The following is a 72,089-nucleotide window of genomic DNA, read 5'->3' as shown; positions in this document are numbered from 1 at the left end:
GAGGTAGGGGTGACTACTCTTCCAATGAAGAGCCGAGGATGTTGATGTAGGTTTGCGGTAGATCGTAGTAGCCAGTTCATCAGAACCGTTCTTTGAGATCAAAATGTCCAGAAAGGAGAGACTATTCCTGTCCATCTGGTATGTAACACGCAATCCAATATCATTACAGTCCAGCTCATCCACAAAGGCCGAAAAGGCCAGTGCAGTCCCTGAGCAGCTAATGTCATCAATGTACCTGGCCCACAATGCAGGACGCCAGCACATCACTGGACACTGTAGTAGCGGCCCACCAGCCCAGGAGCAAGTTCTCATAGGACGGCGCCCCCGAGCTGGTGGTATATCCTGCCATCAAAGAGGAAAAAATTATGGGTGAGGAGATGCCTGAGGAGTTTTAGGACAAACTGGTTATGTTCGTTAAATTGTTGCCCCCTCATATATAGTATTTGACAGCTTGGGGCCCCGCCTCATGGGGTAGATGAGTAGAGCGCTTCTTGGAGCCACGCCTCATGGGGTAGATGAGTAGAGAGCTTCTTGGAGCCCCGCCTCATGGGGTAGATGAGTAGAGAGCTTCTTGGAGCCACGCCTCATGGGTTAGATAAGTAGAGAGCTTCTTGGAGCAACGCCTCATGGGGTAGATGAGTAGAGAGCTTCTTGGAGCCCCGCCTCATGGGGTAGATGAGTAGAGAGCTTCTTGGAGCTCCGCCTCATGGGGTAGATGAGTAGAGAGCTTCTTGGAGCCCCGCCTCATGGGGTAGATGAGTAGAGAGCTTCTTGGAGCAACGCCTCATGGGGTAGATGAGTAGAGAGCTTCTTGGAGCAACGCCTCATGGGGTAGATGAGTAGAGAGCTTCTTGGAGCTCCGCCTCATGGGGTAGATAAGTAGAGAGCTTCTTGGAGCTCCGCCTCATGGGGTAGATGAGTAGAGAGCTTCTTGGAGCTCCGCCTCATGGGGTAGATGAGTAGAGAGCTTCTTGGAGCCCCGCCTCATGGGGTAGATGAGTAGAGAGCATCTTGGAGCTCCGCCTCATGGGGTAGATGAGTAGAGAGCATCTTGGAGCTCCGCCTCATGGGGTAGATGAGTAGAGAGCTTCCTTGGAGCCCCGCCTCATGGGGTAGATGAGTAGAGAGCTTCTTGGAGCAACGCCTCATGGGGTAGATGAGTAGAGAGCTTCTTGGAGCCCCGCCTCATGGGGTAGATGAGTAGAGAGCTTCTTGGAGCCCCGCTTCATGGGGTAGATGAGTAGAGAGCTTCTTGGAGCCCCGCCTCATGGGGTAGATGAGTAGAGAGCTTCTTGGAGCCCCGCCTCATGGGGTAGATGAGCAGAGAGCTTCTTGGAGCCCCGCTTCATGGGGTAGATGAGTAGAGAGCTTCTTGGAGCCCCGCCTCATGGGGTAGATGAGTAGAGAGCTTCTTGGAGCCCCGCTTCATGGGGTAGATGAGTAGAGAGCTTCTTGGAGCAACGCCTCATGGGGTAGATGAGCAGAGAGCTTCTTGGAGCCCCGCCTCATGGGGTAGATGAGTAGAGAGCTTCTTGGAGCTCCGCCTCATGGGGTAGATGAGTAGAGAGCTTCTTGTCGATCTGTTATATTCTTAGGGACTTTTTATTAATTTAACTGATTAAAAGTTATGTTTTACTAGGGATCAGCGTTGACTATTTTCTTGATTCTGTTTCCCGCGGTGTTAGTGTTATTAATTATCATACAGTATTTATTCATCTCCCACAAATAGTTATGCTCCCTTACTGGCCCCCTGCCCCCCCCCCCCCCAGTAGTTATGCCCCCTTAGTGCCCCCACACAGTAGTTATGTCTCCTTAGTGCCCACACACAGTAGTTATGTCCCCATTAGTTCCACCACACAGTATTTATTCACCCTTAGTGCCCCCACATAGTAGTTATGTCCCCTTACTGCCCCACACAGTATTTATTCCCCATTAGTTCCCCCACACAGTATTTATGCTCCCTTAGTGCCCCCACACAGTAGTTATGCCTCCTTACTGCACCCACACAGTAGTTATGCCCCCTTAGTGCCCCCAAATAGTAGCAATGCTCCCTTAGTGCCCCCACACACACAGAAGTTATGTCCCTTTAGTGCCCACACACAGTAGTTATGTCCCCTTAGTGCCACCACATTGTAGTCATGTCCCATTACTGCCCCCACACAGTAGTTATTCCCCCATTAGTTCCCCCACACAGTAGTTATGGTCCTTAGTGCTCCCACAAATAGTTATGCCCCCTTACTGCCCACACACAGTAGTTATGCTCCCTTACTGCCCACACACAGTAGTTATGCCCCCTTAGTGCACTCACACAGTAGTTATGCCCCCTTAGTGCCCTCACACAGTAGTTATGCCCCCTTAGTGCCCCCACACAGTAGTTATGCCTCCTTACTGCCCCCACACAGTAGTTATGACCCCTTAGTGCCCCCCCACACACAGTAGTTATGTCCCTTTAGTGCCCCCACATACAGTAGTTATGTCCCTTTAGTGCCCCCACACAGTAGTTAAATCCCCCCTTAGTGCCCCCACACACAGTAGTTATGTCCCTTTAGTGCCCCTACCCACAGTAGTTATGTCCCTTTAGTGCCCCCACACAGTAGTTAAATCCCCCCTTAGTGCCCCCACACACACTAGTTATGCCCCCCTAGTGCCCTCACAGTAGTTATGCCCCCTTAGTGCCCTCACACAGTAGTTATGCCTCCTTACTGCCCCCACACAGTAGTTATGACCCCTTAGTGCCCCCCCACACACAGTAGTTATGTCCCTTTAGTGCCCCCACATACAGTAGTTATGTCCCTTTAGTGCCCCCACACAGTAGTTAAATCCCCCCTTAGTGCCCCCACACACAGTAGTTATATCCCTTTAGTGCCCCTACCCACAGTAGTTATGTCCCTTTAGTCCCCCCACACAGTAGTTAAATCCCCCCTTAGTGCCCCCACACACAGTAGTTATGCCCCCTTAGTGCCCTCACACAGTAGTTATGCCCCCTTAGTGCCCCCCCACACACAGTAGTTATGTCCCTTTAGTGCCCCTACCCACAGTAGTTATGCCCCCTTAGTGCCCTCACACAGTACTTATGTCCCTTTAGTGCCCCTACCCACAGTAGTTATGTCCCTTTAGTGCCCCCACACAGTAGTTAAATCCCCCCTTAGTGCCCCCACACACAGTAGTTATGCCCCCTTAGTGCCCTCACACAGTAGTTATGCCCCCTTAGTGCCCCCCCACACACAGTAGTTATGTCCCTTTAGTGCCCCTACCCACAGTAGTTATGCCCCCTTAGTGCCCTCACACAGTAGTTATGTCCCTTTAGTGCCCCTACCCACAGTAGTTATGTCCCTTTAGTGCCCCCACACAGTAGTTAAATCCCCCCTTAGTGCCCCCACACACAGTAGTTATGCCCCCTTAGTGCCCTCACACAGTAGTTATGCCCCCTTAGTGCCCCCCCCACACAGTAGTTATGTCCCTTTAGTGCCCCTACCCACAGTAGTTATGCCCCCTTAGTGCCCTCACACAGTAGTTATGTCCCTTTAGTGCCCCTACCCACAGTAGTTATGTCCCTTTAGTGCCCCCACACAGTAGTTATGCCCCCTTAGTGCCCTCACACAGTAGTTATGCCCCCTTAGTGCCCCCCCACACACAGTAGTTATGTCCCTTTAGTGCCCCTACCCACAGTAGTTATGTCCCTTTAGTGCCCCCACACAGTAGTTATGCCCCCTTAGTGCCCCCACACCATAGTAATGCATCCTTAGTGCCCTCACACAGTGGTTATGTCCCCTTAGTGCCCCCACACAGTAGGTATGTCCCCTTAGTTCCCCCACACAGTGGTTATGCTCCCTTAGTGCCCACAGACAGTAATTATGCCCCCTTAGTGTCCCCACTCAGTAGATATACCTCTTAGTGCCCCCCACACAGTAGTTATGCCCCCTTCCCCGGCAAGCTCGTCCCTGGCCCCAGCTCTGCAGGTGCTGTGATCATCCACGAGGAGAGTGCCGGCGGGGAAATGGTGCACAGATACAGTGCAAAGTGGGATTGACCCAACCTATTCCGGGACTGCGAGACTGCCACCGAAATACAGGATGGTTGGGGGGGTGTATGTGGCTAGGACCTAATGGGCGTCCTCTTCTATACAGTGAGTCTGGCTCCCACTTTACATGGGGTCCAGTGTCAGAATTTGGGTCCCAGGGTATCAGCTGTTGGGGCCCTGGGGGTCAGGATCTGATGTGACTGGAGGTTCGTAGCACTTGTGAGATTTTAATTAGTGTCAGTACATACAGTAGTCAGGCCTGCTCCCCTTCACTCACTGAAGCCATGGCACCAGGAGTGGGATAGTTTGTGGACTCTCACTGCAGTCCTTGGTGATGTCGTGGAGTGGGCCTGCTGTGTAACCTACACTCCCTGAAGTGTATGGTAGCCGTCATGGCACCTAACAGGTAAAATTATCGTAGGTATGTGGAACCTCACTCCCTGAAGTGTATGGTAGCCGTCATGGCACCTAACAGGTAGAATTTAGCGTAGGAACCCGTCTAACAGAGATCGCCTTGACGCTCGGCAGGCGGGCTCAAATAATTTTGTAAACAATTTGCCAAGTATCTCGCACTTATAGTGTAGCACTTGTTATTATTATGCAATGTTGTACTCTATATTGCAGTTTATTGTCGCATTGCATGTTTCTGTCTTCGCACTTGTGAGAGAGCAGTGGCGCCCGGTCACGTCCACAGCTGGCGCCGCTCTCATGATCCGAGTCTTTGTTCCTGTTTCGGAATTTGTGGAACCTTTTATTTATTTTAGGAAAAGCAGAAATGAAGATGAGCGAAGGAGGCGCCAATAACCCCTTACTGACCAGATGTAGAGATCAGCCCCATCACCCCCCCCCACCATTAACCCCTCACTGACCAGATGTAGAGATCAGCCCCATCACCCCCCCCCACCATTAACCCCTCACTGACCAGATGCTGAGATCAGCCCCATCACCCCCCCCCCCACCCTTAACCCCTCACTGACCAGATGCTGAGATCAGCCCCATCACCCCCCCACCCTTAACCCCTCACTGACCAGATGTAGAGATCAGCCCCATCACCCCCCCACCCTTAACCCCTCACTGACCAGATGCTGAGATCAGCCCTATCTTCCCCCTATCATTAACCTCTCACTGACCAGATGCTGAGATTAGCCCCATCGCCCCCTATCATTAACCCCTCACTGACCAGATGCTGAGATCAGCCCCATCACCCCCCTGTCATTAACCTCTCACTGACCAGATGCTGAGATTAGCCCCATCGCCCCCCTGTCATTAACCCCTCACTGACCAGATGCTGAGATTAGCCCCATCGCCCCCCACCACCATCATTAACCCCTCACTGACCAGATGCTGAGATTAGCCCCATCGCCCCCCTATCATTAACCTCTCACTGACCAGATGCTGAGATCAGCCCCATCGCCCCCCACCACCATCATTAATCCCTCACTGACCAGATGCTGAGATTAGCCCCATCGCCCCCCTGTCATTAACCCCTCACTGACCAGATGTAGAGATCAGCCCCATCACCCCCCCACCCTTAACCCCTCACTGACCAGATGCTGAGATTAGCCCCATCGCCCCCACCACCATCATTAACCCCTCACTGACCAGATGCTGATATCAGCCCCATCACCCCCCTGTCATTAACCTCTCACTGACCAGATGTAGAGGAGATCAGCCTCATCACCTCCCCTGGAATTAACCGATCACTGACCAGATGCTAAGATCAGCCCCATCTTCCCCCTATCATTAACCCCTCACTGACCAGATGCTGATAATTTTCTCTTTTCTTGAAATTAATTCCCCCATCCTTGCAAAATCCGCCACCTGGAACTAACTTTCTCCCCGAAAACCCTGCGGCCTCCAACCGTCCCCTGCAAACTCTGCGGCCTCCAACTGTATGGATCCCTAATCTATTCTACGCAGGTAAGGTCGCGTTCGCATCAGAATAAGAAATTCCGTTACCATTTTGGATGTCCTCAGACGGAGAGATTGTGGCGATTTTCTAATGAACCCCATGACGCCTGCACTGACCCCTGGGAAGAGCTGACACGAGGGGATAATTCTACAGCAGACACGCGGGCGCAGTAGAGTGACCCCGCGGTGATCTCAGGCCACCATCGTCATCATCGACCTCTGCTACTTCCGTCAGAGCTCGGCTCTCGCTTACTCTACGACTTCCACTTTTCTTTTCTTTTTGTGGTTTTTCACTTTTTTTTTGAATTTTGCAGTTCTCTCCTCATAAAAAATTCCTCTCATCTGTCACTACATGGCCGAATGTACACAGAAGTCCTGCAGATGGCGCCACATGTCCAGAAAGACGTCACATCTGCCGAGCAACGACCTACAGTTGTGTTCAAAATGATTCAACCCCCACTGAAATTGAGTGTTTTTCCCAGTTTGACATGGATTTTGACCATTTCAGTCGTCTTGTTTACAATTAAGAGGCCCTTGTAAGTCAGACAAATATAACATAACATTTATAATGAGATCACCACAAATGTATTTTCTGTGCTCACATCATTATCAGTTTTATTCAACCCCCAAGTGACATTCAATCTTAGTACTTAGTACAACATCCTTTTCCAGTTATAACAGCTTTTACACGTGAAGCATAGCTTGACACAAGTGTCTTGCAGCGATCTACGGGTATCTTCGCCCATTCTTCATGGGCAGAAGCCTCCAGTTCAGTCACATTCTTAGGCTTGCGCGCTGCAACTGCTTTCTTTAAGTCCCACCAGAGGTTCTCAGTCGGATTTCAGTCTGGTGACTGCGATGGCCACTTCACAATGTCCCATCCTTTAATCTGCAGCCATGCTCTAGTGGACTTGGAGGTATGCTTGGGATTATTGTCCTGTTGAAAGGTCCAACGTCTCCCAAGCCTCAGGTTTGTGACGGACTGTATCACATTTTCATCCAATATCTCCTGGTACTGAAGAGAATTCATGGTACCTTGCACACGCTGAAGCTTCCCTGTACCTGTAGAAACAGCCCCAAAGCATGATTGACCCCCCACCATGCTTCACAGTAGGCAAGGTGTTCTTTTCTTCATAGGCCTTGTTCTTCCTCCTCCAAACATAGCGTTGATCCATGGGCCCAAACAGTTCTAATTTTGTTTCATCAGTCCACAGAACACTTTTGTGGTTTGTCCACGTGACTTTTGGCATACTGCAGTCGACTCTTCTCATTCTTTGGAGACAGCAAGGGGGTGCGCCTGGGAGATCTGGCATGGAGGCCTTCATTACGCAGTGTGCGCCTTACTGTCTGAGCTGAACCTTCAGTGCCCACATCTGACAGATCTTTCTTCAGTTCCTCAGCAGTCACACGGGGACTTTTCTCCACTTTGCGCTTCAGGTAGCGCACAGCAGTCGGAGTCGGCATCTTCTTTCTGCCACGACCAGGTAGCGTTTCAACAGTGCCCTTTGCCTTGAATTTGCGAATGATGCTTCCTATGGTGTCTCTTGGTATGTGTAACATCTTTGCAATCTTCTTATAGCCATTGCCCTTCCTGTGAAGAGAAATCACCTCTTCTCTTGTCTTCCTGGACCATTCTCTTGACTTCACCATGTTTGTAAACACACCAGTAAATGTCTAGAAGGAGCTGAGTATCACAGTCCTTTTACATCGGCCTAATTGGGGCTTATTGTGCTTGATTGCTGCTCCTCGACATCCACAGGTGTTTTCAATACCTGATCGAAAACACTTGAATGAACCTCTGTTCTTAAGAGTGGTAGTCTTTAAGGGGTTGAATAATTGTGTCAATGAAGAAATCACAAAAAAAAACATTTAATACTGTATTACAAAAACAATTGATGTCATTTTAGTTGCATTTGGTTCTTTAAAAAGTCCTTGTAAGATTTCATTCTGAACACAATTACAAATGTACACTAAATTCCCTAAAACCCTTTACAGCATTGGGGGTTGGATAATTTGGAACACAACTGTATGTAAGATTGTAAATGTAGAGACTTGATACAGAGAAAAGCAAACCCCTCGAGACCGCTGAGACCTCCGCAGTGTGACCCCTCGAGACCGCTGAGACCTCCGCAGTGTGACCCCTCGAGACCGCTGAGACCTCCGCAGTGTGAGCGCTCTTACAGTACAGACCTCCGCAGTGTGACCGCTCTTACAGTACAGACCTCCGCAGTGTGACCGCTCTTACAGTACAGACCTCCGCAGTGTGAGCGCTCTTACAGTACAGACCTCCGCAGTGTGACCGCTCTTACAGTACAGACCTCCGCAGTGTGAGCGCTCTTATAGTACAGACCCCCGCAGTGTGACCGCTCTTACAGTACAGACCTCCGCAGTGTGACCGCTCTTACAGTACAGACCTCCGCAGTGTGACCGCTCTTACAGTACAGACCTCCGCAGTGTGACCGCTCTTACAGTACAGACCTCCGCAGTGTGACCGCTCTTACAGTACAGACCTCCGCAGTGTGACCGCTCTTACAGTACAGACCTCTGCAGTGTGAGCGCTCTTACAGTAGAGACCTCCGCAGTGTGAGCGCTCTTACAGTACAGACCTCCGCAGTGTGACCGCTCTTACAGTACAGACCTCCGCAGTGTGAGCGCTCTTACAGTACAGACCTCCGCAGTGTGACCGCTCTTACAGTACAGACCTCCGCAGTGTGACCGCTCTTACAGTACAGACCTCCGCAGTGTGACCGCTCTTACAGTTCAGACCTCCGCAGTGTGACCGCTCTTACAGTACAGACCTCCGCAGTGTGAGCGCTCTTACAGTACAGACCTCCGCAGTGTGAGCGCTCTTACAGTACAGACCTCCGTAGTGTGACCGCTCTTACAGTGCAGACCTCCGCAGTGTGACCGCTCTTACAGTACAGACCTCCGCAGTGTGAGCTCTCTTACAGTAGAGACCTCCGCAGTGTGACCGCTCTTACAGTAGAGACCTCCGCAGTGTGACCGCTCTTACAGTACAGACCTCCGCAGTGTGACCGCTCTTACAGTACAGACCTCCGCAGTGTGACCGCTCTTACAGCACAGACCTCCGCAGTGTGACCGCTCTTACAGTACAGACCTCCGCAGTGTGACCGCTCTTACAGTACAGACCTCCGCAGTGTGACCGCTCTTACAGTACAGACCTCCGCAGTGTGAGCGCTCTTACAGTTCAGACCCCCGCAGTGTGACCGCTCTTACAGTACAGACCTCCGCAGTGTGACCGCTCTTACAGTACAGACCTCTGCAGTGTGACCGCTCTTACGGTACAGACCTCCGCAGTGTGACCGCTCTTACAGTACAGACCTCCGCAGTGTGACCGCTCTTACAGTACAGACCTCCGCAGTGTGACCGCTCTTACAGTACAGACCTCCGCAGTGTGACCGCTCTTACAGCACAGACCTCCGCAGTGTGACCGCTCTTACAGTACAGACCTCCGCAGTGTGACCGCTCTTACAGTACAGACCTCCGCAGTGTGACCGCTCTTACAGTACAGACCTCCCCAGTGTGACCGCTCTTACGGTACAGACCTCCGCAGTGTGACCGCTCTTACAGCACAGACCTCCGCAGTGTGACCGCTCTTACAGTACAGACCTCCGCAGTGTGACCGCTCTTACAGTACAGACCTCCGCAGTGTGACCGCTCTTACAGTACAGACCTCCGCAGTGTGAGCGCTCTTACAGTTCAGACCCCCGCAGTGTGACCGCTCTTACAGTACAGACCTCCGCAGTGTGACCGCTCTTACAGTAGAGACCTCCGCAGTGTGACCGCTCTTACAGTACAGACCTCCGCAGTGTGACCGCTCTTACAGTACAGACCTCTGCAGTGTGACCGCTCTTACGGTACAGACCTCCGCAGTGTGACCGCTCTTACAGCACAGACCTCCGCAGTGTGACCGCTCTTACAGTACAGACCTCCGCAGTGTGACCGCTCTTACAGTACAGACCTCCGCAGTGTGACCGCTCTTACAGTACAGACCTCCGCAGTGTGACCGCTCTTACAGTACAGCCTCCGCAGTGTGACCGCTCTTACAGTACAGACCTCCGCAGTGTGACCGCTCTTACAGTACAGACCTCCGCAGTGTGACCGCTCTTACAGTACAGACCTCCGCAGTGTGACCGCTCTTACAGTACAGACCTCCGCAGTGTGAGCGCTCTTACAGTACAGACCTCCGCAGTGTGAGCGCTCTTACAGCACAGACCTCCGCAGTGTGACCGCTCTTACAGTACAGACCTCCGCAGTGTGAGCGCTCTTACAGTACAGACCTCCGCAGTGTGACCGCTCTTACAGTACAGACCTCCGCAGTGTGACCGCTCTTACAGTACAGACCTCCGCAGTGTGACCGCTCTTACAGTACAGACCTCCGCAGTGTGACCGCTCTTACAGTACAGACCTCCGCAGTGTGGCCGCTCTTACAGTACAGACCTCCGCAGTGTGACCGCTCTTACAGTACAGACCTCCGCAGTGTGACCGCTCTTACAGTACAGACCTCCGCAGTGTGACCGCTCTTACAGTACAGACCTCCGCAGTGTGACCGCTCTTACAGTACAGACCTCCGCAGTGTGACCGCTCTTACAGTACAGACCTCCGCAGTGTGACCGCTCTTACGGTACAGACCTCCGCAGTGTGACCGCTCTTACGGTACAGACCTCCGCAGTGTGACCGCTCTTACGGTACAGACCTCCCCAGTGTGACCGCTCTTACGGTACAGACCTCCGCAGTGTGAGCGCTCTTACGGTACAGACCTCCGCAGTGTGAGCGCTCTTACGGTACAGACCTCCGCAGTGTGACCGCTCTTACGGTACAGACCTCCGCAGTGTGACCGCTCTTACGGTACAGACCTCCGCAGTGTGACCGCTCTTACGGTACAGACCTCCGCAGTGTGACCGCTCTTACGGTACAGACCTCCGCAGTGTGACCGCTCTTACAGTAGAGACCTCCGCAGTGTGACCGCTCTTACGGTACAGACCTCCGCAGTGTGACCGCTCTTGCAGTACAGACCTCCGCAGTGTGACCGCTCTTACAGTACAGACCTCCGCAGTGTGACCGCTCTTACAGTAGAGACCTCCGCAGTGTGACCGCTCTTACAGTACAGACCTCCGCAGTGTGAGCGCTCTTACAGTACAGACCTCCGCAGTGTGACCGCTCTTACAGTACAGACCTCCGCAGTGTGACCGCTCTTACAGTACAGACCTCCGCAGTGTGACCGCTCTTACAGTACAGACCTCCGCAGTGTGACCGCTCTTACAGTACAGACCTCCGCAGTGTGACCGCTCTTACAGCACAGACCTCCGCAGTGTGACCGCTCTTACAGTACAGACCTCCGCAGTGTGAGCGCTCTTACAGTACAGACCTCCGCAGTGTGAGCGCTCTTACATTACAGACCTCCGCAGTGTGACCGCTCTTACAGTACAGACTTCCGCAGTGTGACCGCTTGTGGCGAAACCAACCTCGCCACTGGGTTTTGGAGAGGACTGGCTGCTGGCCTCTTGCCCCTGGATTATGGGCCATATACTAACTTTTGAACCCCTGGTCTGATTCATGCCATTTTTTAATATGTTGTTCCCCTGAATGGATTGATTGCGAATATGTAATTTTTATGTGAATGTGATGTATGGTTTTAGAGTTATGAAAGTTGGGTAGAAAGTATGTTTAACTGTATGTATAATTGAGTCTCCTCTCAGGATAAGGGGAGGGAATATGCTGGGTGTGTTTCTATTGTGCCATTGTCCCATTGTGTGTTTAAATGGTGATGTCTGTTCTGTTGTCCTCACATGTGTATTGGCGATCTCCCTTTGTCCTCAGAGATAATTGGATTGCTCTTCAGGTTGTCTGGACAGAGAGGAGGAAACCATGATGCATTGTGGGGATATGTTGTCCTATGTCCCAGTCTTCATTCTGTTCCTCTGGGGGCATGAACGATTGGTTGCTGTAGTTACATTGTATGTCTTGTAATATACTGATTGGTTGTATTTCAAACCCCTGTGGGCAGTACTATGTTTGTGGTTTATGAATAAAAGAGGCTGTACTTGAAGTACAGTCAGACCACTGTTTGACCCTCAACACGGAGCCTTGTCTCGTTATTGGGGGGATTCACTGTATGCTGTTAGAGGACCGATTGCCAGAGGTGTAAGCTGATCCCTGTTCGTCTGCTAGCAGCTATTCGTGAGGTTCCAGTTTGGAGTGCTACTTTGTATCCAGTTCGGAAATTTGGTGTTCTGCAGTAGCTGTGCCTGTCTCTCGGAGAGGGGCTTATCGCCTAAACGGATTTTAACCCCTTGTCTGCTGAAACGGTCCGTTACATTGGTGGCAAGCAGCGGGATCGTTCCTACAGCCAGAAGGACAGCTACAAAGAAACATCATTCCCTGGAATTACAATTTGAGGGCAACGCATGTCCCAGTACAGCGACCCTGACAGCACCAGAATGGAAACAGCAGTGGAGTACGATGAAGGTGTCATGGATGACCGAGATGCAGTCCGCAAAGGCATCTGGTACCAGGTACTGGGTATTGTGGAGTATATGCAGGACAAGAGACTCCCCACGGAAGACCAGCGGTTGCAGAAGCGAGTAGCCCTGCGGATGCCCTTCCTGGGAGAGCAGCCCCAGGAAGAATGGGTAAAGGAATTGGAACTCCTAGCATGGCGGGAGCTGTGGCTGGAAGATGCCTACCAGGCGCTCTGGTGGTATGGGGCACAGTACCTACCCAGGACAGCTGAGCATGACAAGCCGGAGGGAGAGGAGTTTGATGGTCCTGGCTTGTTATGGGAGACTTTTTCAGAGCTGGAGTTTGGGAGCCCTACACAAGCCCGGTTCCATGATCTCTTGGAATGGAGGGAGAGCAGGTATGACTGGGACGACACTCATGAGATTGAGCAGGACCTGGTCCACCTGGTGACCCGGGAGATGGAGCTGGAACAGGGCTACCAGCAGCTGTTCCACGCCAGTGAGAAGGCTCAGCAGGACAGTAAGGTGACAGACCCAGTCTCCATTCCCCAGCGGCAGTGTGAAGTGCAGGGAGAGGAGAGCAGCGTCCTCCCTCCTCAGCGGCAGGCGGAGTTACAGGGGGCAGAGGTAGTTGTTCCTGCCCCCCAGCAGCAGCATGATTTTTTGGGAATTGGGAGCCCAGTCTCCATTCCTCAGCGACAGGCGGAGTTACAGGGGGCAGAGACAGTCGGTCCTGTCCCCCAGCGGCAGAGTGTCCAGCAGGGAATAGAGAGCCCAGTCTCCTTTCCCCAGCAGCAGGACACTGTATTGGGAGCGGAGACGGTCGGTCGCCCTCCCCAGCGGCTGGAAGTATGTATGGGAGAGGAGCTCGTTACCCCCTCTCCCCAGCGGCAGCTTAACGCACCAGGGGGAGACAGTAAGCCCCACAACAGTACAGATGGGACCGTTGTCTCTGCACTTACAGCACAGGGGGTAGAGACAGTCGGTCTCCCCCTCCAACAACCAGGCTCCAACCAGGCTTCTTCCGTGGTAGCGCTGGCACCAGGGCAGAGTACCGCTGATCCCTGCCCACAAAGCAACCTCCACTCCAAGCCAGGGAGCAACACAGAGACCAGGAGTACCAGCTTCCAACCTAACCTGGGTGGACTCACTGGACAGAGACAGGCTACTAAATTCAACAGGTCCAGTATTGGGTTGTGGGTGGGCTGCCAGACTAACTCAGGTACCGACCGGCGTGAGGTCAGGTATCTGGTTAGTCTTCCCTGGGGGGGGGAGATGTGTGGCGAAACCAACCTCGCCACGGTGTTTTGGAGAGGACTGGCTGCTGGCCTCTTGCCCCCGGATTATGGGCCATATACTAACTTTTGAACCCCTGGTCTGATTCATGCCATTTTTTAATATGTTGTTCCCCTGAATGGATTGATTGCGAATATGTAATTTTTATGTGAATGTGATGTATGGTTTTAGAGTTATGAAAGTTGGGTAGAAAGTATGTTTAACTGTATGTATAATTGAGTCTCCTCTCAGGATAAGGGGAGGGAATATGCTGGGTGTGTTTCTATTGTGCCATTGTCCCATTGTGTGTTTAAATGGTGATGTCTGTTCTGTTGTCCTCACATGTGTATTGGCGATCTCCCTTTGTCCTCAGAGATAATTGGATTGCTCTTCAGGTTGTCTGGACAGAGAGGAGGAAACCATGATGCATTGTGGGGATATGTTGTCCTATGTCCCAGTCTTCATTCTGTTCCTCTGGGGGCATGAACGATTGGTTGCTGTAGTTACATTGTATGTCTTGTAATATACTGATTGGTTGTATTTCAAACCCCTGTGGGCAGTACTATGTTTGTGGTTTATGAATAAAAGAGGCTGTACTTGAAGTACAGTCAGACCACTGTTTGACCCTCAACACGGAGCCTTGTCTCGTTATTGGGGGGATTCACTGTATGCTGTTAGAGGACCGATTGCCAGAGGTGTAAGCTGATTCCTGTTCGTCTGCTAGCAGCTATTCGTGAGGTTCCAGTTTGGAGTGCTACTTTGTATCCAGTTCGGGAATTTGGTGTTCTGCAGTAGCTGGGCCTGTCTCTCAGAAAGGGGTTTATCGCCTAAACGGATTTTAACCCCTTGTCTGCTGAAACGGTCCGTTACACCGCTCTTACAGTTCAGACCCCCGCAGTGTGACCGCTCTTACAGTACAGACCTCCGCAGTGTGACCGCTCTTACAGTACAGACCTCCGCAGTGTGACCGCTCTTACAGTACAGACCTCCGCAGTGTGACCGCTCTTACAGTACAGACCTCCGCAGTGTGACCGCTCTTACAGTACAGACCTCCGCCGTGTGACCGCTCTTACAGTACAGACCTCCGCAGTGTGACCGCTCTTACGGTACAGACCTCCGCAGTGTGACCGCTCTTACGGTACAGACCTCCGCAGTGTGACCGCTCTTACAGTACAGACCTCCGCAGTGTGAGCGCTCTTACAGTACAGACCTCCGCAGTGTGAGCGCTCTTACAGTACAGACCTCCGCAGTGTGACCGCTCTTACGGTACAGACCTCCGCAGTGTGACCGCTCTTACAGTACAGACCTCCGCAGTGTGACCGCTCTTACAGTACAGACCTCCGCAGTGTGACCGCTATTACAGTAGAGACCTCCGCAGTGTGACCGCTCTTACAGTAGAGACCTCCGCAGTGTGACCGCTCTTACAATACAGACCTCCGCAGTGTGACCGCTCTTACAGTACAGACCTCCGCAGTGTGACCGCTCTTACAGCACAGACCTCCGCAGTGTGACCGCTCTTACAGTACAGACCTCCGCAGTGTGAGCGCTCTTACAGTACAGACCTCCGCAGTGTGACCGCTCTTACAGTACAGACCTCTGCAGTGTGACCGCTCTTACGGTACAGACCTCCGCAGTGTGACCGCTCTTACAGTACAGACCTCCGCAGTGTGACCGCTCTTACAGTACAGACCTCCGCAGTGTGACCGCTATTACAGTAGAGACCTCCGCAGTGTGACCGCTCTTACAGTAGAGACCTCCGCAGTGTGACCGCTCTTACAGTACAGACCTCCGCAGTGTGACCGCTCTTACAGTACAGACCTCCGCAGTGTGACCGCTCTTACAGCACAGACCTCCGCAGTGTGACCGCTCTTACAGTACAGACCTCCGCAGTGTGACCGCTCTTACAGTACAGACCTCCGCAGTGTGACCGCTCTTACAGTACAGACCTCTGCAGTGTGACCGCTCTTACAGTACAGACCTCCGCAGTGTGAATGCTCTTACAGTACAGACCTCCTCAGTGTGACCGCTCTTACAGTACAGACCTCCGCAGTGTGACCGCTCTTACAGTACAGACCTCCGCAGTGTGACCGCTCTTACAGTACAGACCTCCGCAGTGTGACCGCTCTTACAGTACAGACCTCCGCAGTGTGACCGCTCTTACAGTACAGACCTCCGCAGTGTGACCGCTCTTACAGTACAGACCTCCGCAGTGTGACCGCTCTTACAGTACAGACCTCCGCAGTGTGACCGCTCTTACAGTACAGACCTCCGCAGTGTGACCGCTCTTACGGTACAGACCTCCGCAGTGTGACCGCTCTTACGGTACAGACCTCCGCAGTGTGACCGCTCTTACGGTACAGACCTCCGCAGTGTGACCGCTCTTACAGTAGAGACCTCCGCAGTGTGACCGCTCTTGCAGTACAGACCTCCGCAGTGTGACCGCTCTTACAGTACAGACCTCCGCAGTGTGACCGCTCTTACAGTAGAGACCTCCGCAGTGTGACCGCTCTTACAGTACAGACCTCCGCAGTGTGAGCGCTCTTACAGTACAGACCTCCGCAGTGTGAGCGCTCTTACATTACAGACCTCCGCAGTGTGACCGCTCTTACAGCACAGTCCTCCGCAGTGTGACCGCTCTTACAGTACAGACCTCCGCAGTGTGACCGCTCTTACAGTACAGACCTCCGCAGTGTGACCGCTCTTACAGCACAGACCTCCGCAGTGTGACCGCTCTTACAGTACAGACCTCCGCAGTGTGAGCGCTCTTACAGTACAGACCTCCGCAGTGTGAGCGCTCTTACATTACAGACCTCTGCAGTGTGACCGCTCTTACAGTACAGACTTCCGCAGTGTGACCGCTTGTGGCGAAACCAACCTCGCCACTGGGTTTTGGAGAGGACTGGCTGCTGGCCTCTTGCCCCTGGATTATGGGCCATATACTAACTTTTGAACCCCTGGTCTGATTCATGCCATTTTTTAATATGTTGTTCCCCTGAATGGATTGATTGCGAATATGTAATTTTTATGTGAATGTGATGTATGGTTTTAGAGTTATGAAAGTTGGGTAGAAAGTATGTTTAACTGTATGTATAATTGAGTCTCCTCTCAGGATAAGGGGAGGGAATATGCTGGGTGTGTTTCTATTGTGCCATTGTCCCATTGTGTGTTTAAATGGTGATGTCTGTTCTGTTGTCCTCACATGTGTATTGGCGATCTCCCTTTGTCCTCAGAGATAATTGGATTGCTCTTCAGGTTGTCTGGACAGAGAGGAGGAAACCATGATGCATTGTGGGGATATGTTGTCCTATGTCCCAGTCTTCATTCTGTTCCTCTGGGGGCATGAACGATTGGTTGCTGTAGTTACATTGTATGTCTTGTAATATACTGATTGGTTGTATTTCAAACCCCTGTGGGCAGTACTATGTTTGTGGTTTATGAATAAAAGAGGCTGTACTTGAAGTACAGTCAGACCACTGCTTGACCCTCAACACGGAGCCTTGTCTCGTTATTGGGGGGATTCACTGTATGCTGTTAGAAGACCGATTGCCAGGATTGTATGCTTTTCCTGTTCGTCTGCTAGCAGCTATTCGTGAGGTTCCAGTTTGGAGTGCTACTTTGTATCCAGTTCGGAAATTTGGTGTTCTGCAGTAGCTGTGCCTGTCTCTCGGAGAGGGGCTTATCGCCTAAACGGATTTTAACCCCTTGTCTGCTGAAACGGTCCGTTACATTGGTGGCAAGCAGCGGGATCGTTCCTACAGCCAGAAGGACAGCTACAAAGAAACATCATTCCCTGGAATTACAATTTGAGGGCAACGCATGTCCCAGTACAGCGACCCTGACAGCACCAGAATGGAAACAGCAGTGGAGTACGATGAAGGTGTCATGGATGACCGAGATGCAGTCCGCAAAGGCATCTGGTACCAGGTACTGGGTATTGTGGAGTATATGCAGGACAAGAGACTCCCCACGGAAGACCAGCGGTTGCAGAAGCGAGTAGCCCTGCGGATGCCCTTCCTGGGAGAGCAGCCCCAGGAAGAATGGGTAAAGGAATTGGAACTCCTAGCATGGCGGGAGCTGTGGCTGGAAGATGCCTACCAGGCGCTCTGGTGGTATGGGGCACAGTACCTACCCAGGACAGCTGAGCATGACAAGCCGGAGGGAGAGGAGTTTGATGGTCCTGGCTTGTTATGGGAGACTTTTTCAGAGCTGGAGTTTGGGAGCCCTACACAAGCCCGGTTCCATGATCTCTTGGAATGGAGGGAGAGCAGGTATGACTGGGACGACACTCATGAGATTGAGCAGGACCTGGTCCACCTGGTGACCCGGGAGATGGAGCTGGAACAGGGCTACCAGCAGCTGTTCCACGCCAGTGAGAAGGCTCAGCAGGACAGTAAGGTGACAGACCCAGTCTCCATTCCCCAGCGGCAGTGTGAAGTGCAGGGAGAGGAGAGCAGCGTCCTCCCTCCTCAGCGGCAGGCGGAGTTACAGGGGGCAGAGGTAGTTGTTCCTGCCCCCCAGCAGCAGCATGATTTTTTGGGAATTGGGAGCCCAGTCTCCATTCCCCAGCGGCAGGCGGAGTTACAGGGGGCAGAGACAGTCGGTCCTGTCCCCCAGCGGCAGAGTGTCCAGCAGGGAATAGAGAGCCCAGTCTCCTTTCCCCAGCAGCAGGACACTGTATTGGGAGCGGAGACGGTCGGTCGCCCTCCCCAGCGGCTGGAAGTATGTATGGGAGAGGAGCTCGTTACCCCCCTCTCCCCAGCGGCAGCTTAACGCACCAGGGGGAGACAGTAAGCCCCACAACAGTACAGATGGGACCGTTGTCTCTGCACTTACAGCACAGGGGGTAGAGACAGTCGGTCTCCCCCTCCAACAACCAGGCTCCAACCAGGCTTCTTCCGTGGTAGCGCTGGCACCAGGGCAGAGTACCGCTGATCCCTGCCCACAAAGCAACCTCCACTCCAAGCCAGGGAGCAACACAGAGACCAGGAGTACCAGCTTCCAACCTAACCTGGGTGGACTCACTGGACAGAGACAGGCTACTAAATTCAACAGGTCCAGTATTGGGTTGTGGGTGGGCTGCCAGACTAACTCAGGTACCGACCGGCGTGAGGTCAGGTATCTGGTTAGTCTTCCCTGGGGGGGGGAGATGTGTGGCGAAACCAACCTCGCCACGGTGTTTTGGAGAGGACTGGCTGCTGGCCTCTTGCCCCCGGATTATGGGCCATATACTAACTTTTGAACCCCTGGTCTGATTCATGCCATTTTTTAATATGTTGTTCCCCTGAATGGATTGATTGCGAATATGTAATTTTTATGTGAATGTGATGTATGGTTTTAGAGTTATGAAAGTTGGGTAGAAAGTATGTTTAACTGTATGTATAATTGAGTCTCCTCTCAGGATAAGGGGAGGGAATATGCTGGGTGTGTTTCTATTGTCCCATTGTGTGTTTAAATGGTGATGTCTGTTCTGTTGTCCTCACATGTGTATTGGTGACTTCTCTTTGTCTTGAGAGATAATTGGATTGCTCTTCAGGTTGTCTGGACAGAGAGGAGGAAACCATGATGCATTGTGGGGATATGTTGTCCTATGTCCCAGTCTTCATTCTGGTCCTCTGGGGGCGTGAACGATTGGTTGCTGTAGTTACATTGTATGTGTTGTTAATTACTGATTGGTTGTATTTCAAACCCCTGTGGGCAGTACTATGTTTGTTTTTTTGTGAATAAAAGAGGCTGTACTTCAAGTACAGTCAGACCACTGTTTGACCCTCAACACGGAGCCTTGTCTCGTTATTGGGGGGATTCACTGTATGCTGTTAGAGGACCGATTGCCAGAGGTGTAAGCTGATTCCTGTTCGTCTGCTAGCAGCTATTCGTGAGGTTCCAGTTTGGAGTGCTACTTTGTATCCAGTTCGGGAATTTGGTGTATCCTGCAGTAGCTGGGCCTGTCTCTCAGAAAGGGGTTTATCGCCTAAACGGATTTTAACCCCTTGTCTGCTGAAACGGTCCGTTACACCGCTCTTACAGTTCAGACCCCCGCAGTGTGACCGCTCTTACAGTACAGACCTCCGCAGTGTGACCGCTCTTACAGTACAGACCTCCGCAGTGTGACCGCTCTTACAGTACAGACCTCCGCAGTGTGACCGCTCTTACAGTACAGACCTCCGCAGTGTGACCGCTCTTACAGTACAGACCTCCGCAGTGTGACCGCTCTTACGGTACAGACCTCCGCAGTGTGACCGCTCTTACGGTACAGACCTCCGCAGTGTGACCGCTCTTACAGTACAGACCTCCGCAGTGTGAGCGCTCTTACAGTACAGACCTCCGCAGTGTGACCGCTCTTACGGTACAGACCTCCGCAGTGTGACCGCTCTTACGGTACAGACCTCCGCAGTGTGACCGCTCTTACAGTACAGACCTCCGCAGTGTGACCGCTCTTACAGTACAGACCTCCGCAGTGTGACCGCTATTACAGTAGAGACCTCCGCAGTGTGACCGCTCTTACAGTAGAGACCTCCGCAGTGTGACCGCTCTTACAGTAGAGACCTCCGCAGTGTGACCGCTCTTACAGTACAGACCTCCGCAGTGTGACCGCTCTTACAGCACAGACCTCCGCAGTGTGACCGCTCTTACAGTACAGACCTCCGCAGTGTGACCGCTCTTACAGTACAGACCTCCGCAGTGTGAGCGCTCTTACAGTACAGACCTCCGCAGTGTGAGCGCTCTTACAGTACAGACCTCTGCAGTGTGACCGCTCTTACAGTACAGACCTCCGCAGTGTGAATGCTCTTACAGTACAGACCTCCGCAGTGTGACCGCTCTTACAGTACAGACCTCCGCAGTGTGAGCGCTCTTACAGTACAGACCTCCGCAGTGTGAGCGCTCTTACAGTACAGACCTCCGCAGTGTGACCGCTCTTACAGTACAGACCTCCGCAGTGTGACCGCTCTTACAGTACAGACCTCCGCAGTGTGAGCGCTCTTACAGTACAGACCTCCGCAGTGTGACCGCTCTTACAGTGCAGACCTCCGCAGTGTGACCGCTCTTACAGTACAGACCTCCGCAGTGTGACCGCTCTTACAGTACAGACCTCCGCAGTGTGAGCGCTCTTACAGTACAGACCTCCGCAGTGTGAGCGCTCTTACAGTACAGACCTCCGCAGTGTGACCGCTCTTACAGTACAGACCTCCGCAGTGTGACCGCTCTTACAGTACAGACCTCCGCAGTGTGACCGCTCTTACAGTACAGACCTCCGCAGTGTGACCGCTCTTACAGTACAGACCTCCGCAGTGTGACCGCTCTTACAGTAGTAACCTCCGCAGTGTGACCGCTCTTACAGTACAGACCTCCGCAGTGTGACCGCTCTTACAGTACAGACCTCCGCAGTGTGAGCGCTCTTACAGTACAGACCTCCGCAGTGTGACCGCTCTTACAGTAGTAACCTCCGCAGTGTGACCGCTCTTACAGTACAGACCTCCGCAGTGTGAGCGCTCTTACAGTACAGACCTCCGCAGTGTGACCGCTCTTACGGTACAGACCTCCGCAGTGTGACCGCTCTTACAGTAGAGACCTCCTCAGTGTGACCGCTCTTACAGTACAGACCTCCGCAGTGTGACCGCTCTTACAGTACAGACCCCCGCAGTGTGACCGCTCTTACAGTACAGACCTCCGCAGTGTGACCGCTTTTACAGTACAGACCTCCGCAGTGTGACCGCTCTTACAGTAGAGACCTCCGCAGTGTGAGCGCTCTTACAGTACAGACCTCCGCAGTGTGACCGCTCTTACAGTACAGACCCCCGCAGTGTGACCGCTCTTACAGTAGAGACCTCCGCAGTGTGACCGCTCTTACAGTACAGACCTCCGCAGTGTGACCGCTCTTACAGTACAGACCTCCGCAGTGTGACCGCTCTTACAGTACAGACCTCCGCAGTGTGACCGCTCTTACAGTACAGACCTCCGCAGTGTGACCGATCTTACAGTACAGACCTCCGCAGTGTGACCGCTCTTACAGTACAGACCTCCGCAGTGTGACCGCTCTTACAGTACAGACCTCCGCAGTGTGACCGCTCTTACAGTACAGACCTCCGCAGTGTGACCGCTCTTACAGTACAGACCTCCGCAGTGTGACCGCTCTTACAGTACAGACCTCCGCAGTGTGACCGCTCTTACGGTACAGACCTCCCCAGTGTGACCGCTCTTACGGTACAGACCTCCGCAGTGTGACCGCTCTTACAGTACAGACCTCCGCAGTGTGACCGCTCTTACAGTACAGACCTCCGCAGTGTGAGCGCTCTTACAGTACAGACCTCCGCAGTGTGACCGCTCTTACAGTACAGACCTCCGCAGTGTGACCGCTCTTACAGTACAGACCTCCGCAGTGTGACCGCTCTTACAGTACAGACCTCCGCAGTGTGACCGCTCTTACAGTACAGACCTCCGCAGTGTGAGCGCTCTTACAGTACAGACCTCCGCAGTGTGACCGCTCTTACAGTGCAGACCTCCGCAGTGTGACCGCTCTTACAGTGCAGACCTCCGCAGTGTGACCGCTCTTACAGTACAGACCTCTGCAGTGTGACCGCTCTTACAGTAGAGACCTCCGCAGTGTGAGCGCTCTTACGGTACAGACCTCCGCAGTGTGAGCGCTCTTACGGTACAGACCTCCGCAGTGTGAGCGCTCTTACAGTACAGACCTCCGCAGTGTGACCGCTCTTACAGTACAGACCCCCGCAGTGTGACCGCTGTTACAGTACAGACCTCCGCAGTGTGAGCGCTCTTACAGTACAGACCCCCGCAGTGTGACCGCTGTTACAGTACAGACCTCCGCAGTGTGACCGGAGTATGTCCAGGACATCATGGATCTAGTCCTACTGCCATCATATATAGTGCGGAGACACAAAGGACCAGCAGCAGGTGTCATGGTGGGGGGCGCCATTATCTACCAGAGTCATAATTCCACGTGCATCCGCTGTGATGTCACCTATGAGCAGGTAAACAGAGAAGAGAATGCAGCGCTGGCAGGAGCGTTACATTATATTCAAACAGCGCCAATCCTAAGGACGGATCATCAAAAACCAGAATAAAGAGGCACCACCTTGTGTGATCAGTGAGCAAGCTCCACTAACCGTTTATACTGTGTCAGTATCTGCTCAGTCGGTTCAGCAGTTCTTATACATGTGACAACTACAAGGAAAGACTCCATTCTTTACACTACAGGCACATACAGAAGTCATAAGCCCCACAAGCTGACCACATGTGCTGCGTATTTATTGCATATCAAATGCAGAAAATGTTATAGATTAACCATGATATATGTGTATAAAGGGACATCTGGCAGCCACCATCAGGGGGCACTCACTGCATGTGTATACTTTTACTGAATAGCAACTGTATATGGGATCCACAGTAACTCTGGTAGCATAACAATTGTAAAATCCTGGGTACAACTCCACCAGTGACCGTCACCCCTAGTGGTGTCTGTATATACATCTGTATGTGAGGAGCTCCCCCTAGTGGTGTCTGTATATACATCTGTATGTGAAGAGCTCCCTCTAGTGGTGACTGTATATACATCTGTATGTGAGGAGCTCCCCCTAGTGGTGGCTGTATATACATCTGTATGTGAGGAGCTCCCTCTAGTGGTGGCTGTATATACATCTGTATGTGTGGAGCTCCCCCTAGTGGTGACTGTATATACATCTGTATGTGAGGAGCTCCCCCTAGTGGTGACTGTATATTCATCTGTATGTGAGGAGCACCCTCTAGTGGTGGCTGTATATACATCTGTATGTGAAGAGCTCCCTCTAGTGGTGACTGTATATACATCTGTATGTGAGGAGCTCCCTCTAGTGGTGGCTGTATATACATCTGTATGTGAGGAGCTCCCCCTAGTGGTGGCTGTATATACATCTGTATGTGAGGAGCTCCCTCTAGTGGTGGCTGTATATACATCTGTATGTGAAGAGCTCCATCTAGTGGTGACTGTATATACATCTGTATGTGAGGAGCTCCCCCTAGTGGTGGCTGTATATACATCTGTATGTGAGGAGCTCCCCCTAGTGGTGACTGTATATACCTCTGTATGTGAGGAGCTCCCCCTAGTGGTGGCTGTATATACCTCTGTATGTGAGGAGCTCCCCCTAGTGGTGTCTGTATATACATCTGTATGTGAGGAGCTCCCCCTAGTGGTGGCTGTATATACATCTGTATGTGAGGAGCTCCCTCTAGTGGTGACTGTATATACATCTGTATGTGAGGAGCTCCCTCTAGTGGTGACTGTATAATCTGTATGTGAGGAGCTCCCCCTAGTGGTGACTGTATATACATCTGTATGTGAGGAGCACCCTCTAGTGGTGACTGTATATACAGCTGTATGTGAGGAGCACCCTCTAGTGGTGGCTGTATATACATCTGTATGTTAGGAGCTCCCTCTAGTGGTGACTGTATATACATCTGTATGTGAGGAGCTCCCTCTAGTGGTGACTGTATAATCTGTATGCATTGAGTTCCCCCTAGTGGTGGTTGCAGGTGAGTGCCGGGCTCCCACGCACCTTGCACCCTATAGTGTGTCCCTGATGGATCAGAAGCAGTGATTTTTACAGCTGTGAAGCGTGTTGGAGGTGGCTGGCGGTCTCTCAGGCGCACTCCACCCCGGCATCTTCGCTGTGGCTACAGTTATGAGTTTCCCACTGTGACTTTTTGCAGTCCAGGATACTCTGTTCAAGTCCCAAACATTGCACATCGTCCAGTAAGATCTTCCCAGTTCCTGCAGGAAGAAATGATGGGAGTCAGGCAAGGTTAATTGGGTTACAGAAGACGCCCTGTAGAGGTGAGTGATCACATGATCATCAGGAACTCTGCCCCCTCGCTGTCTGGATGCAGGACAGAGCACATAGAAGAAAACCAGCAGCACCTCTTTTCTGCCAATTCATCCCTTCACTGGCTTGGACTTCTGGGCATCTCTTCATTAAATTACACCAGTCAAAGTTCTAGACCATGGAGGGGGCGGGGACATCATACAACTAACCTGTCACCATGTAATCTGCAGGCAGCGTGTTATAGAGCAGGAGGAGCTGAGCAGATTATATATAAAGAGGACCTGTCACCATGTAATCTGCAGGCAGCGTGTTATAGAGCAGGAGGAGCTGAGCAGATTATATATAAAGAGGACCTGTCACCATGTAATCTGCAGGCAGTGTGTTATAGAGCAGGAGGAGCTGAGCAGATTATATATAAAGAGGACCTGTCACCATGTAATCTGCAGGCAGCGTGTTATAGAGCAGGAGGAGCTGAGCAGATTATATATAAAGAGGACCTGTCACCATGTAATCTGCAGGCAGCGTGTTATAGAGCAGGAGGAGCTGAGCAGATTATATATAAAGAGGACCTGTCACCATGTAATCTGCAGGCAGCGTGTTATAGAGCAGGAGGAGCTGAGCAGATTATATATAAAGAGGACCTGTCACCATGTAATCTGCAGGCAGCGTGTTATAGAGCAGGAGGAGCTGAGCAGATTATATATAAAGAGAACCTGTCACCATGTAATCTGCAGGCAGCGTGTTATAGAGCAGGAGGAGCTGAGCAGATTATATATAAAGAGAACCTGTCACCATGTAATCTGCAGGCAGTGTGTTATAGAGCAGGAGGAGATGAGCAGATTATATATAAAGAGAACCCGTCACCATGTAATCTGCAGGCAGTGTGTTATAGAGCAGGAGGAGCTGAGCAGATCATATATACAGAGAACCTGTCACCGTGTAATCTGCTGGCAGCGTGTTATAGAGCAGGAGGAGCTGAGCAGATTATATATACAGAGAACCTGTCACCATGTAATCTGCAGGCAGTGTGTTATAGGGCAGGAGGAGCTGAGCAGATTATATATAAAGAGGACCTGTCACCATGTAATCTGCAGGCAGCGTGTTATAGAGCAGGAGGAGCTGAGCAGATTATATATAAAGAGGACCTGTCACCATGTAATCTGCAGGCAGCGTGTTATAGAGCAGGAGGAGCTGAGCAGATTATATATAAAGAGAACCTGTCACCATGTAATCTGCAGGCAGCGTGTTATAGAGCAGGAGGAGCTGAGCAGATTATATATAAAGAGAACCTGTCACCATGTAATCTGCAGGCAGTGTGTTATAGAGCAGGAGGAGATGAGCAGATTATATATAAAGAGAACCCATCACCATGTAATCTGCAGGCAGTGTGTTATAGAGCAGGAGGAGCTGAGCAGATCATATATACAGAGAACCTGTCACCGTGTAATCTGCTGGCAGCGTGTTATAGAGCAGGAGGAGCTGAGCAGATTATATATACAGAGAACCTGTCACCATGTAATCTGCAGGCAGTGTGTTATAGGGCAGGAGGAGCTGAGCAGATTATATATAAAGAGGACCTGTCACCATGTAATCTGCAGGCAGCGTGTTATAGAGCAGGAGGAGCTGAGCAGATTATATATAAAGAGGACCTGTCACCATGTAATCTGCAGGCAGCGTGTTATAGAGCAGGAGGAGCTGAGCAGATTATATATAAAGAGAACCTGTCACCATGTAATCTGCAGGCAGCGTGTTATAGAGCAGGAGGAGCTGAGCAGATTATATATAAAGAGAACCTGTCACCATGTAATCTGCAGGCAGTGTGTTATAGAGCAGGAGGAGATGAGCAGATTATATATAAAGAGAACCCGTCACCATGTAATCTGCAGGCAGTGTGTTATAGAGCAGGAGGAGCTGAGCAGATCATATATACAGAGAACCTGTCACCGTGTAATCTGCTGGCAGCGTGTTATAGAGCAGGAGGAGCTGAGCAGATTATATATACAGAGAACCTGTCACCATGTAATCTGCAGGCAGTGTGTTATAGGGCAGGAGGAGCTGAGCAGATTATATATAAAGAGGACCTGTCACCATGTAATCTGCAGGCAGCGTGTTATAGAGCAGGAGGAGCTGAGCAGATTATATATAAAGAGGACCTGTCACCATGTAATCTGCAGGCAGCGTGTTATAGAGCAGGAGGAGCTGAGCAGATTATATATAAAGAGGACCTGTCACCATGTAATCTGCAGGCAGCGTGTTATAGAGCAGGAGGAGCTGAGCAGATTATATATAAAGAGAACCTGTCACCATGTAATCTGCAGGCAGCGTGTTATAGAGCAGGAGGAGCTGAGCAGATTATATATAAAGAGAACCTGTCACCATGTAATCTGCAGGCAGTGTGTTATAGAGCAGGAGGAGATGAGCAGATTATATATAAAGAGAACCCGTCACCATGTAATCTGCAGGCAGTGTGTTATAGAGCAGGAGGAGCTGAGCAGATCATATATACAGAGAACCTGTCACCGTGTAATCTGCTGGCAGCGTGTTATAGAGCAGGAGGAGCTGAGCAGATTATATATAAAGAGAACCTGTCACCATGTAATCTGCAGGCAGCGTGTTATAGAGCAGGAGGAGCTGAGCAGATTATATATAAAGAGAACCTGTCACCATGTAATCTGCAGGCAGTGTGTTATAGAGCAGGAGGAGATGAGCAGATTATATATAAAGAGAACCCGTCACCATGTAATCTGCAGGCAGTGTGTTATAGAGCAGGAGGAGCTGAGCAGATCATATATACAGAGAACCTGTCACCGTGTAATCTGCTGGCAGCGTGTTATAGAGCAGGAGGAGCTGAGCAGATTATATATACAGAGAACCTGTCACCATGTAATCTGCAGGCAGCGTGTTATAGAGCAGGAGGAGCTGAGCAGATTATATATAAAGAGAACCTGTCACCATGTAATCTGCAGGCAGCGTGTTATAGAGCAGGAGGAGCTGAGCAGATTATATATAAAGAGAACCTGTCACCATGTAATCTGCAGGCAGCGTGTTATAGAGCAGGAGGAGCTGAGCAGATTATATATAAAGAGAACCTGTCACCATGTAATCTGCAGGCAGCGTGTTATAGAGCAGGAGGAGCTGAGCAGATTATATATAAAGAGGACCTGTCACCATGTAATCTGCAGGCAGCGTGTTATAGAGCAGGAGGAGCTGAGCAGATTATATATAAAGAGAACCTGTCACCATGTAATCTGCAGGCAGCGTGTTATAGAGCAGGAGGAGCTGAGCAGATTATATATAAAGAGAACCTGTCACCATGTAATCTGCAGGCAGTGTGTTATAGAGCAGGAGGAGATGAGCAGATTATATATAAAGAGAACCCGTCACCATGTAATCTGCAGGCAGTGTGTTATAGAGCAGGAGGAGCTGAGCAGATCATATATACAGAGAACCTGTCACCGTGTAATCTGCAGGCAGCGTGTTATAGAGCAGGAGGAGCTGAGCAGATTATATATAAAGAGAACCTGTCACCATGTAATCTGCAGGCAGTGTGTTATAGGGCAGGAGGAGCTGAGCAGATTATATATAAAGAGATCCTGTCACCATGTAATCTGCAGGCAGCGTGTTATAGAGCAGGAGGAGCTGAGCAGATTATATATAAAGAGAACCTGTCACCATGTAATCTGCAGGCAGCGTGTTATAGAGCAGGAGGAGCTGAGCAGATTATATATAAAGAGAACCTGTCACCATGTAATCTGCAGGCATCGATTTATAGAGCAGGAGGAGCTGAGCAGATTATATATAAAGAGAACCTGTCACCATGTAATCTGCAGGCAGCGTGTTATAGAGCAGGAGGAGCTGAGCAGATTATATATAAAGAGAACCTGTCACCATGTAATCTGCAGGCAGCGTGTTATAGAGCAGGAGGAGCTGAGCAGATTATATATAAAGAGAACCTGTCACCATGTAATCTGCAGGCAGTGTGTTATAGAGCAGGAGGAGATGAGCAGATTATATATAAAGAGAACCCGTCACCATGTAATCTGCAGGCAGTGTGTTATAGAGCAGGAGGAGCTGAGCAGATCATATATACAGAGAACCTGTCACCGTGTAATCTGCTGGCAGCGTGTTATAGAGCAGGAGGAGCTGAGCAGATTATATATACAGAGAACCTGTCACCATGTAATCTGCAGGCAGTGTGTTACAGGGCAGGAGGAGCTGAGCAGATTATATATAAAGAGGACCTGTCACCATGTAATCTGCAGGCAGCGTGTTATAGAGCAGGAGGAGCTGAGCAGATTATATATAAAGAGGACCTGTCACCATGTAATCTGCAGGCAGCGTGTTATAGAGCAGGAGGAGCTGAGCAGATTATATATAAAGAGAACCTGTCACCATGTAATCTGCAGGCAGCGTGTTATAGAGCAGGAGGAGCTGAGCAGATTATATATAAAGAGGACCTGTCACCATGTAATCTGCAGGCAGCGTGTTATAGAGCAGGAGGAGCTGAGCAGATTATATATAAAGAGAACCTGTCACCATGTAATCTGCAGGCAGCGTGTTATAGAGCAGGAGGAGCTGAGCAGATTATATATAAAGAGAACCTGTCACCATGTAATCTGCAGGCAGTGTGTTATAGAGCAGGAGGAGATGAGCAGATTATATATAAAGAGAACCCGTCACCATGTAATCTGCAGGCAGTGTGTTATAGAGCAGGAGGAGCTGAGCAGATCATATATACAGAGAACCTGTCACTGTGTAATCTGCTGGCAGCGTGTTATAGAGCAGGAGGAGCTGAGCAGATTATATATACAGAGAACCTGTCACCATGTAATCTGCAGGCAGCGTGTTATAGAGCAGGAGGAGCTGAGCAGATTATATATAAAGAGAACCTGTCACCATGTAATCTGCAGGCAGCGTGTTATAGAGCAGGAGGAGCTGAGCAGATTATATATAAAGAGAACCTGTCACCATGTAATCTGCAGGCAGCGTGTTATAGAGCAGGAGGAGCTGAGCAGATTATATATAAAGAGAACCTGTCACCATGTAATCTGCAGGCAGCGTGTTATAGAGCAGGAGGAGCTGAGCAGATTATATATAAAGAGGACCTGTCACCATGTAATCTGCAGGCAGCGTGTTATAGAGCAGGAGGAGCTGAGCAGATTATATATAAAGAGAACCTGTCACCATGTAATCTGCAGGCAGCGTGTTATAGAGCAGGAGGAGCTGAGCAGATTATATATAAAGAGAACCTGTCACCATGTAATCTGCAGGCAGTGTGTTATAGAGCAGGAGGAGATGAGCAGATTATATATAAAGAGAACCCGTCACCATGTAATCTGCAGGCAGTGTGTTATAGAGCAGGAGGAGCTGAGCAGATCATATATACAGAGAACCTGTCACCGTGTAATCTGCTGGCAGCGTGTTATAGAGCAGGAGGAGCTGAGCAGATTATATATACAGAGAACCTGTCACCATGTAATCTGCAGGCAGTGTGTTATAGGGCAGGAGGAGCTGAGCAGATTATATATAAAGAGATCCTGTCACCATGTAATCTGCAGGCAGCGTGTTATAGAGCAGGAGGAGCTGAGCAGATTATATATAAAGAGAACCTGTCACCATGTAATCTGCAGGCAGCGTGTTATAGAGCAGGAGGAGCTGAGCAGATTATATATAAAGAGAACCTGTCACCATGTAATCTGCAGGCAGCGTTTTATAGAGCAGGAGGAGCTGAGCAGATTATATATAAAGAGAACCTGTCACCATGTAATCTGCAGGCAGCGTGTTATAGAGCAGGAGGAGCTGAGCAGATTATATATAAAGAGAACCTGTCACCATGTAATCTGCAGGCAGTGTGTTATAGAGCAGGAGGAGCTGAGCAGATTATATATAAAGAGAACCTGTCACCATGTAATCTGCAGGCAGTGTGTTATAGAGCAGGAGGAGATGAGCAGATTATATATAAAGAGAACCCGTCACCATGTAATCTGCAGGCAGTGTGTTATAGAGCAGGAGGAGCTGAGCAGATCATATATACAGAGAACCTGTCACCGTGTAATCTGCTGGCAGCGTGTTATAGAGCAGGAGGAGCTGAGCAGATTATATATACAGAGAACCTGTCACCATGTAATCTGCAGGCAGTGTGTTATAGGGCAGGAGGAGCTGAGCAGATTATATATAAAGAGGACCTGTCACCATGTAATCTGCAGGCAGCGTGTTATAGAGCAGGAGGAGCTGAGCAGATTATATATAAAGAGGACCTGTCACCATGTAATCTGCAGGCAGCGTGTTATAGAGCAGGAGGAGCTGAGCAGATTATATATAAAGAGAACCTGTCACCATGTAATCTGCAGGCAGCGTGTTATAGAGCAGGAGGAGCTGAGCAGATTATATATACAGAGGACCTGTCACCATGTAATCTGCAGGCAGCGTGTTATAGAGCAGGAGGAGCTGAGCAGATTATATATAAAGAGAACCTGTCACCATGTAATCTGCAGGCAGCGTGTTATAGAGCAGGAGGAGCTGAGCAGATTATATATAAAGAGAACCTGTCACCATGTAATCTGCAGGCAGTGTGTTATAGAGCAGGAGGAGCTGAGCAGATTATATATAAAGAGAACCTGTCACCATGTAATCTGCAGGCAGTGTGTTATAGAGCAGGAGGAGCTGAGCAGATCATATATACAGAGAACCTGTCACCGTGTAATCTGCTGGCAGCGTGTTATAGAGCAGGAGGAGCTGAGCAGATTATATATACAGAGAACCTGTCACCATGTAATCTGCAGGCAGCGTGTTATAGAGCAGGAGGAGCTGAGCAGATTATATATAAAGAGAACCTGTCACCATGTAATCTGCAGGCAGCGTGTTATAGAGCAGGAGGAGCTGAGCAGATTATATATAAAGAGAACCTGTCACCATGTAATCTGCAGGCAGCGTGTTATAGAGCAGGAGGAGCTGAGCAGATTATATATAAAGAGAACCTGTCACCATGTAATCTGCAGGCAGCGTGTTATAGAGCAGGAGGAGCTGAGCAGATTATATATAAAGAGGACCTGTCACCATGTAATCTGCAGGCAGCGTGTTATAGAGCAGGAGGAGCTGAGCAGATTATATATAAAGAGAACCTGTCACCATGTAATCTGCAGGCAGCGTGTTATAGAGCAGGAGGAGCTGAGCAGATTATATATAAAGAGAACCTGTCACCATGTAATCTGCAGGCAGTGTGTTATAGAGCAGGAGGAGATGAGCAGATTATATATAAAGAGAACCCGTCACCATGTAATCTGCAGGCAGTGTGTTATAGAGCAGGAGGAGCTGAGCAGATCATATATACAGAGAACCTGTCACTGTGTAATCTGCTGGCAGCGTGTTATAGAGCAGGAGGAGCTGAGCAGATTATATATACAGAGAACCTGTCACCATGTAATCTGCAGGCAGCGTGTTATAGAGCAGGAGGAGCTGAGCAGATTATATATAAAGAGAACCTGTCACCATGTAATCTGCAGGCAGCGTGTTATAGAGCAGGAGGAGCTGAGCAGATTATATATAAAGAGAACCTGTCACCATGTAATCTGCAGGCAGCGTGTTATAGAGCAGGAGGAGCTGAGCAGATTATATATAAAGAGAACCTGTCACCATGTAATCTGCAGGCAGCGTGTTATAGAGCAGGAGGAGCTGAGCAGATTATATATAAAGAGGACCTGTCACCATGTAATCTGCAGGCAGCGTGTTATAGAGCAGGAGGAGCTGAGCAGATTATATATAAAGAGAACCTGTCACCATGTAATCTGCAGGCAGCGTGTTATAGAGCAGGAGGAGCTGAGCAGATTATATATAAAGAGAACCTGTCACCATGTAATCTGCAGGCAGCGTGTTATAGAGCAGGAGGAGATGAGCAGATTATATATAAAGAGAACCCGTCACCATGTAATCTGCAGGCAGTGTGTTATAGAGCAGGAGGAGCTGAGCAGATCATATATACAGAGAACCTGTCACCGTGTAATCTGCTGGCAGCGTGTTATAGAGCAGGAGGAGCTGAGCAGATTATATATACAGAGAACCTGTCACCATGTAATCTGCAGGCAGTGTGTTATAGGGCAGGAGGAGCTGAGCAGATTATATATAAAGAGAACCTGTCACCATGTAATCTGCAGGCAGCGTGTTATAGAGCAGGAGGAGCTGAGCAGATTATATATAAAGAGAACCTGTCACCATGTAATCTGCAGGCAGCGTGTTATAGAGCAGGAGGAGCTGAGCAGATTATATATAAAGAGAACCTGTCACCATGTAATCTGCAGGCAGCGTTTTATAGAGCAGGAGGAGCTGAGCAGATTATATATAAAGAGAACCTGTCACCATGTAATCTGCAGGCAGCGTGTTATAGAGCAGGAGGAGCTGAGCAGATTATATATAAAGAGAACCTGTCACCATGTAATCTGCAGGCAGCGTGTTATAGAGCAGGAGGAGCTGAGCAGATTATATATAAAGAGAACCTGTCACCATGTAATCTGCAGGCAGTGTGTTATAGAGCAGGAGGAGATGAGCAGATTATATATAAAGAGAACCCGTCACCATGTAATCTGCAGGCAGTGTGTTATAGAGCAGGAGGAGCTGAGCAGATCATATATACAGAGAACCTGTCACCGTGTAATCTGCTGGCAGCGTGTTATAGAGCAGGAGGAGCTGAGCAGATTATATATACAGAGAACCTGTCACCATGTAATCTGCAGGCAGTGTGTTATAGGGCAGGAGGAGCTGAGCAGATTATATATAAAGAGGACCTGTCACCATGTAATCTGCAGGCAGCGTGTTATAGAGCAGGAGGAGCTGAGCAGATTATATATAAAGAGGACCTGTCACCATGTAATCTGCAGGCAGCGTGTTATAGAGCAGGAGGAGCTGAGCAGATTATATATAAAGAGAACCTGTCACCATGTAATCTGCAGGCAGCGTGTTATAGAGCAGGAGGAGCTGAGCAGATTATATATAAAGAGGACCTGTCACCATGTAATCTGCAGGCAGCGTGTTATAGAGCAGGAGGAGCTGAGCAGATTATATATAAAGAGAACCTGTCACCATGTAATCTGCAGGCAGCGTGTTATAGAGCAGGAGGAGCTGAGCAGATTATATATAAAGAGAACCTGTCACCATGTAATCTGCAGGCAGTGTGTTATAGAGCAGGAGGAGATGAGCAGATTATATATAAAGAGAACCCGTCACCATGTAATCTGCAGGCAGTGTGTTATAGAGCAGGAGGAGCTGAGCAGATCATATATACAGAGAACCTGTCACCGTGTAATCTGCTGGCAGCGTGTTATAGAGCAGGAGGAGCTGAGCAGATTATATATACAGAGAACCTGTCACCATGTAATCTGCAGGCAGCGTGTTATAGAGCAGGAGGAGCTGAGCAGATTATATATAAAGAGAACCTGTCACCATGTAATCTGCAGGCAGCGTGTTATAGAGCAGGAGGAGCTGAGCAGATTATATATAAAGAGAACCTGTCACCATGTAATCTGCAGGCAGCGTGTTATAGAGCAGGAGGAGCTGAGCAGATTATATATAAAGAGAACCTGTCACCATGTAATCTGCAGGCAGCGTGTTATAGAGCAGGAGGAGCTGAGCAGATTATATATAAAGAGAACCTGTCACCATGTAATCTGCAGGCAGCGTGTTATAGAGCAGGAGGAGCTGAGCAGATTATATATAAAGAGAACCTGTCACCATGTAATCTGCAGGCAGCGTTTTATAGAGCAGGAGGAGCTGAGCAGATTATATATAAAGAGAACCTGTCACCATGTAATCTGCAGGCAGCGTGTTATAGAGCAGGAGGAGCTGAGCAGATTATATATAAAGAGAACCTGTCACCATGTAATCTGCAGGCAGCGTGTTATAGAGCAGGAGGAGCTGAGCAGATTATATATAAAGAGAACCTGTCACCATGTAATCTGCAGGCAGTGTGTTATAGAGCAGGAGGAGATGAGCAGATTATATATAAAGAGAACCCGTCACCATGTAATCTGCAGGCAGTGTGTTATAGAGCAGGAGGAGCTGAGCAGATCATATATACAGAGAACCTGTCACCGTGTAATCTGCTGGCAGCGTGTTATAGAGCAGGAGGAGCTGAGCAGATTATATATACAGAGAACCTGTCACCATGTAATCTGCAGGCAGTGTGTTATAGGGCAGGAGGAGCTGAGCAGATTATATATAAAGAGGACCTGTCACCATGTAATCTGCAGGCAGCGTGTTATAGAGCAGGAGGAGCTGAGCAGATTATATATAAAGAGGACCTGTCACCATGTAATCTGCAGGCAGCGTGTTATAGAGCAGGAGGAGCTGAGCAGATTATATATAAAGAGGACCTGTCACCATGTAATCTGCAGGCAGCGTGTTATAGAGCAGGAGGAGCTGAGCAGATTATATATAAAGAGGACCTGTCACCATGTAATCTGCAGGCAGCGTGTTATAGAGCAGGAGGAGCTGAGCAGATTATATATAAAGAGAACCTGTCACCATGTAATCTGCAGGCAGCGTGTTATAGAGCAGGAGGAGCTGAGCAGATTATATATAAAGAGAACCTGTCACCATGTAATCTGCAGGCAGTGTGTTATAGAGCAGGAGGAGATGAGCAGATTATATATAAAGAGAACCCGTCACCATGTAATCTGCAGGCAGTGTGTTATAGAGCAGGAGGAGCTGAGCAGATCATATATACAGAGAACCTGTCACCGTGTAATCTGCTGGCAGCGTGTTATAGAGCAGGAGGAGCTGAGCAGATTATATATACAGAGAACCTGTCACCATGTAATCTGCAGGCAGCGTGTTATAGAGCAGGAGGAGCTGAGCAGATTATATATAAAGAGAACCTGTCACCATGTAATCTGCAGGCAGCGTGTTATAGAGCAGGAGGAGCTGAGCAGATTATATATAAAGAGAACCTGTCACCATGTAATCTGCAGGCAGCGTGTTATAGAGCAGGAGGAGCTGAGCAGATTATATATAAAGAGAACCTGTCACCATGTAATCTGCAGGCAGTGTGTTATAGAGCAGGAGGAGCTGAGCAGATTATATATAAAGAGGACCTGTCACCATGTAATCTGCAGGCAGCGTGTTATAGAGCAGGAGGAGCTGAGCAGATTATATATAAAGAGAACCTGTCACCATGTAATCTGCAGGCAGCGTGTTATAGAGCAGGAGGAGCTGAGCAGATTATATATAAAGAGAACCTGTCACCATGTAATCTGCAGGCAGTGTGTTATAGAGCAGGAGGAGCTGAGCAGATTATATATAAAGAGAACCTGTCACCATGTAATCTGCAGGCAGTGTGTTATAGAGCAGGAGGAGCTGAGCAGATCATATATACAGAGAACCTGTCACCGTGTAATCTGCTGGCAGCGTGTTATAGAGCAGGAGGAGCTGAGCAGATTATATATACAGAGAACCTGTCACCATGTAATCTGCAGGCAGTGTGTTATAGGGCAGGAGGAGCTGAGCAGATTATATATAAAGAGATCCTGTCACCATGTAATCTGCAGGCAGCGTGTTATAGAGCAGGAGGAGCTGAGCAGATTATATATAAAGAGAACCTGTCACCATGTAATCTGCAGGCAGCGTGTTATAGAGCAGGAGGAGCTGAGCAGATTATATATAAAGAGAACCTGTCACCATGTAATCTGCAGGCATCGATTTATAGAGCAGGAGGAGCTGAGCAGATTATATATAAAGAGAACCTGTCACCATGTAATCTGCAGGCAGCGTGTTATAGAGCAGGAGGAGCTGAGCAGATTATATATAAAGAGAACCTGTCACCATGTAATCTGCAGGCAGCGTGTTATAGAGCAGGAGGAGCTGAGCAGATTATATATAAAGAGAACCTGTCACCATGTAATCTGCAGGCAGTGTGTTATAGAGCAGGAGGAGATGAGCAGATTATATATAAAGAGAACCCGTCACCATGTAATCTGCAGGCAGTGTGTTATAGAGCAGGAGGAGCTGAGCAGATCATATATACAGAGAACCTGTCACCGTGTAATCTGCTGGCAGCGTGTTATAGAGCAGGAGGAGCTGAGCAGATTATATATACAGAGAACCTGTCACCATGTAATCTGCAGGCAGTGTGTTATAGGGCAGGAGGAGCTGAGCAGATTATATATAAAGAGGACCTGTCACCATGTAATCTGCAGGCAGCGTGTTATAGAGCAGGAGGAGCTGAGCAGATTATATATAAAGAGGACCTGTCACCATGTAATCTGCAGGCAGCGTGTTATAGAGCAGGAGGAGCTGAGCAGATTATATATAAAGAGAACCTGTCACCATGTAATCTGCAGGCAGCGTGTTATAGAGCAGGAGGAGCTGAGCAGATTATATATAAAGAGGACCTGTCACCATGTAATCTGCAGGCAGCGTGTTAAAGAGCAGGAGGAGCTGAGCAGATTATATATAAAGAGAACCTGTCACCATGTAATCTGCAGGCAGCGTGTTATAGAGCAGGAGGAGCTGAGCAGATTATATATAAAGAGAACCTGTCACCATGTAATCTGCAGGCAGTGTGTTATAGAGCAGGAGGAGATGAGCAGATTATATATAAAGAGAACCCGTCACCATGTAATCTGCAGGCATTGTGTTATAGAGCAGGAGGAGCTGAGCAGATCATATATACAGAGAACCTGTCACCGTGTAATCTGCTGGCAGCGTGTTATAGAGCAGGAGGAGCTGAGCAGATTATATATACAGAGAACCTGTCACCATGTAATCTGCAGGCAGCGTGTTATAGAGCAGGAGGAGCTGAGCAGATTATATATAAAGAGAACCTGTCACCATGTAATCTGCAGGCAGCGTGTTATAGAGCAGGAGGAGCTGAGCAGATTATATATAAAGAGAACCTGTCACCATGTAATCTGCAGGCAGCGTGTTATAGAGCAGGAGGAGCTGAGCAGATTATATATAAAGAGAACCTGTCACCATGTAATCTGCAGGCAGCGTGTTATAGAGCAGGAGGAGCTGAGCAGATTATATATAAAGAGGACCTGTCACCATGTAATCTGCAGGCAGCGTGTTATAGAGCAGGAGGAGCTGAGCAGATTATATATAAAGAGAACCTGTCACCATGTAATCTGCAGGCAGCGTGTTATAGAGCAGGAGGAGCTGAGCAGATTATATATAAAGAGAACCTGTCACCATGTAATCTGCAGGCAGCGTGTTATAGAGCAGGAGGAGCTGAGCAGATTATATATAAAGAGAACCTGTCACCATGTAATCTGCAGGCAGCGTGTTATAGAGCAGGAGGAGCTGAGCAGATTATATATAAAGAGAACCTGTCACCATGTAATCTGCAGGCAGCGTGTTATAGAGCAGGAGGAGCTGAGCAGATTATATATAAAGAGAACCTGTCACCATGTAATCTGCAGGCAGCGTGTTATAGAGCAGGAGGAGCTGAGCAGATTATATATAAAGAGAACCTGTCACCATGTAATCTGCAGGCAGCGTGTTATAGAGCAGGAGGAGCTGAGCAGATTATATATAAAAAGAACCTGTCACCATGTAATCTGCAGGCAGCGTGTTATAGAGCAGGAGGAGCTGAGCAGATTATATATAAAGAGAACCTGTCACCATGTAATCTGCAGGCAGCGTGTTATAGAGCAGGAGGAGCTGAGCAGATTATATATAAAGAACCTGTCACCATGTAATCTGCAGGCAGCGTGTTATAGAGCAGGAGGAGCTGAGCAGATTATATATAAAGAGAACCTGTCACCATGTAATCTGCAGGCAGCGTGTTATAGAGCAGGAGGAGCTGAGTAGATTATATATAAAGAGAACCTGTCACCATGTAATCTGCAGGCAGCGTGTTATAGAGCAGGAGGAGCTGAGCAGATTATATATAAAGAGAACCTGTCACCATGTAATCTGCAGGCAGCGTGTTATAGAGCAGGAGGAGCTGAGCAGATTATATATAAAGAGAACCTGTCACCATGTAATCTGCAGGCAGTGTGTTATAGAGCAGGAGGAGCTGAGCAGATTATATATACAGAGAACCTGTCACGGTGTAATCTGCAGGCAGCGTGTTATAGAGCAGGAGGAGCTGAGCAGATTATATATAGAGAGAACCTGTCACCATGTAATCTGCAGGCAGCGTGTTATAGAGCAGGAGGAGCTGAGCAGATTATATATACAGAGAACCGGTCACCATGTAATCTGCAGGCAGTGTGTTATAGAGCAGGAGGAGCTGAGCAGATTATATATAAAGAGAACCTGTCACCGTGTAATCTGCAGGCAGTGTGTTATAGAGCAGGAGGAGCTGAGCAGATTATATATAAAGAGGACCTGTCACCATGTAATCTGCAGGCAGTGTGTTATAGAGCAGGAGGAGCTGAGCAGATTATATATAAAGAGGACCTGTCACCATGTAATCTGCAGGCAGCGTGTTATAGAGCAGGAGGAGCTGAGCAGATTATATATAAAGAGAGCCTGTCACCATGTAATCTGCAGGCAGCGTGTTATAGAGCAGGAGGAGCTGAGCAGATTATATATAAAGAGAGCCTGTCACCATGTAATCTGCAGGCAGCGTGTTATAGAGCAGGAGGAGCTGAGCAGATTATATATAAAGAACCTGTCACCATGTAATCTGCAGGCAGCGTGTTATAGAGCAGGAGGAGCTGAGCAGATTATATATAAAGAGAACCTGTCACCGTGTAATCTGCAGGCAGAGTGTTATAGAGCAGGAGGAGCTGAGCAGATTAGATATACAGAGAACCTGTCACCATGTAATCTGCAGGCAGCATGTTATAGAGCAGGAGGAGCTGAGCAGATTATATATACAGAGAACCTGTCACCGTGTAATCTGCAGGCAGCGTGTTATAGAGCAGGAGGAGCTGAGCAGATTATATATAAAGAGAACCTGTCACCATGTAATCTGCAGGCAGCGTGTTATAGAGCAGGAGGAGCTGAGCAGATTATATATAAGGAGAACCTGTCACCGTGTAATCTGCAGGCAGCGTGTTATAGAGCAGGAGGAGCTGAGCAGATTATATATAAAGAGAACCTGTCACCATGTAATCTGCAGGCAGCGTGTTATAGAGCAGGAGGAGCTGAGCAGATTATATATACAGAGAACCTGTCACCATGTAATCTGCAGGCAGCGTGTTATAGAGCAGGAGGAGCTGAGCAGATTATATATAAAGAGAACCTGTCACCATGTAATCTGCAGGCAGTGTGTTATAGAGCAGGAGTAGCTGAGCAGATTATATATACACAGAGAACCTGTCACCATGTAATCTGCAGGCAGTGTGATATAGAGCAGGAGGAGCTGAGCAGATTATATATACAGAGAACCTGTCACCATGTAATCTGCAGGCAGCGTGTTATAGAGCAGGAGGAGCTGAGCAGATTATATATAAAGAGAACCTGTCACCATGTAATCTGCAGGCAGTGTGTTATAGAGCAGGAGGAGATGAGCAGATTATATATAAAGAGAACCCGTCACCATGTAATCTGCAGGCAGTGTGTTATAGAGCAGGAGGAGCTGAGCAGATCATATATACAGAGAACCTGTCACCGTGTAATCTGCTGGCAGCGTGTTATAGAGCAGGAGGAGCTGAGCAGATTATATATACAGAGAACCTGTCACCATGTAATCTGCAGGCAGTGTGTTATAGGGCAGGAGGAGCTGAGCAGATTATATATAAAGAGGACCTGTCACCATGTAATCTGCAGGCAGCGTGTTATAGAGCAGGAGGAGCTGAGCAGATTATATATAAAGAGGACCTGTCACCATGTAATCTGCAGGCAGCGTGTTATAGAGCAGGAGGAGCTGAGCAGATTATATATAAAGAGAACCTGTCACCATGTAATCTGCAGGCAGCGTGTTATAGAGCAGGAGGAGCTGAGCAGATTATATATAAAGAGGACCTGTCACCATGTAATCTGCAGGCAGCGTGTTATAGAGCAGGAGGAGCTGAGCAGATTATATATAAAGAGAACCTGTCACCATGTAATCTGCAGGCAGCGTGTTATAGAGCAGGAGGAGATGAGCAGATTATATATAAAGAGAACCTGTCACCATGTAATCTGCAGGCAGTGTGTTATAGAGCAGGAGGAGATGAGCAGATTATATATAAAGAGAACCCGTCACCATGTAATCTGCAGGCAGTGTGTTATAGAGCAGGAGGAGCTGAGCAGATCATATATACAGAGAACCTGTCACCGTGTAATCTGCTGGCAGCGTGTTATAGAGCAGGAGGAGCTGAGCAGATTATATATACAGAGAACCTGTCACCATGTAATCTGCAGGCAGCGTGTTATAGAGCAGGAGGAGCTGAGCAGATTATATATAAAGAGAACCTGTCACCATGTAATCTGCAGGCAGCGTGTTATAGAGCAGGAGGAGCTGAGCAGATTATATATAAAGAGAACCTGTCACCATGTAATCTGCAGGCAGCGTGTTATAGAGCAGGAGGAGCTGAGCAGATTATATATAAAGAGAACCTGTCACCATGTAATCTGCAGGCAGCGTGTTATAGAGCAGGAGGAGCTGAGCAGATTATATATAAAGAGGACCTGTCACCATGTAATCTGCAGGCAGCGTGTTATAGAGCAGGAGGAGCTGAGCAGATTATATATAAAGAGAACCTGTCACCATGTAATCTGCAGGCAGCGTGTTATAGAGCAGGAGGAGCTGAGCAGATTATATATAAAGAGAACCAGTCACCATGTAATCTGCAGGCAGTGTGTTATAGAGCAGGAGGAGATGAGCAGATTATATATAAAGAGAACCCGTCACCATGTAATCTGCAGGCAGTGTGTTATAGAGCAGGAGGAGCTGAGCAGATCATATATACAGAGAACCTGTCACCGTGTAATCTGCTGGCAGCGTGTTATAGAGCAGGAGGAGCTGAGCAGATTATATATACAGAGAACCTGTCACCATGTAATCTGCAGGCAGTGTGTTATAGGGCAGGAGGAGCTGAGCAGATTATATATAAAGAGATCCTGTCACCATGTAATCTGCAGGCAGCGTGTTATAGAGCAGGAGGAGCTGAGCAGATTATATATAAAGAGAACCTGTCACCATGTAATCTGCAGGCAGCGTGTTATAGAGCAGGAGGAGCTGAGCAGATTATATATAAAGAGAACCTGTCACCATGTAATCTGCAGGCAGCGTTTTATAGAGCAGGAGGAGCTGAGCAGATTATATATAAAGAGAACCTGTCACCATGTAATCTGCAGGCAGCGTGTTATAGAGCAGGAGGAGCTGAGCAGATTATATATAAAGAGAACCTGTCACCATGTAATCTGCAGGCAGCGTGTTATAGAGCAGGAGGAGCTGAGCAGATTATATATAAAGAGAACCTGTCACCATGTAATCTGCAGGCAGTGTGTTATAGAGCAGGAGGAGATGAGCAGATTATATATAAAGAGAACCCGTCACCATGTAATCTGCAGGCAGTGTGTTATAGAGCAGGAGGAGCTGAGCAGATCATATATACAGAGAACCTGTCACCGTGTAATCTGCTGGCAGCGTGTTATAGAGCAGGAGGAGCTGAGCAGATTATATATACAGAGAACCTGTCACCATGTAATCTGCAGGCAGTGTGTTATAGGGCAGGAGGAGCTGAGCAGATTATATATAAAGAGGACCTGTCACCATGTAATCTGCAGGCAGCGTGTTATAGAGCAGGAGGAGCTGAGCAGATTATATATAAAGAGGACCTGTCACCATGTAATCTGCAGGCAGCGTGTTATAGAGCAGGAGGAGCTGAGCAGATTATATATAAAGAGAACCTGTCACCATGTAATCTGCAGGCAGCGTGTTATAGAGCAGGAGGAGCTGAGCAGATTATATATAAAGAGGACCTGTCACCATGTAATCTGCAGGCAGCGTGTTATAGAGCAGGAGGAGCTGAGCAGATTATATATAAAGAGAACCTGTCACCATGTAATCTGCAGGCAGTGTTATAGAGCAGGAGGAGCTGAGCAGATTATATATAAAGAGAACCTGTCACCATGTAATCTGCAGGCAGTGTGTTATAGAGCAGGAGGAGCTGAGCAGATTATATATAAAGAGAACCCGTCACCATGTAATCTGCAGGCATTGTGTTATAGAGCAGGAGGAGCTGAGCAGATCATATATACAGAGAACCTGTCACCGTGTAATCTGCTGGCAGCGTGTTATAGAGCAGGAGGAGCTGAGCAGATTATATATACAGAGAACCTGTCACCATGTAATCTGCAGGCAGCGTGTTATAGAGCAGGAGGAGCTGAGCAGATTATATATAAAGAGAACCTGTCACCATGTAATCTGCAGGCAGCGTGTTATAGAGCAGGAGGAGCTGAGCAGATTATATATAAAGAGAACCTGTCACCATGTAATCTGCAGGCAGCGTGTTATAGAGCAGGAGGAGCTGAGCAGATTATATATAAAGAGAACCTGTCACCGTGTAATCTGCAGGCAGCGTGTTATAGAGCAGGAGGAGCTGAGCAGATTATATATAAAGAGGACCTGTCACCATGTAATCTGCAGGCAGCGTGTTATAGAGCAGGAGGAGCTGAGCAGATTATATATAAAGAGAACCTGTCACCATGTAATCTGCAGGCAGCGTGTTATAGAGCAGGAGGAGCTGAGCAGATTATATATAAAGAGAACCTGTCACCATGTAATCTGCAGGCAGCGTGTTATAGAGCAGGAGGAGCTGAGCAGATTATATATAAAGAGAACCTGTCACCATGTAATCTGCAGGCAGCGTGTTATAGAGCAGGAGGAGCTGAGCAGATTATATATAAAGAGAACCTGTCACCATGTAATCTGAAGGCAGCGTGTTATAGAGCAGGAGGAGCTGAGCAGATTATATATAAAGAGAACCTGTCACCATGTAATCTGCAGGCAGCGTGTTATAGAGCAGGAGGAGCTGAGCAGATTATATATAAAGAGAACCTGTCACCATGTAATCTGCAGGCAGCGTGTTATAGAGCAGGAGGAGCTGAGCAGATTATATATAAAAAGAACCTGTCACCATGTAATCTGCAGGCAGCGTGTTATAGAGCAGGAGGAGCTGAGCAGATTATATATAAAGAGAACCTGTCACCATGTAATCTGCAGGCAGCGTGTTATAGAGCAGGAGGAGCTGAGCAGATTATATATAAAGAACCTGTCACCATGTAATCTGCAGGCAGCGTGTTATAGAGCAGGAGGAGCTGAGCAGATTATATATAAAGAGAACCTGTCACCATGTAATCTGCAGGCAGCGTGTTATAGAACAGGAGGAGCTGAGTAGATTATATATAAAGAGAACCTGTCACCATGTAATCTGCAGGCAGCGTGTTATAGAGCAGGAGGAGCTGAGCAGATTATATATAAAGAGAACCTGTCACCATGTAATCTGCAGGCAGCGTGTTATAGAGCAGGAGGAGCTGAGCAGATTATATATAAAGAGAACCTGTCACCATGTAATCTGCAGGCAGTGTGTTATAGAGCAGGAGGAGCTGAGCAGATTATATATACAGAGAACCTGTCACGGTGTAATCTGCAGGCAGCGTGTTATAGAGCAGGAGGAGCTGAGCAGATTATATATAGAGAGAACCTGTCACCATGTAATCTGCAGGCAGCGTGTTATAGAGCAGGAGGAGCTGAGCAGATTATATATACAGAGAACCGGTCACCATGTAATCTGCAGGCAGTGTGTTATAGAGCAGGAGGAGCTGAGCAGATTATATATAAAGAGAACCTGTCACCGTGTAATCTGCAGGCAGTGTGTTATAGAGCAGGAGGAGCTGAGCAGATTATATATAAAGAGGACCTGTCACCATGTAATCTGCAGGCAGTGTGTTATAGAGCAGGAGGAGCTGAGCAGATTATATATAAAGAGGACCTGTCACCATGTAATCTGCAGGCAGCGTGTTATAGAGCAGGAGGAGCTGAGCAGATTATATATAAAGAGAGCCTGTCACCATGTAATCTGCAGGCAGCGTGTTATAGAGCAGGAGGAGCTGAGCAGATTATATATAAAGAGAGCCTGTCACCATGTAATCTGCAGGCAGCGTGTTATAGAGCAGGAGGAGCTGAGCAGATTATATATAAAGAACCTGTCACCATGTAATCTGCAGGCAGCGTGTTATAGAGCAGGAGGAGCTGAGCAGATTATATATAAAGAGAACCTGTCACCGTGTAATCTGCAGGCAGAGTGTTATAGAGCAGGAGGAGCTGAGCAGATTAGATATACAGAGAACCTGTCACCATGTAATCTGCAGGCAGCATGTTATAGAGCAGGAGGAGCTGAGCAGATTATATATACAGAGAACCTGTCACCGTGTAATCTGCAGGCAGCGTGTTATAGAGCAGGAGGAGCTGAGCAGATTATATATAAAGAGAACCTGTCACCATGTAATCTGCAGGCAGCGTGTTATAGAGCAGGAGGAGCTGAGCAGATTATATATAAGGAGAACCTGTCACCGTGTAATCTGCAGGCAGCGTGTTATAGAGCAGGAGGAGCTGAGCAGATTATATATAAAGAGAACCTGTCACCATGTAATCTGCAGGCAGCGTGTTATAGAGCAGGAGGAGCTGAGCAGATTATATATACAGAGAACCTGTCACCATGTAATCTGCAGGCAGCGTGTTATAGAGCAGGAGGAGCTGAGCAGATTATATATAAAGAGAACCTGTCACCATGTAATCTGCAGGCAGTGTGTTATAGAGCAGGAGTAGCTGAGCAGATTATATATACACAGAGAACCTGTCACCATGTAATCTGCAGGCAGTGTGATATAGAGCAGGAGGAGCTGAGCAGATTATATATACAGAGAACCTGTCACCATGTAATCTGCAGGCAGCGTGTTATAGAGCAGGAGGAGCTGAGCAGATTATATATAAAGAGAACCTGTCACCGTGTAATCTGCAGGCAGTGTGTTATAGAGCAGGAGGAGCTGAGCAGATTATATATACAGAGAACCTGTCACCGTGTAATCTGCAGGCAGCGTGTTATAGAGCAGGAGGAGCTGAGCAGATTATATATACAGAGAACCTGTCACCATGTAATCTGCAGGCAGTGTGTTATAGAGCAGGAGGAGCTGAGCAGATTATATATACAGAGGACCTGTCACCATGTAATCTGCAGGCAGTGTGTTATAGAGCAGGAGGAGCTGAGCAGATTATATATAGAGAACCTGTCACCATGTAATCTGCAGGCAGTGTGTTATAGAGCAGGAGGAGCTGAGCAGATTATATATAAAGAGAACTTGTCACCATGTAATCTGCAGGCAGTGTGTTATAGAGCAGGAGGAGCTGAGCAGATTATATATAGAGAACCTGTCACCGTGTAATCTGCAGGCAGTGTGTTATAGAGCAGGAGGAGCCGAGCAGATTATATATACAGAGAACCTGTCACCATGTAATCTGCAGGCAGCGTGTTATAGAGCAGGAGGAGCTGAGCATATACATTATTATTATAGAAATATATATATACATTATTACGGTGACTCCTGCAGTATAGAAATCTATATATCGAAAAAGGTTAAAGTTCAGCTTCCAATAAAAAACTGTAGCTTTATTGTTATGCGGTAAAAACCAAACACGTATCATACACAGTCTACGCGTTTCGGACCATCAAATTTCGGTGCTTACTCATGACGTGTAAAATTGTGAATGTTCACATCCCTTTGTGTTGCACCAATTAATCAAGATACCGGCATCAAAGTATTGTGCAATTTGGTTTCTCTATTGGCGTGTTAAGTCAAAAAGATACAGAATACGTGTATGTGGAACCGATTATTTCTATTTTTCTGCCTCACTAAAGGTGCAGAAAGGAGAGTTTCCACCCCCCATGCGGCCGACAGTTGCTGGTATTGGCTCTTACTCCGATAGAGGGGGTGGATTCTCTCCTTTAACCTGTGGTTCCGCAAATTCCTGGATATTTGAAGGACACTTGTACAGTTTTACAATCTTTTAATGGCCTTAAGTGGAATGAAAAATAAAGGTGGATTACGGCAGATGTGGCGTCTCTGTACAGCAATATTCCTATTTACAGACTGTAGGATTGCGCAGGGGTCCGTCGTTGACGGAAGGTATGTGTCACCGAGGGTCCTGGCCTCAGTGGAGTAAGAGCCGGTATTTTCAGGTGTCAGCGGCAGCTAGTGCTGGTTGACACTTTACTATTTTAGTATGGCTGTATAGCTGATCCGGGACGGCTCTTACTGGGAGTAGGCAAAGTGCTGGGTGGGTGACTACTCCCCACGTTCCAGGCCGGGTCTTGGGCTATAAAACACAGGCAGCAGTGTCAGGTGGGGTGGATTACTCCTCTCTGTCAGTCTCTGTGTTGGGACCTGGATTAAGGACTGCTACCTTGTTGGTGTGAAAGCAGGTGGCTTCAGCTTTGTCCAAGGACTTCTTCTTCTTTGCTGCATGGTGTGAACGGACACCAGAATCACAAGGCGACTGTTTTCCTTGAAACTGACTTTTTGTTTTGTCACTTACTTAATGTGTGAATAAACACTGAACAGTTTAATTTAAAGACTTTGTTGTTACCTCTGTTCTGCGTCCGCTAACCTGCCTACCAGAGCGAAAACATTAAATGGTATGGACGCTACATCGATGATGTATTGATTATATGGACCGGCGATGCAGCGGACATACCAGTATTTGGGCATTGACTCACTGAAATGCAGTATACATCATGACCCAGAATCAATAGAGTTTTTGGATTTGCGCCTGTATGGGGATGGCACTAGTACATCAACCTACAGAAAGGATACGACAGGTAACACCACTTTACTGGCGACTTCATGCCATCCACCCCATGGAACAAAAAACCTACCTACAGAAGGAATGATAACAGCAAGGCGGAACTGATAGGAAACCGACGGCGTGCAAGAAAGTATATGGTTCAGTCTATAGAAAGGGCCGAACAATGGGCAGAAATACAATAGGAAACCGACGGCGTGAAAGAAAGTATATGGTTCAGTCTATAGAAAGGGCCGAACAATGGGCAGAAATACAATAGGAAACCGACGGCGTGAAAGAAAGTATATGGTTCAGTCTATAGAAAGGGCCGAACAATGGGCAGAAATACAATAGGAAACCGACGGCGTGCAAGAAAGTATATGGTTCAGTCTATAGAAAGGGCCGAACAATGGGCAGAAATACAATAGGAAACCGACGGCGTGAAAGAAAGTATATGGTTCAGTCTATAGAAAGGGCCAAACAATGGGCAGAAATACAATAGGAAACCGACGGCGTGAAAGAAAGTATATGGTTCAGTCTATAGAAAGGGCCAAACAATGGGCAGAAATACAATAGGAAACCGACGGCGTGAAAGAAAGTATATGGTTCAGTCTATAGAAAGGGCCGAACAATGGGCAGAAATACAATAGGAAACCGACGGCGTGAAAGAAAGTATATGGTTCAGTCTATAGAAAGGGCCGAACAATGGGCAGAAATACAATAGGAAACCGACGGCGTGAAAGAAAGTATATGGTTCAGTCTATAGAAAGGGCCGAACAATGGGCAGAAATACAATAGGAAACCGACGGCGTGAAAGAAAGTATATGGTTCAGTCTATAGAAAGGGCCGAACAATGGGCAGAAATACGATAGGAAACCGACGGCGTGAAAGAAAGTATATGGTTCAGTCTATAGAAAGGGCCAAACAATGGGCAGAAATACAATAGGAAACCGACGGCGTGAAAGAAAGTATATGGTTCAGTCTATAGAAAGAGCCGAACAATGGGCAGAAATACAATAGGAAACCGACTGCGTGAAAGAAAGTATATGGTTCAGTCTATAGAAAGGGCCGAACAATGGGCAGAAATACAATAGGAAACCGACTGCGTGAAAGAAAGTATATGGTTCAGTCTATAGAAAGGGCCGAACAATGGGCAGAAATACAATAGGAAACCGACGGCGTGAAAGAAAGTATATGGTTCAGTCTATAGAAAGGGCCGAACAATGGGCAGAAATACAATAGGAAACCGACGGCGTGAAAGAAAGTATATGGTTCAGTCTATAGAAAGGGCCGAACAATGGGCAGAAATACAATAGGAAACCGACGGCGTGAAAGAAAGTATATGGTTCAGTCTATAGAAAGGGCCGAACAATGGGCAGAAATACAATAGGAAACCGACGGCGTGAAAGAAAGTATATGGTTCAGTCTATAGAAAGGGCCGAACAATGGGCAGAAATACAATAGGAAACCGACGGCGTGAAAGAAAGTATATGGTTCAGTCTATAGAAAGGGCCAAACAATGGGCAGAAATACGATAGGAAACCGACGGCGTGAAAGAAAGTATATGGTTCAGTCTATAGAAAGGGCCAAACAATGGGCAGAAATACAATAGGAAACCGACGGCGTGAAAGAAAGTATATGGTTCAGTCTATAGAAAGAGCCGAACAATGGGCAGAAATACAATAGGAAACCGACGGCGTGAAAGAAAGTATATGGTTCAGTCTATAGAAAGGGCCAAACAATGGGCAGAAATAAAATAGGAAACCGACGGCGTGAAAGAAAGTATATGGTTCAGTCTATAGAAAGGGCCAAACAATGGGCAGAAATACAATAGGAAACCGACGGCGTGAAAGAAAGTATATGGTTCAGTCTATAGAAAGGGCCGAACAATGGGCAGAAATACAATAGGAAACCGACGGCGTGAAAGAAAGTATATGGTTCAGTCTATAGAAAGAGCCGAACAATGGGCAGAAATACAATAGGAAACCGACGGCGTGAAAGAAAGTATATGGTTCAGTCTATAGAAAGGGCCAAACAATGGGCAGAAATAAAATAGGAAACCGACGGCGTGAAAGAAAGTATATGGTTCAGTCTATAGAAAGGGCCAAACAATGGGCAGAAATACAATAGGAAACCGACGGCGTGAAAGAAAGTATATGGTTCAGTCTATAGAAAGGGCCGAACAATGGGCAGAAATACAATAGGAAACCGACGGCGTGAAAGAAAGTATATGGTTCAGTCTATAGAAAGGGCCGAACAATGGGCAGAAATACAATAGGAAACCGACGGCGTGAAAGAAAGTATATGGTTCAGTCTATAGAAAGAGCCGAACAATGGGCAGAAATACGATAGGAAACCGACGGCGTGAAAGAAAGTATATGGTTCAGTCTATAGAAAGGGCCAAACAATGGGCAGAAATACAATAGGAAACCGACGGCGTGAAAGAAAGTATATGGTTCAGTCTATAGAAAGGGCCAAACAATGGGCAGAAATACAATAGGAAACCGACGGCGTGAAAGAAAGTATATGGTTCAGTCTATAGAAAGGGCCGAACAATGGGCAGAAATACAATAGGAAACCGACGGCGTGAAAGAAAGTATATGGTTCAGTCTATAGAAAGAGCCGAACAATGGGCAGAAATACGATAGGAAACCGACGGCGTGAAAGAAAGTATATGGTTCAGTCTATAGAAAGGGCCGAACAATGGGCAGAAATACAATAGGAAACCGACGGCGTGAAAGAAAGTATATGGTTCAGTCTATAGAAAGGGCCGAACAATGGGCAGAAATACAATAGGAAACCGACGGCGTGAAAGAAAGTATATGGTTCAGTCTATAGAAAGGGCCGAACAATGGGCAGAAATACAATAGGAAACCGACGGCGTGAAAGAAAGTATATAGTTCAGTCTATAGAAAGGGCCGAACAATGGGCAGAAATACAATAGGAAACCGACGGCGTGAAAGAAAGTATATGGTTCAGTCTATAGAAAGGGCCGAACAATGGGCAGAAATACAATAGGAAACCGACGGCGTGAAAGAAAGTATATGGTTCAGTCTATAGAAAGGGCCGAACAATGGGCAGAAATACGATAGGAAACCGACGGCGTGAAAGAAAGTATATGGTTCAGTCTATAGAAAGGGCCAAACAATGGGCAGAAATACAATAGGAAACCGACGGCGTGAAAGAAAGTATATGGTTCAGTCTATAGAAAGGGCCGAACAATGGGCAGAAATACAATAGGAAACCGACGGCGTGAAAGAAAGTATATGGTTCAGTCTATAGAAAGGGCCGAACAATGGGCAGAAATACAATAGGAAACCGACGGCGTGAAAGAAAGTATATAGTTCAGTCTATAGAAAGGGCCGAACAATGGGCAGAAATACAATAGGAAACCGACGGCGTGAAAGAAAGTATATGGTTCAGTCTATAGAAAGGGCCGAACAATGGGCAGAAATACAATAGGAAACCGACGGCGTGAAAGAAAGTATATGGTTCAGTCTATAGAAAGGGCCGAACAATGGGCAGAAATACAATAGGAAACCGACGGCGTGCAAGAAAGTATATGGTTCAGTCTATAGAAAGGGCCAAACAATGGGCAGAAATACAATAGGAAACCGACGGCGTGAAAGAAAGTATATGGTTCAGTCTATAGAAAGGGCCGAACAATGGGCAGAAATACAATAGGAAACCGACGGCGTGAAAGAAAGTATATGGTTCAGTCTATAGAAAGGGCCGAACAATGGGCAGAAATACAATAGGAAACCGACGGCGTGAAAGAAAGTATATGGTTCAGTCTATAGAAAGGGCCAAACAATGGGCAGAAATACAATAGGAAACCGACGGCGTGAAAGAAAGTATATGGTTCAGTCTATAGAAAGGGCCAAACAATGGGCAGAAATACAATAGGAAACCGACGGCGTGAAAGAAAGTATATGGTTCAGTCTATAGAAAGGGCCAAACAATGGGCAGAAATACAATAGGAAACCGACGGCGTGAAAGAAAGTATATGGTTCAGTCTATAGAAAGGGCCGAACAATGGGCAGAAATACAATAGGAAACCGACGGCGTGAAAGAAAGTATATAGTTCAGTCTATAGAAAGGGCCGAACAATGGGCAGAAATACAATAGGAAACCGACGGCGTGAAAGAAAGTATATGGTTCAGTCTATAGAAAGGGCCGAACAATGGGCAGAAATACAATAGGAAACCGACGGCGTGAAAGAAAGTATATGGTTCAGTCTATAGAAAGGGCCGAACAATGGGCAGAAATACAATAGGAAACCGACGGCGTGAAAGAAAGTATATGGTTCAGTCTATAGAAAGGGCCAAACAATGGGCAGAAATACAATAGGAAACCGACGGCGTGAAAGAAAGTATATGGTTCAGTCTATAGAAAGGGCCGAACAATGGGCAGAAATACAATAGGAAACCGACGGCGTGAAAGAAAGTATATGGTTCAGTCTATAGAAAGGGCCGAACAATGGGCAGAAATACAATAGGAAACCGACGGCGTGAAAGAAAGTATATGGTTCAGTCTATAGAAAGGGCCGAACAATGGGCAGAAATACAATAGGAAACCGACGGCGTGAAAGAAAGTATATGGTTCAGTCTATAGAAAGGGCCGAACAATGGGCAGAAATAGATTCGTTTTTCCTGATAAGACGGGAAGCCGGTAACTGTTCCGAGTTATAGTGAAGAGTAGACAGAGATTTGTAAAGTGATACAGCGACATCTGCCAGTGTTACATTTTGATAAGGATTGGAAAGAGATAGTCAATGAAGGGGTTAAGTGTGTAGCTTGAAAAGCGTCAACTCTGGGACAAAGGATCAGTCCCAGTCTTTTTTATGATCGGCCCGTATGGCTGTCCTGTAGAGGGAGTTACAAACGTGATGTATTTGTAGTAATCGCATCTACTGCTGATGGCAGACGTCGCACCGCAACGCAGAATCTGCCGTGTATGTGATGACCGGCAAGGAGGGTCTGGTACAATATGTAGGCTGTACCACAAACCAGATAAAAAATAGGATCCGCAAACATATATCAGACATTCCCCATCATAAAACCCGACATGCATGTGCACACGGCGGACCCAACGGCGGACCCAACGGCGGCCCCAACGGCGGACCCAACGGCGGTTGTATTCAGGGAGTAGAAAGAGTTCCTTTTCCAATCGGATCATCAGCGAGAACCCCGGAGCCGAGAGGCTCTCCTACAGGCCTGGAAACACGACTTCATTTTGCAATAATGGCAAAGGGATTTATTTTCATGTACTTTATTTAATACTTTTAGTTTTTTTTGGTGTCCTGCAAGTTCTCCTCCCCCATGGTCCATGTGATTGTACAAAGGGATGTGAACATTCACAATTTTACATGTCATGAGTAAGGACCGAGATTTGATGGTCCGAAACGCGTGGACTGTGTGGACTGTGTATGTAATACGTGTTTGGATTTTACCGCATAACAATAAAACGACAGTTTTTTATTGGAAGCTGAACTTTAACCTTTTTCAATTGTTGACTGACAGCCGAGTCTGGGCTATGTCCGCGCCTCCATAAGGACGACACAGGGGAGCGCTGCCTTACTGTACTCTCTATATGTATATATCTACATTATTAGGGTGACCCCTACAGTATAGAAATCTCTATATACAGTGGATATACAAAGTCTACACGCCCCTGTATGTGTCCTCTATATATACAGTGGATATACAAAGTCTACACGCCCCTGTATGTGTCCTCTATATATACAGTGGATATACAAAGTCTACACGCCCCTGTATGTGTCCTCTATATATACAGTGGATATAAAAAGTCTACACGCCCCTGTATGTGTCCTCTATATATACAGTGGATATAAAAAGTCTACACGCCCCTGTATGTGTCCTCTATATATACAGTCTACACACCCCTGTATGTGTCCTCTATATATACAGTGGATATACAAAGTCTACACGCCCCTGTATGTGTCCTCTATATATACAGTGGATATACAAAGTCTACACGCCCCTGTATGTGTCCTCTATATATACAGTGGATATACAAAGTCTACACGCCCCTGTATGTGTCCTCTATATATACAGTGGATATAAAAAGTCTACACGCCCCTGTATGTGTCCTCTATATATACAGTGGATATACAAAGTCTACACGCCCCTGTATGTGTCCTCTATATATACAGTGGATATACAAAGTCTACACGCCCCTGTATGTGTCCTCTATATATACAGTGGATATACAAAGTCTACACGCCCCTGTATGTGTCCTCTATATATACAGTGGATATACAAAGTCTACACGCCCCTGTATGTGTCCTCTATATATACAGTGGATATAAAAAGTCTACACGCCCCTGTATGTGTCCTCTATATATACAGTGGATATACAAAGTCTACACGCCCCTGTATGTGTCCTCTATATATACAGTGGATATACAAAGTCTACACGCCCCTGTATGTGTCCTCTATATATACAGTGGATATACAAAGTCTACACGCCCCTGTATGTGTCCTCCATATATACAGTGGATATAAAAAGTCTACACGCCCCTGTATGTGTCCTCTATATATACAGTGGATATAAAAAGTCTACACGCCCCTGTATGTGTCCTCTATATATACAGTCTACACACCCCTGTATGTGTCCTCTATATATACAGTGGATATACAAAGTCTACACGCCCCTGTATGTGTCCTCTATATATACAGTGGATATACAAAGTCTACACGCCCCTGTATGTGTCCTCTATATATACAGTGGATATACAAAGTCTACACGCCCCTGTATGTGTCCTCTATATATACAGTGGATATACAAAGTCTACACGCCCCTGTATGTGTCCTCCATATATACAGTGGATATAAAAAGTCTACACGCCCCTGTATGTGTCCTCTATATATACAGTGGATATACAAAGTCTACACGCCCCTGTATGTGTCCTCTATATATACAGTGGATATAAAAAGTCTACACGCCCCTGTATGTGTCCTCTATATATACAGTGGATATAAAAAGTCTACACGCCCCTGTATGTGTCCTCTATATATACAGTGGATATAAAAAGTCTACACGCCCCTGTATGTGTCCTCTATATATACAGTGGATATAAAAAGTCTACACACCCCTGTATGTGTCCTCTATATATACAGTGGATATACAAAGTCTACACGCCCCTGTATGTGTCCTCTATATATACAGTCTACACACCCCTGTATGTGTCCTCTATATATACAGTGGATATAAAAAGTCTACACGCCCCTGTATGTGTCCTCTATATATACAGTGGATATACAAAGTCTACACGCCCCTGTATGTGTCCTCTATATATACAGTGGATATAAAAAGTCTACACGCCCCTGTATGTGTCCTCTATATATACAGTGGATATACAAAGTCTACACGCCCCTGTATGTGTCCTCTATATATACAGTGGATATAAAAAGTCTACACGCCCCTGTATGTGTCCTCTATATATACAGTGGATATAAAAAGTCTACACACCCCTGTATGTGTCCTCTATATATACAGTGGATATAAAAAGTCTACACGCCCCTGTATGTGTCCTCTATATATACAGTGGATATAAAAAGTCTACACACCCCTGTATGTGTCCTCTATATATACAGTGGATATACAAAGTCTACACGCCCCTGTATGTGTCCTCTATATATACAGTCTACACACCCCTGTATGTGTCCTCTATATATACAGTGGATATAAAAAGTCTACACGCCCCTGTATGTGTCCTCCATATATACAGTGGATATAAAAAGTCTACACACCCCTGTATGTGTCCTCTATATATACAGTGGATATACAAAGTCTACACGCCCCTGTATGTGTCCTCTATATATACAGTGGATATAAAAAGTCTACACGCCCCTGTATGTGTCCTCTATATATACAGTGGATATAAAAAGTCTACACGCCCCTGTATGTGTCCTCTATATATACAGTGGATATAAAAAGTCTACACGCCCCTGTATGTGTCCTCTATATATACAGTGGATATAAAAAGTCTACACGCCCCTGTATGTGTCCTCTATATATACAGTGGATATAAAAAGTCTACACGCCCCTGTATGTGTCCTCTATATATACAGTGGATATACAAAGTCTACACGCCCCTGTATGTGTCCTCCATATATACAGTGGATATAAAAAGTCTACACGCCCCTGTATGTGTCCTCTATATATACAGTGGATATAAAAAGTCTACACGCCCCTGTATGTGTCCTCTATATATACAGTCTACACACCCCTGTATGTGTCCTCTATATATACAGTGGATATACAAAGTCTACACGCCCCTGTATGTGTCCTCTATATATACAGTGGATATACAAAGTCTACACGCCCCTGTATGTGTCCTCTATATATACAGTGGATATACAAAGTCTACACGCCCCTGTATGTGTCCTCTATATATACAGTGGATATACAAAGTCTACACGCCCCTGTATGTGTCCTCTATATATACAGTGGATATACAAAGTCTACACGCCCCTGTATGTGTCCTCCATATATACAGTGGATATAAAAAGTCTACACGCCCCTGTATGTGTCCTCCATATATACAGTGGATATAAAAAGTCTACACGCCCCTGTATGTGTCCTCTATATATACAGTGGATATACAAAGTCTACACGCCCCTGTATGTGTCCTCTATATATACAGTGGATATAAAAAGTCTACACGCCCCTGTATGTGTCCTCTATATATACAGTGGATATAAAAAGTCTACACACCCCTGTATGTGTCCTCTATATATACAGTGGATATAAAAAGTCTACACGCCCCTGTATGTGTCCTCTATATATACAGTGGATATAAAAAGTCTACACACCCCTGTATGTGTCCTCTATATATACAGTGGATATACAAAGTCTACACGCCCCTGTATGTGTCCTCTATATATACAGTCTACACACCCCTGTATGTGTCCTCTATATATACAGTGGATATAAAAAGTCTACACGCCCCTGTATGTGTCCTCTATATATACAGTGGATATACAAAGTCTACACGCCCCTGTATGTGTCCTCCATATATACAGTGGATATAAAAAGTCTACACGCCCCTGTATGTGTCCTCTATATATACAGTGGATATACAAAGTCTACACGCCCCTGTATGTGTCCTCTATATATACAGTCTACACACCCCTGTATGTGTCCTCTATATATACAGTGGATATAAAAAGTCTACACGCCCCTGTATGTGTCCTCTATATATACAGTGGATATACAAAGTCTACACGCCCCTGTATGTGTCCTCCATATATACAGTGGATATAAAAAGTCTACACGCCCCTGTATGTGTCCTCTATATATACAGTGGATATACAAAGTCTACACGCCCCTGTATGTGTCCTCTATATATACAGTGGATATAAAAAGTCTACACGCCCCTGTATGTGTCCTCTATATATACAGTGGATATAAAAAGTCTACACACCCCTGTATGTGTCCTCTATATATACAGTGGATATAAAAAGTCTACACGCCCCTGTATGTGTCCTCTATATATACAGTGGATATAAAAAGTCTACACACCCCTGTATGTGTCCTCTATATATACAGTGGATATACAAAGTCTACACGCCCCTGTATGTGTCCTCTATATATACAGTCTACACACCCCTGTATGTGTCCTCTATATATACAGTGGATATAAAAAGTCTACACGCCCCTGTATGTGTCCTCCATATATACAGTGGATATAAAAAGTCTACACACCCCTGTATGTGTCCTCTATATATACAGTGGATATACAAAGTCTACACGCCCCTGTATGTGTCCTCTATATATACAGTGGATATAAAAAGTCTACACGCCCCTGTATGTGTCCTCTATATATACAGTGGATATAAAAAGTCTACACGCCCCTGTATGTGTCCTCTATATATACAGTGGATATAAAAAGTCTACACGCCCCTGTATAAATGTCAGGTTTCTGTGATGTAAAAAAACGAGACAAAGATAAATCATTTCAGAACTTTTTCCCCCTTTAATGTGACCTATAAACTGTACAACTCAATGGGAAACAAACTGAAATCTTTTAGGTGGAGGGAAGAAAACAAAAAACACTAAAATAATGTGGTTGCAGAAGTGTGCACGCCCTCCTATAGCTGGGGATGTAGCTGTGCTCAGAATGAAGCAATCACATACAGAATCCTGTTAGATAGCAGTCGGCATACACCGGCCGTCATGTAAAGGGCCTCTGATTAACCCCAGATAAAGCTCAGCTGCTCTAGTTGGTCTTTCCTGAAGTTTTCTTGGTCACATCCGACAGCAGAAGCCACGGTCCACAGAGAGCTTCCAAAGCATCAGAGGGATCTCATTGTTAGAAGGTATTAGTCAGGAGAAGGGGACAAAAGAATGTCCAAGGCATTAGATCTACCATGGAACACAGTGGAGACCGTCATCATCAAGTGGAGAAGATATGGCCCAACCGTGACATCACCAAGAACTGTCTTTAGATAATGGACAAATCTAAATTCCCCTCAGTGAATGAGGGGAATATAGAATGGAAGAGAAAGGGGCACACAATAGGATAGTATGTATCTACAAGTAAAAGGATGTAGTGAGGATTATGGAGGCTCACCTTTTGGGGTTGTGCTAGTATAATGAGACCTTTATACCGGGACTGCAGCCGCAGCCTGTGTGTTCTTTCGGATGGGATGTCCAGTCCCCCAAAAATAAAAAGTTGCAGTAAAAGAAAAGAGGTTCTGCTTTGGCGCGAATCCACGATGGAGACAGTCTCAATTGAGTAGATTCTTCTTATTTATTAGAATGTCTCCATCGTGGATTCGCGCTGAAGCAGAACCTCTTTTCTTTTACTATCACCAAGAACTGGACGTCCCTCCAAAATTAATGAAAAGACGAGAAGAAAACTGGTCTGGGAGGCGACCAAGAGGCCGACAGCAACATTACAGGAGCTGCAGGAATATCTGGCCAGTCCTGGCCGTGTGGTCAATGTGACAACAATCTCCCGTATTCTTCATATGTCTGGGCTATGGGGCAGAGGGGCAAGACGAAAGCCTCTTCTTACCAAGAAAAACATCCAAGCCGGGCTACATTCTGCAAAAACACATCTAAAGTCTCCCAAAAGCATGTGGGAAAAGGTGTTATGGTCTGATGAGACCAAGGTGGAACTTTTTGGACATAATTCCAAAAGATATGTTTGGCCCCAAAACAACATCATCAAAAGAACACCACCCCCACAGTGAAGCCTGGTGGGGGCAGTATCATGCCAAGGGGCTGTTCTTCTTCAGCTGGAACTGGGGCCTTAGTTAAGCTAGAGGGATTTCTGAACAGTTCCAAATACCGGTCAATATTGGCCAAAACCTTCAGGCTTCTGCTGGAAAGCTGAACATGAAGAGGAACTTCATATCTCAGCATGACAACGACCCAAAGCATCCATCCAAATCAACCAAGGAATGGCTTCACCAGAAGAAGAGGAAAGTTGTGGAATGGCCCAGCCAGAGCCCAGACCTGAATCCGCTTGACAATCTGTGGGGTGATCTGAAGAGGGCTGTGCCCAGGAGATGCCCTCGCAATCTGTGGGGTGATCTGAAGAGGGCTGTGCCCAGGAGATGCCCTCGCAGTCTGTGGGGTGATCTGAAGAGGGCTGTGCCCAGGAGATGCCCTCGCAATCTGTGGGGTGATCTGAAGAGGGCTGTGCCCAGGAGATGCCCTCGCAGTCTGTGGGGTGATCTGAAGAGGGCCGTGCCCAGGAGATGCCCTCGCAGTCTGTGGGGTGATCTGAAGAGGGCCGTGCTCAGAAGATGTCCTCACAATCTGTGGGGTGATCTGAAGAGGGCTGTGCCCAGGAGATGCCCTCGCAATCTGTGGGGTGATCTGAAGACGGCCGTGCTCAGAAGATGCCCTCGCAGTCTGTGGGGTCATCTGAAGAGGGCTGTGCCCAGGAGATGCCCTCGCAGTCTGTGGGGTGATCTGAAGAGGGCCGTGCCCAGGAGATGCCCTCACAGTTTGTGGGGTGATCTGAAGAGGGCTGTGCCCAGGAGATGCCCTCGCAATCTGTGGGGTGATCTGAAGAGGGCTGTGCCCAGGAGATGCCCTCGTAAATCTGTGGGGTGATCTGAAGAGGGCTGTGCCCAGGAGATGCCCTCGCAATCTGTGGGGTGATCTGAAGAGGGCCGTGCCCAGGAGATGCCCTCGCAATCTGTGGGGTGATCTGAAGAGGGTTGTGCCCAAGAGATGCCCTCGCAATCTGTGGGGTGATCTGAAGAGGGCTGTGCCCAGGAGATGCCCTCGCAATCTGTGGGGTGATCTGAAGAGGGCCGTGCCCAGGAGATGCCATCGCAATCTGTGGGGTGATCTGAAGAGGGTTGTGCCCAGGAGATGCCCTCGCAGTCTGTGGGGTGATCTGAAGAGGGCTGTGCCCAGGAGATGCCCTCGCAGTCTGTGGGGTGATCTGAAGAGGGCTGTGCCCAGGAGATGCCCTTGCAATCTGTGGGGTGATCTGAAGAGGGCTGTGCCCAGGAGATGCCCTCGCAGTCTGTGGGGTGATCTGAAGAGAGCTGTGCCCAGGAGATGCCCTCGTAGTCTGTGGGGTGATCTGAAGAGGGCTGTGCCCAGGAGATGCCCTCGCAGTCTGTGGGGTGATCTGAAGAGGGCCGTGCCCAGGAGATGCCCTCGCAGTCTGTGGGGTGATCTGAAGAGTGCTGTGCCCAGTAGATGCCCTCGCAATCTGTGGGGTGATCTGAAGAGGGCTGTGCCCAGGAGATGCCCTCGCAATCTGTGGGGTGATCTGAAGAGGGCTGTGCCCAGGAGATGCCCTCCTAGTCTGTGGGGTGATCTGAAGAAGGCTGTGCCCAGGAGATGCCCTCGCAGTCTGTGGGGTGATCTGAAGAGGGCTGTGCCCAGGAGATGCCCTCCTAGTCTGTGGGGTGATCTGAAGAGGGCTGTGCCCAGGAGATGCCCTCGCAGTCTGTGGGGTGATCTGAAGAGGGCTGTGCCCAGGAGATGCCCTCCTAGTCTGTGGGGTGATCTGAAGAGGGCTGTGCTGTGCAAAGAAGAGTCAAAATGTGCCCATGCTGATAGAATCATCCCCAAAAAGACTGAGTGCTGGAATAACATCAAAAGGTGCTACAACCAAGTATTAGTGTAAGGGTGTGAACACTTATGCAACCATATATTATTTTAGTTTTGTTTTCTTCCCTCCAAGATCTCAGTTTGTTTTTCCATTGAGTTGTACAGTTTATAGGTCACATTAAAGGGGGAAAAAGTTCTGAAATGATTTATCTTTGTCTCATTTTTTTACATCACAGAAACCGGACATTTATACAGGGGCGTGTAGACTTTATATATCCACTGTATATATAGAGGACACATACAGGGGTGTGTAGACTTTTTATATCCACTGTATATATAGAGGACACATACAGGGGCGTGTAGACTTTTTATATCCACTGTATATATAGAGGACACATACAGGGGCATGTAGACTTTGTATATCCACTGTATATATAGAGGACACATACAGGGGTGTGTAGACTTTTTATATCCACTGTATATATAGAGGACACATACAGGGGCGTGTAGACTTTTTATATCCACTGTATATATAGAGGACACATACAGGGGCGTGTAGACTTTGTATATCCACTGTATATATAGAGGACACATACAGGGGCGTGTAGACTTTTTATATCCACTGTATATATGGAGGACACATACAGGGGTGTGTAGACTTTTTATATCCACTGTATATATGGAGGACACATACAGGGGCGTGTAGACTTTGTATATCCACTGTATATATAGAGGACACATACAGGGGTGTGTAGACTTTTTATATCCACTGTATATATAGAGGACACATACAGGGGTGTGTAGACTGTATATAGAGAGGACACATACAGGGGTGTGTAGACTTTTTATATCCACTGTATATATAGAGGACACATACAGGGGCGTGTAGACTTTTTATATCCACTGTATATATAGAGGACACATACAGGGGCGTGTAGACTTTTTATATCCACTGTATGTATACATTATTAGGGTGACTCCTGCTGTATAGATAGTTGTGTGTGTGTGTATATATATATATATATTACGCTTTTTGTGAGGCAAGATATCCAAAAAATGGCTGTTCCGGCACCGTTTTTACTTTTTGTTTTTTACAATGTTCACCTGACCAGATCATGTGATATTTTTATACAGCCAGTCATTACGGACACGGCGACACCTAATATGTGCAATTTTTTTATTTTATTTTACACACAACATTTTTTTATTTATTTTTTGGGTGTCTGTCTTATGTAGGGGCTGATTTTTTGCGGGATGATGTGACAGTTTGATTGGTACTAATTTTGTGTACATATGACTTTTTTGATCACTTTTTATACCATTTTTTGGAAAGTGAGGTGGGTAAAATTACAATTCCATCATAGTTTTTTTTACGGCATTCACCGTGCGGTAAAAGTAACGTTATCCTTTTATAGATCAGGTTGTTACGTACGTGGTGATACCAAACATGTGCAGTGTTTTTTATCTTTTACATTTTTAATCAATTATGTGTGGATATAGGAAGAAGTTTGTGTTGTTTTTTTTTTTACTTTTTTCCCCACTTTTTGGACTCTTGGTTCTTGCAGATCCGATGGTTCTGATGCCTGTACGATACACGGCATAGTCTACTGCCTGATCAGGCTCCGATACACCATGACAAGCTGGATGCCCATGAAGGTGTTTGCCATGGCAACCATCAGGATGCTGCCACTCCCGATGGGAGCTCCCTCCCTGTTAACCCCTTCCACACAGCACTTCCTGTTGAGGCGGAGAGGGTGGAGGAAGACCGCTACCGCGCCGGCCATCCTGAACCCCCGTGTGGAGGCAGGAGAAGGTGCAGGGAATCTGGAGATCTGCAGACCACCGGGCAGGGGTTCATTGCATAGATCACTATGCTGCAGGTTCATCTACTAATTAACCCCTTCAATGCCCTGGACCACCAGGGGGTTTACAATTAACCCTTTCATGGTCCTCTACCACAAAGGAGGATCTTACAATTAATTCTTTCACAGCTACAAATTACTGATGTGTGTGCGTGTGTGTGCAAATAAAAATTAACCTCTTCACTGCCAAAGATCATGGGGTTGTTCTAGTTAAACCCTTTCTCTGCCCCAGACCACCAGGAGATTGTATGGTTTTCAATAGACCGCACAATCTGACACAATGCGATCCCTGTCCGAGGTGTGACCGGCTGGTGCTCACTCTTCAGACCCCCATTCGGCACTTTGTGGGGGCCTTAGGTCTGTCATGACGTCTACTTCCTTCTTCTGACTATGATGGTCTCATGGTGGGAAGCGACTTACCTGCGTTCGCTGTGAATGTAGACAACACCTTCGAGTACCCCAACATCCGGCAGATGACTTTCCCATCGTTCATGTCCCAGCTGTCATCACAGATGGTCCCCCATTCTCCATTGCGTTTCACCTCCACCCGCCCTTTATTTCCACCAACAATTCGCACAATGCTGCTGCCTGAAACAACTGGACAGAGGTGCATCCATTCAGAATCTGCTAAAACCTACTGGGCCCCCAGGATCCCCTGCTCTGGTCAGGTTCCCCCGCTCCCCCCAGGATTCCTTGCTTTCCCCAGGATGCCCCGCTCCCCCCAGGAGCCCTTGCTTTCCCCTTGATCCCCTGCTTTCCCCAGGATGCCCCAATCCCCCCAGGATGCCCCGCTCGCCTCAGGATGCCCCGCTCCCCTCAAGACCCCCTATTCCCCCCAGGATGCCCCAGTCCCCCCAGGAGCCCTTGCTTTCCCCTTGATCCCCTGCTTTCCCCAGGATGCCCCGCTCGCCTCAGGATGCCCCGCTCCCCCAGGATGCCCCAGTCCCCCCAGGAGCCCTTGCTTTCCCCTTGATCCCCTGATTTCCCCAGGATGCCCCGCTCGCCTCAGGATGCCCCGCTCCCCACAGGATGCCCTGGTTCCCCCAGGAGCCCTTGCTTTCCCCTTGATCCCCTGCTTTCCCCAGGATGCCCCCCTCGCCTCAGGATGCCCCGCTCCCCACAGAATGCCCTGGTTCCCCCAGGAGCCCTTGCTTTCCCCTTGATCCCCTGCTTTCCCCAGGATGCCCCGCTCGCCTCAGGATGCCCCGCTCCCCACAGGATGCCCTGGTCCCCCCAGGAGCCCTTGCTTTCCCCTTGATCCCCTGCTTTCCCCAGGATGCCCCAATCCCCCCAGGATGCCCCGCTCGCCTCAGGATGCCCCGCTCCCCTCAAGACCCCCTATTCCCCCCAGGATCCCTGCTCCCCCAGGATGCCCCAGTCCCCCCAGGAGCCCTTGCTTTCCCTTTGATCCCCTGCTTTCCCCTTGATCCTCTGCTTTTCCCAGGATGCCCCGCTCGCCTCAGGATGCCACGCTCCCCACAGGATGCCCCGCTCCCCCCAGGAGCCCTTGCTTTCCCCTTGATCCCCTGCTTTCCCCAGGATGCCCCGCTCCCCACAGGATGCCCCAGTCCCCCCAGGAGCCCTTGCTTTCCCCTTGATCCCCTGCTTTCCCCTTGATCCCCTGCTTTCCCCAGGATGCGCCCCTCGCCTGAGGATGCCCCGCTCCCCACAGGATGCCCTGGTCCCCCCAGGAGCCCTTGCTTTCCCCTTGATCCCCTGCTTTCCCCAGGATGCCCCGCTCGCCTCAGGATGCCCCGCTCCCCACAGGATGCCCTGGTCCCCCCAGGAGCCCTTGCTTTCCCCTTGATCCCCTGCTTTCCCCAGGATGCCCCAATCCCCCCAGGATGCCCCGCTCGCCTCAGGATGCCCCGCTCCCCTCAAGACCCCCTGTTCCCCCCCCAGGATCCCTGCTCCCCCAGGATGCCCCAGTCCCCCCGGGAGCCCTTGCTTTCCCCAGGATCCCGCCGCTCCCCACAGGATGCCCTGGTCCCCCCAGGAGCCCTTGCTTTCCCCTTGATCCCCTGCTTTCCCCAGGATGCCCCAATCCCCCCAGGATGCCCCGCTCGCCTCAGGATGCCCCGCTCCCCTCAAGACCCCCTGTTCCCCCCCCAGGATCCCTGCTCCCCCAGGATGCCCCAGTCCCCCCAGGAGCCCTTGCTTTCCCCAGGATCCCGCCGCTCCCCACAGGATGCCCTGGTCCCCCCAGGAGCCCTTGCTTTCCCCTTGATCCCCTGCTTTCCCCAGGATGCCCCAATCACCCCAGGATGCCCCGCTCGCCTCAGGATGCCCCGCTGCCCTCAAGACCCCCGATGATCCCCACTCCCCCAGGATTCCCCACCTTCTCCAGGATCCCCTGCTTTCCCCAGGATGCCCCAATCCCCCCAGGATCCCCCGTCTTCTCCAGGATCCCCCTGCTTCCCCCAGGCCTCAGCTTCCACATGAAGTAGTGGAGCCCCTCTTACCTGGAGGGCCACTTTTTTAAGAGAAAATCACAATAAAAAGCCCTGCACAAGTCTCACTGTCCTGAACGACAATGTGAATAGTGTTCTACTGATACAGGGGGCAGGTCATGAGTGCTCTGGGAAGGAGAGAGTTAAAACATAGCAGCGCCACCTCTCTGCAGGGTGAGGTATTTACACCGCCATCATGAGTCCCTCCCCCGAGGAGCAGCAGTGGCTCTTTCCTTCAAGAGATTGGCAATCAGAAAATCTGATCAGGGTTATTCATGGCTCTAGCATGTACCTGCTGAGCCGGGGGCCCCCATGTCCCCTTTTGCTCCAGGAGGGCCAGGAAGGCCGGGTTCTCCTTTAATGCCGTGATGTCCATTCACCCCTGAGGAGAGAAGACAGGACAGGGTGTGTGAGGCTGCAGTATATACTGACACAGCTGCACACAGGAGGGGCACGACACATCTCACCTGGACTCCCAGCCGCTCCTGTCTGCCCCATCGCCCCTTTCAATCCTAAAATATAAAGATCTGTGAGAAAATGGATGGACCCCACGCCGTGTGCTGGAAGTATACCGCATCGGGGGTGAGAGTACTATATGTCAGTATTATATACAGGTATCAGCACTAAGTGATGGTATATAGCAGATCTCATGTGTGTCAGGGGTGAGAGTACTATATGTCAGTATTATATACAGGTATCAGCACTAAGTGATGGTATATAGCAGACCTCATGTGTGTCAGGGGTGAGTACTATATGTCAGTATTATATACAGGTATCAGCACTAAGTGATGGTATATAGCAGACCTCATGTGTGTCAGGGGTGAGAGTACTATATGTCAGTATTATATACAGGTATCAGCACTAGTGATGGTATATAGCAGACCTCATGTGTGTCAGGGGTGAGAGTACTATATGTCAGTATTATATACAGGTATCAGCACTAGTGATGGTATATAGCAGACCTCATGTCTGTCAGGGGTGAGAGTACTATATGTCAGTATTATATACAGGTATCAGCACTAGTGATGGTATATAGCAGACCTCATGTGTGTCAGGGGTGAGAGTACTATATGTCAGTATTATATACAGGTATCAGCACTAGTGATGGTATATAGCAGACCTCATGTGTGTCAGGGGTGAGAGTACTATATGTCAGTATTATATACAGGTATCAGCACTAAGTGATGGTATATAGCAGACCTCATGTGTGTCAGGGGTGAGAGTACTATATGTCAGTATTATATACAGGTATCAGCACTAGTGATGGTATATAGCAGACCTCATGTGTGTCAGGGGTGAGAGTACTATATGTCAGTATTATATACAGGTATCAGCACTAAGTGATGGTATATAGCAGACCTCATGTGTGTCAGGGGTGAGAGTACTATATGTCAGTATTATATACAGGTATCAGCACTAGTGATGGTATATAGCAGACCTCATGTGTGTCAGGGGTGAGAGTACTATATGTCAGTATTATATACAGGTATCAGCACTAAGTGATGGTATATAGCAGATCTCATGTGTGTCAGGGGTGAGAGTACTATATGTCAGTATTATATACAGGTATCAGCACTAGTGATGGTATATAGCAGACCTCATGTGTGTCAGGGGTGAGAGTACTATATGTCAGTATTATATACAGGTATCAGCACTAGTGATGGTATATAGCAGACCTCATGTCTGTCAGGGGTGAGTACTATATGTCAGTATTATATACAGGTATCAGCACTAAGTGATGGTATATAGCAGATCTCATGTGTGTCAGGGGTGAGTACTATATGTCAGTATTATATACAGGTATCAGCACTAAGTGATGGTATATAGCAGACCTCATGTGTGTCAGGGGTGAGAGTACTATATGTCAGTATTATATACAGGTATCAGCACTAGTGATGGTATATAGCAGACCTCATGTGTGTCAGGGGTGAGAGTACTATATGTCAGTATTATATACAGGTATCAGCACTAGTGATGGTATATAGCAGACCCCATGTCTGTCAGGGGTGAGTACTATATGTCAGTATTATATACAGGTATCAGCACTAAGTGATGGTATATAGCAGATCTCATGTGTGTCAGGGGTGAGTACTATATGTCAGTATTATATACAGGTATCAGCACTAAGTGATGGTATATAGCAGACCTCATGTGTGTCAGGGGTGAGAGTACTATATGTCAGTATTATATACAGGTATCAGCACTAGTGATGGTATATAGCAGACCTCATGTGTGTCAGGGGTGAGAGTACTATATGTCAGTATTATATACAGGTATCAGCACTAAGTGATGGTATATAGCAGACCTCATGTGTGTCAGGGGTGAGTACTATATATCAGTATTATATACAGGTATCAGCACTAGTGATGGTATATAGCAGACCTCATGTGTGTCAGGGGTGAGTACTATATGTCAGTATTATATACAGGTATCAGCACTAGTGATGGTATATAGCAGACCTCATGTCTGTCAGGGGTGAGTACTATATGTCAGTATTATATACAGGTATCAGCACTAAGTGATGGTATATAGAAGACCTCATGTGTGTCAGGGGTGAGAGTACTATATGTCAGTATTATATACAGGTATCAGCACTAAGTGATGGTATATAGCAGACCTCATGTGTGTCAGGGGTGAGAGTACTATATGTCAGTATTATATACAGGTATCAGCACTAGTGATGGTATATAGCAGACCTCATGTGTGTCAGGGGTGAGAGTACTATATGTCAGTATTATATACAGGTATCAGCACTAGTGATGGTATATAGCAGACCTCATGTGTGTCAGGGGTGAGTACTATATGTCAGTATTATATACAGGTATCAGCACTAGTGATGGTATATAGCAGACCTCATGTGTGTCAGGGGTGAGAGTACTATATGTCAGTATTATATACAGGTATCAGCACTAAGTGATGGTATATAGCAGACCTCATGTGTGTCAGGGGTGAGAGTACTATATGTCAGTATTATATACAGGTATCAGCACTAGTGATGGTATATAGCAGACCTCATGTCTGTCAGGGGTGAGTACTATATGTCAGTATTATATACAGGTATCAGCACTAAGTGATGGTATATAGCAGATCTCATGTGTGTCAGGGGTGAGAGTACTATATGTCAGTATTATATACAGGTATCAGCACTAGTGATGGTATATAGCAGACCTCATGTGTGTCAGGGGTGAGAGTACTATATGTCAGTATTATATACAGGTATCAGCACTAGTGATGGTATATAGCAGACCTCATGTGTGTCAGGGGTGAGAGTACTATATGTCAGTATTATATACAGGTATCAGCACTAGTGATGGTATATAGCAGACCTCATGTGTGTCAGGGGTGAGAGTACTATATGTCAGTATTATATACAGGTATCAGCACTAAGTGATGGTATATAGCAGACCTCATGTGTGTCAGGGGTGAGAGTACTATATGTCAGTATTATATACAGGTATCAGCACTAAGTGATGGTATATAGCAGACCTCATGTGTGTCAGGGGTGAGAGTACTATATGTCAGTATTATATACAGGTATCAGCACTAAGTGATGGTATATAGCAGACCTCATGTGTGTCAGGGGTGAGAGTACTATATGTCAGTATTATATACAGGTATCAGCACTAAGTGATGGTATATAGCAGACCTCATGTCTGTCAGGGGTGAGAGTACTATATGTCAGTATTATATACAGGTATCAGCACTAGTGATGGTATATAGAAGACCTCATGTGTGTCAGGGGTGAGAGTACTATATGTCAGTATTATATACAGGTATCAGCACTAAGTGATGGTATATAGCAGACCTCATGTGTGTCAGGGGTGAGAGTACTATATGTCAGTATTATATACAGGTATCAGCACTAAGTGATGGTATATAGCAGACCTCATGTGTGTCAGGGGTGAGAGTACTATATGTCAGTATTATATACAGGTATCAGCACTAAGTGATGGTATATAGCAGACCTCATGTGTGTCAGGGGTGAGAGTACTATATGTCAGTATTATATACAGGTATCAGCACTAAGTGATGGTATATAGCAGACCTCATGTGTGTCAGGGGTGAGAGTACTATATGTCAGTATTATATACAGGTATCAGCACTAGTGATGGTATATAGCAGACCTCATGTGTGTCAGGGGTGAGTACTATATGTCAGTATTATATACAGGTATCAGCACTAAGTGATGGTATATAGCAGACCTCATGTGTGTCAGGGGTGAGTACTATATGTCAGTATTATATACAGGTATCAGCACTAGTGATGGTATATAGCAGATCTCATGTGTGTCAGGGGTGAGAGTACTATATGTCAGTATTATATACAGGTATCAGCACTAAGTGATGGTATATAGCAGACCTCATGTGTGTCAGGGGTGAGAGTACTATATGTCAGTATTATATACAGGTATCAGCACTAAGTGATGGTATATAGCAGACCTCATGTGTGTCAGGGGTGAGAGTACTATATGTCAGTATTATATACAGGTATCAGCACTAGTGATGGTATATAGCAGATCTCATGTGTGTCAGGGGTGAGTACTATATGTCAGTATTATATACAGGTATCAGCACTAGTGATGGTATATAGCAGACCTCATGTCTGTCAGGGGTGAGTACTATATGTCAGTATTATATACAGGTATCAGCACTAAGTGATGGTATATAGCAGACCTCATGTGTGTCAGGGGTGAGAGTACTATATGTCAGTATTATATACAGGTATCAGCACTAGTGATGGTATATAGCAGACCTCATGTGTGTCAGGGGTGAGAGTACTATATGTCAGTATTATATACAGGTATCAGCACTAGTGATGGTATATAGCAGACCTCATGTGTGTCAGGGGTGAGTACTATATGTCAGTATTATATACAGGTATCAGCACTAAGTGATGGTATATAGCAGACCTCATGTGTGTCAGGGGTGAGTACTATATGTCAGTATTATATACAGGTATCAGCACTAAGTGATGGTATATAGCAGACCTCATGTGTGTCAGGGGTGAGTACTATATGTCAGTATTATATACAGGTATCAGCACTAAGTGATGGTATATAGCAGAGCTCATGTGTGTCAGGGGTGAGAGTACTATATGTCAGTATTATATACAGGTATCAGCACTAAGTGATGGTATATAGCAGACCTCATGTGTGTCAGGGGTGAGAGTACTATATGTCAGTATTATATACAGGTATCAGCACTAGTGATGGTATATAGCAGACCTCATGTGTGTCAGGGGTGAGAGTACTATATGTCAGTATTATATACAGGTATCAGCACTAGTGATGGTATATAGCAGACCTCATGTGTGTCAGGGGTGAGAGTACTATATGTCAGTATTATATACAGGTATCAGCACTAGTGATGGTATATAGCAGACCTCATGTGTGTCAGGGGTGAGAGTACTATATGTCAGTATTATATACAGGTATCAGCACTAGTGATGGTATATAGCAGACCTCATGTGTGTCAGGGGTGAGAGTACTATATGTCAGTATTATATACAGGTATCAGCACTAGTGATGGTATATAGCAGACCTCATGTGTGTCAGGGGTGAGTACTATATGTCAGTATTATATACAGGTATCAGCACTAGTGATGGTATATAGCAGACCTCATGTGTGTCAGGGGTGAGTACTATATGTCAGTATTATATACAGGTATCAGCACTAGTGATGGTATATAGCAGACCTCATGTGTGTCAGGGGTGAGAGTACTATATGTCAGTATTATATACAGGTATCAGCACTAAGTGATGGTATATAGCAGACCTCATGTGTGTCAGGGGTGAGAGTACTATATGTCAGTATTATATACAGGTATCAGCACTAGTGATGGTATATAGCAGACCTCATGTGTGTCAGGGGTGAGAGTACTATATGTCAGTATTATATACAGGTATCAGCACTAAGTGATGGTATATAGCAGACCTCATGTGTGTCAGGGGTGAGAGTACTATATGTCAGTATTATATACAGGTATCAGCACTAAGTGATGGTATACAGCAGACCTCATGTGTGTCAGGGGTGAGTACTATATGTCAGTATTATATACAGGTATCAGCACTAAGTGATGGTATATAGCAGACCTCATGTGTGTCAGGGGTGAGAGTACTATATGTCAGTATTATATACAGGTATCAGCACAGGATGCCCTGGTCCCCCCAGGAGCCCTTGCTTTCCCCTTGATCCCCTGCTTTCCCCAGGATGCCCCAATCCCCCCAGGATGCCCCGCTCGCCTCAGGATGCCCCGCTCCCCTCAAGACCCCCTATTCCCCCCAGGATCCCTGCTCCCCCAGGATGCCCCAGTCCCCCCAGGAGCCCTTGCTTTCCCTTTGATCCCCTGCTTTCCCCTTGATCCTCTGCTTTTCCCAGGATGCCCCGCTCGCCTCAGGATGCCACGCTCCCCACAGGATGCCCCGCTCCCCGCAGGAGCCCTTGCTTTCCCCTTGATCCCCTGCTTTCCCCAGGATGCCCCGCTCCCCACAGGATGCCCCAGTCCCCCCAGGAGCCCTTGCTTTCCCCTTGATCCCCTGCTTTCCCCTTGATCCCCTGCTTTCCCCAGGATGCGCCCCTCGCCTGAGGATGCCCCGCTCCCCACAGGATGCCCTGGTCCCCCCAGGAGCCCTTGCTTTCCCCTTGATCCCCTGCTTTCCCCAGGATGCCCCGCTCGCCTCAGGATGCCCCGCTCCCCACAGGATGCCCTGGTCCCCCCAGGAGCCCTTGCTTTCCCCTTGATCCCCTGCTTTCCCCAGGATGCCCCAATCCCCCCAGGATGCCCCGCTCGCCTCAGGATGCCCCGCTCCCCTCAAGACCCCCTGTTCCCCCCCCAGGATCCCTGCTCCCCCAGGATGCCCCAGTCCCCCCAGGAGCCCTTGCTTTCCCCAGGATCCCGCCGCTCCCCACAGGATGCCCTGGTCCCCCCAGGAGCCCTTGCTTTCCCCTTGATCCCCTGCTTTCCCCAGGATGCCCCAATCACCCCAGGATGCCCCGCTCGCCTCAGGATGCCCCGCTGCCCTCAAGACCCCCGATGATCCCCACTCCCCCAGGATTCCCCACCTTCTCCAGGATCCCTCCAGGTATCAGCACTAAGTGATGGTATATAGCAGACCTCATGTGTGTCAGGGGTGAGTACTATATGTCAGTATTATATACAGGTATCAGCACTAAGTGATGGTATATAGCAGACCTCATGTCTGTCAGGGGTGAGAGTACTATATGTCAGTATTATATACAGGTATCAGCACTAAGTGATGGTATATAGCAGACCTCATGTGTGTCAGGGGTGAGAGTACTATATGTCAGTATTATATACAGGTATCAGCACTAGTGATGGTATATAGCAGACCTCATGTGTGTCAGGGGTGAGAGTACTATATGTCAGTATTATATACAGGTATCAGCACTAAGTGATGGTATATAGCAGACCTCATGTGTGTCAGGGGTGAGTACTATATGTCAGTATTATATACAGGTATCAGCACTAAGTGATGGTATATAGCAGACCTCATGTGTGT

At 47.7% G+C, this 72,089-nt stretch overlaps 1 protein-coding gene across 1 annotated transcript; it reads right to left on the bottom strand.

Moving 5' to 3' along the window:
* Positions 1–24,134: 24,134 nt before the first annotated feature.
* On the bottom strand, positions 24,135–65,078 carry MARCO (macrophage receptor with collagenous structure). Its single transcript, XM_040413069.1, has 4 exons — positions 65,038–65,078; positions 64,863–64,952; positions 62,541–62,708; positions 24,135–24,448 (listed from the first exon to the last, which is right to left on the bottom strand). Exons 1-4 carry the CDS (start codon positions 65,066–65,068, stop codon positions 24,318–24,320), a joined length of 420 nt encoding a protein of 139 aa, XP_040269003.1. The 5' UTR covers positions 65,069–65,078; the 3' UTR covers positions 24,135–24,317.
* Positions 65,079–72,089: the final 7,011 nt, after the last annotated feature.

Source organism: Bufo bufo, assembly GCF_905171765.1.
Source record: "Bufo bufo chromosome 7 unlocalized genomic scaffold, aBufBuf1.1 SUPER_7_unloc_3, whole genome shotgun sequence".
NCBI classification, from domain to species: domain Eukaryota; kingdom Metazoa; phylum Chordata; class Amphibia; order Anura; family Bufonidae; genus Bufo; species Bufo bufo.
This window is presented reverse-complemented; position numbering and strand designations above follow the sequence as displayed.

Coding starts and splice junctions, on each gene's coding strand:
- MARCO (XM_040413069.1), bottom strand. CDS start 65,068: ATGGGGCAGACAGGAGCGGCTGGGAGTCCAG. Junction 64,953..65,037: donor AGGAGCGGCTGGGAGTCCAG/GTGAGATGTGTC, acceptor TTCTCTCCTCAG/GGGTGAATGGACATCACGGC. Junction 62,709..64,862: donor GGGGGCCCCCGGCTCAGCAG/GTACATGCTAGA, acceptor CAGTTGTTTCAG/GCAGCAGCATTGTGCGAATT.